The sequence below is a fragment of the Camellia sinensis genome, chromosome 12 (assembly GCF_055761805.1).
Source record: "Camellia sinensis isolate YWXY chromosome 12, ASM5576180v1, whole genome shotgun sequence".
NCBI lineage: Eukaryota > Viridiplantae > Streptophyta > Magnoliopsida > Ericales > Theaceae > Camellia > Camellia sinensis.
In genome coordinates, this window is record NC_138972.1 from 139,566,978 (window position 1) to 139,639,066 (window position 72,089).

The window sequence follows — 72,089 nt, forward strand, 5'->3', positions numbered from 1 at the left end:
TAGTGGTGTTTGACTTGTTAAAAGTTTATTATACATTTATTAATTACTTAAATAAGTCAAATGAAAATACATTTTGAACAAAAGTATATTGGTAGTTCTTACATTTTATCTCGTGTAATTTTGGTAATTATATTTTTAATTGCCTTCATTTTAACCCTGAATTTTATATTTTGTATCAAATTTGGTCCAATTGATAATGCTGTTAGTATTTTCAAATAAAATTGATCACTTAATTATTTGAGGTTAAGTCACTAAGTTGAATAAATTTATAATTTTGACTCTAAAAGCATGAAATATCTATGTTACTTTTTTTTTATCAGCAAAAAACCAATTTATTGATAAATAATGAATAAAACTATACATCAATAAAGGAGATGGATGCACACGCATCATAACAAAGTAATATGATCCCAACTAGGTTGGCACCATAAAACAAGCCCAATCATCTGCAGCATCACATCAAGTTGGTGAATAACCAACCAAAACCAGAAACCGAGAAACTCCCCTGCCATCAGCAGCAGTAGCAACAACCATACTCAAATAAACAAATTCCTGCAGCCACTAATAGCAACCATCATGACACTTCAAAAAGACACAAGGCCAACAGATAACTCAAGAAGACCAGAACAAAGATTCACACTCAACCAGGGCAGCCACCAATTCAATCCAGTAGCTTGTTGATATCAGCACCTCTGAACATTGCATTCCAACACAACAACCACCAAGACTTGCAGCCATCTTCACAGAATCACAGAAGATAGCCAACTTCCTATATAGGACCAACAGCAGAGCCCAAGCTGACACACAGATGCACACTCTAGCAGAACCAACCATAAGGCTAAGCTCAAGCATCAACTCCAGCAGATTCAACTACAGCAACAGAACAACTATAGCAATTGTATCTATCTTACTTATATGCATATTTTTCATTGAAAAATACTAATAATTGTAAGTAATTAGACTAAATTGAGACAAAATCATAAATTTAAGATCAAAATCGACTCAATTAAAATTACAAAGTCTAAAATGACACAAAAACCAAAATAAAAGGAATATTAGCATAATTTGCCCATACATTTTAAAATAAAATTTAAACAATTAACTTCTCCACTCAATAAGTATATAATGTTTTATAAAAATCAAACTCAACTTGTGTTTGAGCTATTTAAAGTTGGTTCGAGCTTGTTAGGTAAACAATTTACTCGTTAAATTTTTAAATCAGACTTATTTGCCCCCTAGAAATTCTATTTTTGTACTCGTATAAACACATAGATAAGGCTTGGCAATTTTTTTAAATCAGACTTGTGTCAACCTATATTTCAATTACATTATTAGTCAAGCAAGAACATATTAACAGAACAATTGTTAATCGAGTTGTCTAATTTAAATATACTTTGTGTATCTACAGAACATCTTGAATACATAATTAATTGGCAAATTTTCAATTATGTTGACTGACAGAATAATGACATTTTCATAGTGTACTGTTTCTTCTATGACTCCTCACCAAATCCTTGATGTCAAAAAGTTATCAACATACAGTCACGCAATGGCATCATGGGTAGGTTTCATACCAGAAGAATTAACATTTGGGTTTATTTTTTGTGACAACAAACTGTCTTTGCAAATATTATTTTTTGTCATCACAAATATTATTTTTTTTATCAGCAAAAAAGAAAATTTTATTAATGCAATTTGCAAAGATTAAGTCAATAAAAACACCAAGGTGCAGAACAACATCATGGTGAAGTTAACATAGCTCAACTAGGTTGGCACATGAACACATGCAAATCATATGCAAACACCAAGAAATGATAGCCGTTGGCAAGAAACCAACCAAATTAAACATGAACCGAGTATAAAGGAACACCACAGAGCAAACCCAATGGAAGAAATCATGCTCCCACACTGATAGTCATCACAAAGACTATTAGTGACGGCACGGTGATAAGTGGATGGTCACAAATAGTATTTTTGCTAATAATATGGATATTTTCCAATGATAGGTACATGTATTAGCGCTTTCCATATAGCAGTGAGCCCGCATGAATCTACAACCCCAAGAAAACCATACATTTGTGTGGGGTCATGGACATAGAAGTGAGATCCATAGAAATGTGTAAAAAAGAAACTACAAGCAGTTCATCCTAAGGGGTCCCAACATTAGCCAAGAAAATTTAGACAAATAATGTGAACTTAAGAAGCTGATTGTGCACTTTTGTATTAAAGTGTGTAACTATCCTATCCCAATACTGTTATGAAAGTTCACTATGTTGTTTTTGTCAGGAATTTGAGCTGATTGACAAGAGCTATCCCCACATCAATAATCCAAGAAGACACATTTAAATTAACAAAATAGGCATCTAATGTAATAGTCAAATCACATCACATTCACATTACACGTAACCATGTAAAGTGCAAGCACCAAATAACCAAAAATGGGTGAACATTAATTAAATGAAGGTCATATTTAGCATTAAAATAGGAAAAAGGGCCACAGAGTTGATGAAAATTAGAACTGAATACAGTTTTGGGAGTGAAAGGAAAGTGATGGCTGAGAACAAAGAAACCTTCACTTAGGAATCTTGTCAAACACCTGTTGTGCAACAAAAATGAATTAGTTTCAAAACATGTAAATAGGAATTGAGTGACAAATCTCAACATAGAGCAAGAAACTATAGATCAGAAATACTACAAAAATGAAGTTGTAATTGATGTACCTGATGAGATGAAATACTCAATGGTTTTCTTGTTGAAGAGAAAGTTTTCTGTGGTATTATTGTTGAAACAATAATGTTATGTTTGCTATAGCATCAAGAACAATGCTAGTCAAAATTGATATTTAAAATTTTGTTTCATTATTTTAACTTGTCATTTTTTTATTGTACACTCCAACAATCCCTCTCTATTTTAAATATATTTTATTAAAAAATGTTTTCTTATATATATTTTTTTCAATTGCTTCAATATTTTTTCTATTGATTTTATTTTATACATACACCAATATATACAAAAACCTATGAGGGAGATTCTGCATCACTTTTTTTTTACATGAATAAGTTGATGGGAAATACTATAATACATACCTACAATGGTGTGTATCATATATTTCAGTTATGACGGTTGTGATTTTTGATTATTTTTTATCAAAAAAAAAATGATTATAATAATTACATGTCATAACTAATATCACAATGAGTCATAATCACATCATAACTAGCACCACAATAAATCATAACAAAAAACTATAAACGTCCTGCAAACGTCATAATTGGGCATATGATATGCATCCCATTTTGAGATTTGTATTATAGAATTTTCCTTCTTGTTAAGGCTTAAACTTAAAAATCAAAATCATTTACGGTTGAATTTTATACGCCAATTTCAGTCTTAATATTTTTTCCAACTCACAACAGGGGTAAAAGTCTAGCTCCGGTCGTTTGTGTCTCATGTAAGGGGTAAAAGTTTAGCTCCAGTCGTTTGTGTCTCATGTTACCTTTCATTTTTTAATGGGGAAGAAACATCTTGTTTGATTGGTAATGTCAATATTGGATCGATCACAAGACTTTTACCAAAATTTAAAATTTATTGTTGTTCTAATCTTTTGAAAAGTAATCCTTAGTTAGTATTACTACCAACATGAGTGCTAGCTAGTCCCATAAACAGTAGGACACATTATTTTGATCAAAATTAGAAGCTCCATTGCTCTCCTTCAATGACTATCTTCTTCTTCATCATCTTCTTCTTTCTACTACTAGTCCTTTATTGTGATGCTACTCAGCTCTCTTTCAGCTTCACTAGCTTTAATCCGAATATTCACAACAAAGAATTTGATGGAGATGCTTCAGCTTCCAACAAAGTCATCCAACCAACCTTAAACCAAAATGACAAAACCATGACAAGTAGTCCAGGCCAGGTACTTCAAACCAATGCAGCTTTGGGACAAACCCTCAGGAGGAGCACTTGCAGACTTCAATACCCATTTCTCCTTTGTCATTGATTCACAAAATAAAACCTCATATGCTAATGGAATAACATTTTTCCTTGCATTGGTTGGTTCCCCAATTCCATTTCAAGAAGGCAGCGGTATAGGACTTGTTAGCCGTGAACAAGTATTCAACCCAGCGTTCAACTCATCGTCCAATCCATTTGTGGCAGTGGAGTTTGACACATATCACAACCCGGAATATGATCCACTCTCAGATCATGTAGGTATCGACATCAACTTCATTAAATCTGTAAAAAATGTGACATGGTTGAGTCGAATCCCCTCTGGGAAAATGAACGAGGCATGGATTAGTTACAATTCTAGTTTGAAAAAATTGAGTGTTGCATTCACCGGTTATCTTGATGAAACACCACTATCCTGCAAGAGCTTTATCATATAGTTGATCTAAGCAAGTATTTGCCAGAGTGGGTTACTTTCGGCTTCACTGCAGTGACAGGAGTGTTAGCTGAGATACATACTGTTCACACTTGGAATTTTACTTCTAATATACAAATCACTCCAAATTTGTTGAATCCAATTGGTTTGGAGCCAGCGTTTGCCAACTAGGATGGAAACAGAACAAACAAAAGAGGGGTACTAGCTAGATCTATTGTAGGTGTTTGTGTTCTAATTTGTGGGTTGTGCTTGCTTTGGTTTAGCTTCAAGAAGTGGAAACACAACAAGATTAAAAGAAAAGATGATCATGATTTCAATGTTTTGTATGAGTTTGAAGGCAAAACAGGACCTACGAAGTTTTCATACAAAGAATTGGTCATTGCAACAAGAAACTTTGTGGAGGGAGAAAAGCTTGGACAGGGTGGATTTGGCGGCGTTTATAGAGGTTTCTTAAGAGACTTAATGCTTATGTTGCTATCAAGAGGGTATCAAAGGGGTCTAAACAAGGGATTAAAGAGTATGCATTAGAAGTGAAGATCATCAACTGGCTAAGGCATAGAAATTTGGTACAACTTCTTGGTTGGTACCATGAAGAAAAAGAACTCCTACTTGTGTACGAGTTCATGCCCAATGGCAACTTGGATTCTCATCTCTTCAAAGGCAACACCTTCTTGACATGGCTAACAAGGTACAATATTGCTAAAGGTTTGGCCACGGCATTGTTGTACTTACGCGAAGAATGGGAACAGTGCGTGCTGTATAGAGATATTAAATCGAGCAACATTATGTTGGATTCAAATTTTAATGCAAAACTTGGAGATTTCGGGTTAGCTAGGATTGTTGACCATGGAAAAGAGTCAAAAACCACGGTCCTAGCTAGAACAATGGGCTATATGGCTCCTGAGTGTGTCATGACAGGCAAGGCTAGCAAAGAATCAGATGTTTACAGTTTTGGTATTGTTTATTTGGAAATTGCTTGTGGAAGAAAGCCCATTGACCTCATAGCTAAAAATGGTCATGAGATACTGGTAGAGTGGGTTTGGGAGCTCTATGGAAGAGGAAACCTTCTTGGAGCAACATATGTGAAATTGGAAGATTTTAACGAGGAACAAATAGAATGCTTGATAATTGTTAGGCTTTGGTGTGCTCACCCAGATTACAATCTCAGGCCTTTAATAAAGCAAGCAATTCAAGTTCTTAACTTGGAAGCTCCATTGCCTAGCCTCCCACCAAAAATGCCTGTGCCAACTTATTCAGCTCTTGAGAGGATTGGGATAGAATCCTCTAGCCCTAGTTACCATATCATCTCCTCCAAGCACACTACAACCCCAATAGTTTTGTCGTCGTAGACATAAGCACCACTTTCATAAGCTAAGGGGTCCTCTGTACTTGATCCTTATTCCCTTTGTGCCTAATACACTCCAAATTCCCAATTATACGACGTGGTGGGAATCTTTAACACCCATGAGTCTTGAGGTATGATCGTGCAACTAAGAGTGCATTAGGTAAAGGAGAACATGAATTTAGGTAGAGAGGGTCTGCTTTCATTCAAGGTTCAAGATGGTCATGATGACTTGGGTGTTTTAGGTTTTCAATGTTTCTTCTACTGTATTCAACAATAAAATACTCTGGCAGCTACCTTATCTGCATCACTTTTGTAGACATGAATAATAATGGTATGGTGAGCAAATTTGAATTTGATTTCAAAAAGTTCTAGGACAATATATTTTACTGTGTTTGAGCCAACTATAAGTTATCAATTCCAGCAGTAAGGTTTTATATTAGTAGGGTATACACTCTAAAAAAAACCTGTAATTGATATACCTGATGAGAAGAGAGTATAAGGCCCAAAAAAAGAGAAGTCAGTGGTTTCCTTGTTGAAGAGATAGAGTCTTTAGTGGTATTATTGTTGAAGCAATAATGTTACGTTTGTTAGAGCATCTTCAATGGCCTCCTATTCCCATTTTTTCTCTACTTTAAAAGTCAAAACACAAAAAATTCGTCTCCAACAATCTACTTACTCTTCATAAAATAAAAATAAAAAAGCCCTCCCTATTCAACTCTCAATTAAAAGAATTGTACTTTTACCTCCCTACATTAAGGAGGGTTTAATTACTCTCTATAATTAAAGGATTTTTTTCCCCTCTCATATCTGATATTTTCGTCAAATGGTGGAAAATGGAGAATAAAGTAGGGAAAAATATTTTTAATAAAAAATAATAAAGAAAAAATACTTAGGCATACGCAGAAAAAAAATAAAGAGCATTATGGAGATGATAGTTGAAAATGTCATTCATTTTCCAAAATAAAAAAAGACATATTTTAGCTAAATTTGAGAAAAATATAAGGAGTATCGTGAAAGATGGTCTAAGTGGTCATAGTGACTATCGCCGAAGAGAGAGAAAAAGTAATTTTGAATGTGAAAGGAATTTGAACTGAAATAGAATGATAATGGACGGGACTTGGTTTTTTTTTTTTTTTTTTTTTTTTTTTTTTTTTTTTTTTTTTTTTTTAAAGAAAAACATCTTCAATCCTTACTCATTTAAAGGTTTACTATTTTTCTGTACGAGATTGCTAGCATTGGAAGCCTAACACATATATTGGGTTTTGAAGTATGGATGCTCCAAAGGCATTTATTTGGTTCAACTTATTGTAAGTTTTAATAATAAGAATAGAAATTAAAAGTATCTCTCTCTTAATTTTTACATAATTAGTTTTTTTAAAACTTGTTTTAGTTATTTTTGTATGATAAAAAGATTATTATTATTACTTTTATCAACAAAGATAAAAAGAGCTTTATTGTTAAAAAGATGGTAAGTGTAACATTATGGTCGAAAACAATACCCAAAGACTATTCAACAAATCACAAGACTTTTGAACAATTAATTGATAAGTAATTGAATAAGTCTATTTAATTTACATTTCTAACATCATATAGACCTCCAAAATCATCAAAGATTTTCCTTACAACCAACCACGGCTGGATTGCCTGTTGGCTCAATTGTTTTGGTTGGTGGGTTCGCATTGCTTGGCTTTGTCTTGTGGAAGAAAAGAAAAGCACAAGAAGAAGATGAGGAGTTCGCCCTTGATATGTCCATGGACAATGAGTTTGAGGCAGGTACTGGGCCGAAAAAGTTTTCGTATGGTGAATTATTTTGTGCAACAAATAACTTCACGGAGGAACAAAAGCTTGGAGAGGGAGGATTTGATAGGGCTTGCAGAGGTTTTTTCAGGGAATCCAATTCCTATGTTGCTGTGAAGAGGATATCAAAGGGATCAAAACAGGGAAGAAAGGAGTACACATCAGACGTGAAGATCCTTAGTTAGTAGAGGCATAGAAATTTGGTGCAACTACTTGGTTGGTGTCATAACAAAAGAGAACTCCTACTTGTTTATGAGTTCATGGAAAATTGAAGCTTAGATTACCATCTCTTCAAAGAAAAAAGCTTGTTGGCATGGGCAATAAGGAACAAAATTGCTCAAGGTTTGGCTTCGACATTATTTTATCTACAGGAAGAATGTGAGCAGTGTGTGGTGCACAGGGATGTAAAACCAAGCAATGTCTTGTTGGATTCAAATTTCAATGCGAAACTCGGGTGAAAAATGTAGAAATTCCCTAGATATTGATTTGTGATTATGTATCAATTTTAAGCAGTAAATAGCAATCCCAATCAAACAATCAAAGAAATCAACACAACGATTTAACGTGAAAAAACCACAATTGGAGTGCCTCCAATTGTAATAAAAAAAAACCACGAGTAAAAGCCATAAAACAATCCACTAAGAAGACATAAATGAGTTACACAAGTGTACTCTTAATTACCTAGCGAATCTACGCCGAAATCGAACCGACCCCTATGTGCCTCTTCCAGCCCCATCTTCACCTCGGAATTGTCTTGTACAACATTGAATCCACAACACCAATGTTGAATCCATGACAATGAGCCACTCCAGAATCCACCAAAGCTTTAGGCTCAAATTCCATGAAATCTACCGAAGAACAACTCTCTTTTTTGTATTGAATGAAACAAACAATCTTTTGATGTATACTTCTCAAGCCATGAGTTAAACTCAAACAAACATCAACAAAACTAGTAAAGAAGCTCCAGATATAAACCCTAATATCCAAGAAGAAGATTTGGAAGACCTAACCTTAAAAATGGATGAAACCACATATTTATAGAAAACTGATCCGCGATCTACGCTCGAGCGTAGGAATGGCCGCTCGAGCGAACTGACGCTCGAGCACAAGAAGTTCCACTCGAGCACAAAAACACAACTTCTAGTATTTTTGCACAGTTCAAACTTTTGGAACCATAGATTCTCCACTCGAGCGCACAAAAAGCCGCTCGAGCAGACAAACAACTTCGATTGCATTTTTTTTTTTACTTCAGGGCACTGCCCCTTAACCCCACCTGGGTGCTGCCTCGGACCCACCAAGGAGCATTGCCCCTAGACCCCTACGAGCTGACCGGGCAACTCGATTCCCAACATAGTCAGCGAAGTGGCAAACACGAAAGAATTAACTTTTGAAACATCTCTACAAGGCGCAATTTAGGTTGGATTCGCATCTAAAACTCAAAGTCTCACTAAAATAAAAGATCGAATACAATTACAGCTGAAAGGAGTTTTGTCAAACGGGATTGCCAAGAATAAAAACCTAACATCAGGGATTTTGGGTTAGCCAGACTTGTCAACCACAGAAAACAGTTACAAACAACAGTTTTGGCAGGGACTATGGGTTACATTGCACCGGAATGTCTCGTGATAGGCAAAGCCAGCAAGGAATCAGATGTTTATAGTTTTGGAGTTGTGTTATTGGAAATAGCTTGTGGAAGAAAACTCATTGATCTGAAGGTTCCAGAAAGTCAGATGAGAATGGTGGAGTGGGTTTGGGACCTTTATGGTATCGGTAGGCTTCTTGAAGCGGCGGTGGATCCAAAGATATGCCCAGATTTTTTTCAAGAATAAATGGAATGCTTGATGATTGTTGGGCTTTGGTGTACTCATCCGGATCACAATCTCCAACCTTCAATTAAAGAAGCAATCCATATGCTTAATTTTGAAGCACCATTGCCCATTCTCCCAACAAAAATGCATGTGGCAACGTATTTTGCTCCTCCGACGAATACTTCACCATTGGTTTTGTCATGACCCGAACCCGCCCCTATGGGTTAAGGACATAACCGGCCGGTAATCCTAAGATTACCTACGGCCTCAAACCAAAACAGACATAACTCATCAGAGTAAAGGGGCCAAACGGAAGCAAAATTTTAAAACTTTGTCTATAGAGTCGTGCTTATATGCACATCAAAACAAACCATACTCATATACGTTAATAACTCACACCAAAGTACAGTGCCATAAAATTCTTTACAGACAGGATCATCCAAACTAAGTCAGCCCATAACAGGCTATATACAAATATACACAAAGCCCTTGCCAACGTGACAAAATACAATATATAACAAAATGGCAAGGCTGGGTCTCATGCGTGAGACACAGGGGCTGACTCTCCAAAACCCTTGTTATTCTTGACGGACTTCACTGGGGCTGGGTTTGCACCTCCCTTGGCTCATCTACAAACACACGAATGAGCGTGAGCGATAGCCCAGTGAATAATATCAAATACAGAAGTTGCATAAACAATATGTAGAACAACATGCTCCAAACGGCCTTGGGCCCAATTCATATTTCCATTCATGTCAAAACGGCCTTCGGCCCATTTATTTCTGTCAAAACAGCCTTCGGCCCATACATTTCTGTCAAAACGGCCTTTGGCCCATACATTTCTGTCAAAACGGCCTTCGACCCATACATTCATGTCAAAACGGCCTTCGGCCCACATTCATGTCAAAACGGCCTTCGGCCCACTCATTTATGTCAAAACGGCCTTCGGCCCACTCATTCGTGTCAAAACGGCCTTCGGCCCACTCATTTATGTCAAAATGGCCTTCGGCCCACTCATTCATGTCAAAATGGCCTTCGGCCCACACATTTCTGTCAAAACGACCTTCGGTCCGTTCATTTGTATCATGTTAGACTTGTGTCCACAATCCCAATTAGCAACTCATAAAACTTATAAGGGAACAAACAATTGGACATTGACAAGCTTTCAAATATCAATATTACTCACAGTGATCGGCTTGTGGATTTGCCCTGGAGCTTGACCCTACACATTTCATGAACACAAAAGGGTCACTAACAGTTCAATCCGTTCTTTAATTCACATATTCCTTTTTAGGCTTTACTTTTATCTTTTTAACTCATTTATAATGCTTAACATATGCCTAAGAGTGTTTACAAGTGAAAGAGAACGGAAAATGAAACACAGAACAAACATACAAAATTTCAGAAAGCAGGGTCCTCGCTCGAGCGTGGGATTACCCGCTCGAGCGGACCAAAGAGGCCTGCAAAAGTATTGGTTACCTCAAAATTACGCTCGAGCGTGAGTTAGGGCGCTTGAGCGAAATGCCTGTCTACAAAAGCTCCCCGCTCGAGCGTGAAATATCCCGCTTGAGCGAACATCCAACTCTGCAAAAAGTGCTGGGAGCATGAAATTTATGCTCGAGCGACGGTTTCCCCGCTCGAGCGGACACCAAAATTCTGGAAATTCCAGATTGTGTTCTTGAGCTCCCTTCAAACATTGCAACCACATTTCTTGCATAACATGGCTCCAACTTCACCTATATTTGTATTAACATGATATAAATACCAAAACACATCACCATAGAGCTCAATTTCATGAATTAACCACATGCATGTCCCAAATTGGCACTAAACTCAACTCCAACATAACAATTTCATACATTCAAGCTCATATATTCATAAATTGTACATGCATGTGATGAATTAGCCACATTCTCAACTTAGACAACACAAATGGTGAGCAAAACATGAGTTTCAACCAAAACTCTACATGAATCATGTATTTCAAGCTTATATATGCTATTTCAAAACAATTTCTTACATGCATGCATATATCAAGCTTTAATTCCAACAAAACCAACTTAACTCATGCTCTTGGTCACAAACAACCCTTGAACACACAAGATCACACATTAATTTCATGAATTCAAGAATCAATACTTACCTATAAGCCCAATCTATGGCTAATTCTTGAACTAGACTCCAAATCTCCAAGCTTGAGTCACAAATTACACAATTCTCTCCCTCTCTCTCTTTAACAGTCGGCTCTCTCTTTTTTTCTCAAAGTTTGATCAGCCAAAATGAATACATAGGAGAGAATGGGAAGTGTAGTACCCTTACCCATCAATTTCCACTAACTCATAATAATAATAATAAATAATTGGGCACCAATTTACCAATTTAATCTGGTCTGAATCAATTTTTCAATTAAATTTCACCGTAGGCTCTAAAAATTATGCCAATCACAATGGCATAATCGATTCCGGGTTCTGTGGCCGATAAGGCCCTCAATTTAATTTCCAAAGCAGATTATTCAAACAGATATTCCTACGGTGAACAGATAAAATTTCAAAATCACATATATTCGCATAATGGCACACAAAATCATATCAAAACATATAATCACATTCGTATTTGGGACCAATTAGCATAATACAGAACAGGGGTGTCACAGGTTTCATACCTAACTTACAAATTTTGGAAACAACAGTCTCGACCATAGGCTAATGTTACCGAGGAACCATTTGTGGCTATGATTACAGATATTTTTATGGTTCAATCTGTGGAAGGGTGGTGGCCAGACTTTGGTGCCAATAGGCATGTCTGCTATAATAAAGATTGGTTCAAAGATTTTACTCCTTTTAATAAGGAGATGATTGTTATGCTTGGTGACTCCAATTTAACCAAGGTGCTCGGGTGTGGGGATGTTGAGCTAAAATTTACCTCTAGACGTGTGCTTGTTTAAAAGATGTGTTGTACACACCGTCCATGAGGAAAAATTTGATGTTGAGTTATTTGCTCAACAAAACTGGTTTCAAGCAAACTATTGAATCTGACCAATATGTAATAACTAAAAAAGGCATATTTGTGGGAAAATGATATGCATGTGATGGACTATTTAAATTAAATGTTAAGAATAAGAAAGCATATGCTTCTGTTTACATGTTGTCTTCTATGATTTTTTGGCATGCTCATCTGTGTCATATTAATAGCCGATATGTAGGAGTCATTAGTAGTTTAGGATTAATTTCCAGAGTAACAAATAATTTTGAGAAATGTGAAGTTTGCAGTCAAGCAAAAATAACTAAAAGGCCTCATAAAAGTGTGGTGAGAAATACTGAATTGTTAAGATTAATTCACACTGACTTATGTGAATTTGAAGAAATTTTAACACGTGGTGGGAATAGATATTTTATCACTTTTATTGATGATTTTTCAAAATACACTTATGTATACTTGTTGAAAAATAAAAGTGATGCTTTTGAAAAATTTAAAGAATTCATTTTTGAAGTTAAAAATCAATTGGGTAAAAAGATTAAAAGATATAGAAGTGATAGAGGCCGGAATTATGAATCTTTTGGATTCATCTCGTTTGCTCAGTCTTTAGGAATAATCCATGAAACTACTCCACTATATTCATCTGCATCTAATGGTGTAGCAGAAAGGAAAAATAGAACTTTAACTGATTTAACAAATGCTATGCTAATTGAAGCATATGTTCCTTCAAATTTGTGGGGAGAAATAATTTTAACTGCATGTTATGTTATGAATAGAGTGCCACATAAAAAAACAAAAGTTACACATTTTGAGTTGTGGAAAGGGCATAAGCCAAATTTTATATATTTGAGGGTTTAGGGTTGTCTAGCTTTTGTTGGACTTGTAGACCCTAAAATACCTAAATTAGGTGTGAAAGCTGCAACTTGTGCTTTTCTTGGATATGCAACAAATAGTACAACATATAGATTTTTTGATATTGAAAAAATAATAATTTTTGAATTAGGTGACGCAATTTTTCAAGAAGAAAATTTTTCTTTTAAATCTAAAAATGGTGGGGTTCAAAATTATCAAGAAAATATTTTATCTGAAACCAGTTCCTCTATTCCTCTTTTACAAAACCAAGACACTGTAGTTTTTAAACTTAGACGGAGTAAAGAGCCAGATTATAAAAAGATTTTGGCTCTGATTATCATGCTTTTAATGTGGAGGAAACTCCATTAACTTTACAAGAAGCTTTGGCATCTCTTGACTCTATTTTTTGGAACGGGGCTGTAAATGATGAGATTGAATCATTATTATCCAATAAAACTTAAGTATTAGCAGATTTACCATCAAGTTGTAAAACTATTGGCTGTAAATGGGTTTTGAGGAAAAAACTAAAACCGGATGGAATTATTGATAAATATAAGCAAGGCTTGTTGCAAAAGGTTTTAAACAACAAATAGATCTTGACTTTTTTAATACATTTTCTCCGCTTACTAGAGTTACATCCACTAGATTATTAATTGTAGTGGCTACAATTCATGATCTAAAAATCCATCAAATGGATGTTAAAATAGCCTTTTTAAATAGAGACCTGGATGAAGAAATCTATATGGATCAACCTGAGGGTTTTGTAGAACCCGGTCAAGAAAGCAAAGTGTGCAAGCTAGTTAAATCCTTAGATGGCTAAAAACAGACCCTTAAATAGTAGCATGAGAAATTTGATTCCTGCATGATTGAGAATGGCTATAAAACTAATGAATGTGATAAATGCAACTACTATAAATCTAAAAAAAATTCACATGTCATTATTAGCCTCTATGTGGATGATTTACTTATATTTGGCTCTAATTTGCATACCATCGTAGAAACTAAAAATATGCTTAGTAGCCATTTTGATATGAAAGATCTTGGTGAGGCTAATTATATTTTGGGAATGAAAATTACCAAAACCTGTGATGGTATATTTCTTGATCAGTCACATTATGTTGAGAAAATATAATTTTTATAAGTGCAAGCATGTTCTTACTCCTTTTGATCCTCATTTGCGTTTATTTCCTATTAAAAATGATGAGGATGCAATTAATCAAAAGGAATATGATAGTATGATTGGTAGCTTGCGTTATGCGACTGACTGTACTAGACCTGACATTGCCTATGTAGTTGGAGTACTTAGTAGATTTACTAGTAAGCCTAGCAGTGATCACTGGCTAGCCATTGAGCGAATTATGAAATATTTATCTGGTACCATAAAATATGGCTTGTTTTATAATAAGTATCCTGCAGTATTGAAGGTTACAATGATGCCGATTGGAATACCTTGTCAAGTGATTCATTATCAACCACTAGTTACTTATTTACATTGGGAGGCGGTGCTATAAGTTGGAAATCGAAAAAACAAACCATTATTGCTAATTCAACAATGGAGGCTGAGCTTATTACTTTAGCTACAGCTAGTGAAAAAGCAAATCGGTTGAGAGATTTGTTAAATGAAATCTCTTGTTAGGAAAAACCGATTCCACCTATATTCACTGCAGGAAATATCTGTTTTGGAGGCGTGTTTTTAATGGCGTTTTTTAAAACGTCACTGTTTCTAATATTTAATGACGTTTTATAAACGTCGCCTTTTTCGTTAAATTAAAACGGCACCGTTTCATGAATGGAAGACGTTTCTAAACGCCTTCAAATGGGTTATGTCCCCTCTCCTTCTTTTTGACCTTTATTTTGAATCTGATAAGCGAAAACGAAAATCAATCAATCTCTCTCTCTCTCTCTCTCTCTCTCTCTCTGCGCTGTCTAAGTTCTTTCCAAATGGAAGTCCGAGCCATTTCGAAGATCTCACATCGGTGATTCATCAGAGCCACTTCGAAGTTCTCTCTCAAAATAGATTCAGATCGGTGAATCGATTCAGATTAGTGAGCTTTACTGCTGTCGAAACCCTAATTATCTCAGAGATTCAGATCGGTGAATCGATTCAGATCGGTGAGCTCTACTGTTGTCTAAACCCTAATTATCTCAGAGATTCAGCTCGGTCTCAGCGAAACAGAATGGTGATTCATCAGAGCCATTTCAAAGTTCTCTCTCGAAATCAAAAATGAAGTTCATCTCAACGATTTAGATCGGTGAGCTCCACTATCTCTGTCTCTATCTTTGTCTCTGTCTCTGTCTCTCTCTCTCTCAAGCTGAACTGATAGTGCAATGTCGATTTGGTTATTGAAATCAATCCTGTGAAATTCTATAAATGGTTTTGATATTGGAATGTTGATGTCCTGTTGTTTCTTCTCACTGAATGTGCTGATTGTTTGTTGGTTCATATTTTGTTTCTGAAAATATTTCATTTTATGCTGCTTTTGAATGGTTTTGATATCCTTTATGCTTGTTCAACATGGCTATTATTCTCTAGTTGGGGCTGGATTGTTTGTGGCTTCATTTACATTGCTCTGTTCTGATAAATCTTATTGTTCTTTTGTATGCAAATGTCGTATATGTGTGGATCTTGTTCATCTGTTGGTACATCAGTTGTTGTCATGGGTATGATAAAATAATAAGATTATAAAACACTTGAATTATTTATATTACAATATTTTGGGTGTCATCAGTTTTAAGTTTTAACTAGTTTAGATTTGTGACAGTTTCTAATTGTTATTTCTCTTTACTGATAGGGCTAAAGCAGAACTAGGGATGTGGATAGTGAAGAATTGTTGGAGCAGTTGCCTGCTTTGCAGCAGCTGCTATATCGTCTAATTGGATGCCGGGTACTCTTCTGAGACCTCAAGATTCAAATGAATATATATAAGTTTCTATTTTTTAGATGATCTCTATCTGGGGATTCAAACTGTAGTAAGACATGTGCACCGTGATATTTTTTAGATGATCTTTATCTGGGGATTCAGACTGGAATCACACTGATATTTTACTAGCAGCCATTATATTGGTGATTGTCATAAAGACTCTTGTGGTTGCAACAGTAGTTAAAGGATTTCGATACAATAACAAGACCTCACTACTTGTAAGGATTTACCAACTACTTGCTTAACTACTCTTTTGTGCACCTTGATCTTTGACATCTCTGTTGACAGGGGGACCTTAGTTGTTCGATATTTGTAGTTTAGAATGTCTCTGGCAGAAATTGGGGAATTTGCTTTTGTTCTCTTAAGTCATGCTTCCAATGTTCATCTAGTTGAGGTAAATTTTCCATTTTTAATTTGTTAGCATGGTTTTGAATGGTTGTGTCCACTTAAACTGAAGTCTTTTTTTTTTTTTTTCAAACAAAAGTTTGTAATGTCAATATGTGTATTTCAGAGCTGTTAAACTGACAAAAATACCATTAGCTTACATGAATTACAATTCTGATAATGCTATTGCATCAACCTTTTTCCATCTATGAACCTACAAGCCTCAATCATAGTTTTGGTGTGTGGTTTCATCCTGTGTAATTTCAATTAGAGAATGTAACTTGAATTTGAAACCATTACAGGGTAAGCTGTATTTGCTGCTGCTGGGCACAACAGTTCTCAGCCTGGTCAGTAAGCCATTTTTAATTGTGTTGCAAGTGATGCCATTTTTGTTCATAGTACCCATTCATAATTCTTTTTGTGATATATATATATATATATATATATATATATATATTCATTTTTTATGTGAATGACTAGTCGGCACCACATGGTAATAGTTAGAATTTTATCAATAGCATTCTCTTGGATGCCAATGATAATTTTGGGAGTAGTTTATAAACATTTTCATGATTTGCCTAGGATTCTGAGCCCATGTTTACTCTTAGACTACTTGACTACATGAATTGTGCATTTGGATGTATTAGTAGGATCTCTAACAATTTCTTTTACACTAGGTTCTGTTCAACTGAGTTATTTAAAATTACCATATTTTCTTCTTAATGTCATGCTAATGATGAAGGTTTATCCTAGACAACAAGTTGGTGGTGTTGAGGCTGATATGATGGCTGCAAATGAGCTAAATGTTCACGCATTCCTTCAAGTAAGATATCATACTTTCAATAAAAGATCTTAAAAGTACATGAAAATTTCATTATGTTATTTTAATTTCTTCATGCATACTAGGAAACAAGTGGTCATCTACTAAGTGGATGCATGTTGAGGAATACACAGCCTAAGCCATATTTTTCAAGGTAGCTGTAATACATGAAGTTATCATTCTAGACTTTTTATGATTTTTCATTATTGTTGTTACACTTTTATCTTGACTGTCCTCACTCCAGTAGCATTCTGTCACGCCCTTGGACATGTCATGTCCAATGCATCATTTGCTGTTGTAGCTGTGTCTTTTACACATACCATTAAAGGTATAGGACTCCTGCAAAAAGAGAAGCTATGTTAAGCTAATAATCTTGATATTCTAGATTTATGTTACTAATTATATCAAATTTATACACATATCAGATGCATATCAGTCTCTTCTCATGGTCTTATAAAAATCATATTTTAATTCAAAGTTTTTATGATAATAGATGGGTTATAGATGTTCTGGAGTTGGGTCCTTTTGATGACGAGCAACCTATTTACATAAGATCGATCAATCATTAATTTAGGCTGCAAGTTATTGTGCTTATTACCTCCTTCTGTGGCTGTAATAGGTAATGGTAGTTGAAGATGATACTTCTGATCTTTCCTAGTGGGTGAATTATATTTTGAATGGAATTACTTGATAACAATGATGCCCCCTTGTGAACACATGGCGGAATGCTATGCCTATTACACAAGTTATCACTTGAAACTTTATGATTTGTGTGTGTGTGCATGTGTAATGATTTATAACTGCTTAATCCACTCTTACATTAAGGAAAAGAAAAAAACTATCCATGTTTAAATGCCTAAGTCGATTAATTTTCATTCATTCTATTAATATAAAAGAGGTCAGGGCATAGTCTTTGGCATCATAGAAATTTGTTCCTTCTTATTTTTATTCTATGACATTTCCATTGATTTGGCATGTGTGTAACTACTCTCATAACTCCAGTTATCTTGTGGAGAACGTTCTGTAACTTTCAGGATTTGACAATGAAGCCGAAATACTTGGTAACATTCACAATTGGTTTGGATCAAAGGAACAACATTGATGCAGCAGTTAAAAAGGTTACACAAATGGACCATTCCATTATATGTATTATTTTTATGATGTTGCAAGTAGAGGTTTGTAATCTTATTTTATTTTTTGATAGTTTTTTGAGGATTTTCAAATTATGCTTTTTCATTATGATGGCTGGACAAGTGGTCAAAGAGGGCCATCCATGTCAGTGTAAGAAAGTAAACAAAATGGTAAGGTGCTTTAGTATTTTACATATTTTTGGTGTTATACCACATTTTCTACTATACCATGTTTGAAAAGAGAACTCATAAAATGGTAAGGCTAGCTATATTCTTTAAGACTAGTTATGATAATATTATACTAATATTATCATCTTATCATAATCCTTTTAAGGCTAGCTACACTTTTGCACTTAGATAAAAGACAGATCTTTACATGATTGATTTCATGCAATGGAAGCATTAGTGAAATTTTATACATGTTGTGGTACATGATGATTTTTATGCAATGGAAGCTTCCATTGAACCATGAGATTCTGTGCCATTTACAGGTTCCTTTTTCCAACTCAAATTTCAAATCATTCACTTGCTTTAACTACTCATGCTATGGATGTAGGAGCATCAACTCCGTTCCTGTGGGCTTTTGAGGAGTAGGAGAAATTGTTGATGAGTTACAACATAGCTAGGATAAGAGATAAAAGAAGAATAAAAGTGCATAATATCAAACACTTTATTGACACTTCTTGAATCCTTCATGTCTTGTGTTTTGAATCTTTTCATAATAACAATGTTTTACATTCTTCATAATACTACTTATATACTCTAAATATGTTTTGAAACATTTTATTAGATAAATACATCATGTGTGCTCCCTTGATTTGCGCACACAATTTTGATTTGCTAATTGAACGAAGGTTCAAGGGATATAATGGACAGAACTTGTGCTGACTTACCATGGCAAGTTTAGCTTGAAGTTGATGGGAAAGACATCCCAATCCCAAAGGTACTTCAACTCAAATAACCTAAGATCTTTATTGTTATTGTTTTAAATTATTATTACTATTGTTATTTCATATTTTTAAATTTTTTCCTTTTAACTTTTCCTCCAGGATGCTGAGGGTTTAATTGTGCTCAACATAGGTAGCTATATGGGTGGAGTTGATCTTTGGCAAAATGATTATGAGCATGATGATGATTTCAATCTTCAGTCCGTGCATGACAACACCCTTGAGGTGGTGTGCATTTTTGGAGCATGGCACCTTGACAAACTTTAGGTACAAAATCTTGGTTTCTGCTAATCCTCCAAATCTGTAATGAGTGGCTGAAATGGGTTCACCCAGCTGCCAAAATGTATGCTTCATAGTAAGTTTATTTGTATATGCTACCACAATGAGTTCTGTGTATACCTATGTTTTGGTTTCATGGTACTGTCCTTTTCTTTTCTTCTCTTTATTCCTTCCCCAAAATCCCTCTATAGGTGTGTGGAAGAGAAGAAATAAAATTTACTTTTTGGAAGCTAAAATCTTGTGAAAACAGGTGTTTAATTTTTAAAAGATTGTGAGATGTTATCTTCAATGCTAATTTAAAAAGTATATGTGCATGTCAAAAGTTTATGTTCACCTTTATAATGTCAAGCCTTTTTCTTACTACTATACTATATGAGACTAAGCCTTGCATAGGAAAACCTTATCTGCGCAAATCTATCACAACTACTAGAATTTTGGCTCTAGCATCCCCTGATTGGTTTGTACTACTTCATTTGTATTATGTTAATCTAAAATCTGAATTTGATTACTTTTTAAATACACATAAAGGACTCTTTTTATTTGTCTTCTTCTTCCTTTTGACTAGCCTCTCAGTCGTTACATCTGCTTCCTCTTTCATTTCAGGTATGCAAAACCCAATACTTATCTTTCTATATATGTATATCTATTGTAATAGTAGTAATTTTTACATGTGGGTTTGTGTAATGCAGATGATATATTTGAGGGTAATTATGTGATCAATATTTCTGTATTTCTAAATTTTTATATATTAAATTGTGAAGGTATTGTATTTTTACTTGAAGACTTTATGATAACCAATTAAAATAACAAACAAACTATAAGTAATGCAAAATATGCCATGCATTATACGTCTATTTGGGCAGATCATATAAGGATTGACTTGCACATGCTGTGTGCACACATACACATACACTAAAAAATGGAAGTTTATAAGCTTTGTTGTAATATACTAACTACATTGTGCTCATAGGAATATAGTGACGTTTTTAAAGCGCCATAGAGTTATAGCGATGGCCGCATCTTCTACGTTTGGTGCTAAACGTCGCAAAAGGATTTGACGGCATTTTTAAGACCTATAGCGGCGTTTGTTAAACGCCTCTAAAACCTTGATTTCTAGCGATTGATTCATTGTGATAGCACCACAGCAATTGGTCGAGTTAATAACCGTTATTATAACAGTAAATCCAAACCTATCAGAAGAAAACACAGTACTGTGAGATCTTATATGAATAATGGCATCATAATTGTAGATTATATTAAATTTGGTGACAATCTTGCAGATCCATTAACTAAGGCCTTAGCAAGAGATAGAGTTTAGAATACATCGAGGGGGATAGGGTTGAAGCCCATTGAATATAGCATGAACTATGTATGAGGATACTCAACCCAGGAATCAGAGATCCTATAACTGAGTTGTAGCGACCCTAATTTTTCGTAAGTCATTATTTATTATTATGATTATTATTACTTTATTTTATTTTTGGCTTTATTAATTATGTGGATACATGAGAATTTAATATGGAATTTAATTAATTTAATGTGTTATTTAATTATAGGTAATTAATCAAAATATTGATATATTTTTATTGTTTATAAAAAAAAAGGATGTTTATATATTGATAAAATATATATCATATTTATATCTATTTATGTTGTATTTTTTATAAATATAAATATAATAGTCAATTAGGTATTATATATTAGACCTAGGGTTAATCACTGAAAAATCTAGAAATCCCCTAGATGTTGATTTGTGATTATGTATCAATTTTAAGCAGTATATAACAATCTCAATCAAACAATCAAGACAAATCGACACAATGATTTTAACGTGGAAAAACCACATTTGGACACCTCCAACTGTGATAAAAAAAAACCACGGGCAATCGCCACAAAAATAATCCACTAAGAAGATTTAAAGGAATTACACAGGTATACTCTCAATTACCTAGCGAATCCACGCCTAATTGAACCAACCTCTATGTGCCTCTTCCAACCCCGTCTTCACCTCGGAATTGTCTTTTCGATGAGCCACTCCAGAATCCACCGAAGCTTCAGGCTCTAATTCTTCAGAATCCACCAAAGAACAACTCTCTCTCTCTCTCTCTCTTGTGTATAACAAACAAAACCTTTGATGTACTCTGTTTAAACCATGAGTTGAATACTCAATAAAACATCAAAGAAAACTAACAAAATATCCCCAGATATAAACCTTAAGAACCAAAAAGAAGATCTGGAAGAATTAAATAGTTTTGGGAGAAAACCAACTATTTATAGAAAATCCAAAAGTAATCCTAGTTTTGGAAGAAATCTAATTACTTATAGAAATCCAAAAGTAATCCTAGTTTTGGAAGAAAATCAACTTCTTAAAGAAATCTTTGTCAAACGGGATTGCCAATAATAAAACCTAACAATCTCACCCTTTGGCAATGCCGTGACAAAACACACCTAACAAATAAAATCCTAATCACCCCAACCCATTACAACCAACAAACACAAACTTCTTTCTCAAGATTAAGATCTGCAAAACAGCTATTAGTGCCACAATCTCCAAAACAACTATTAGTCTCACAAGAGTATATGAAAAAGCAATAAACATATGGCTAGATTATCTTGAAGCATTTGATGCATGAGATGGAAAACATGAATAGATGCGACTTGGAGATTTTAAGAACATGTAATATGAAAACCTGAAAACTTTAAGAACATGTAGTATGAAAACCTGAAAACTAAGGCACATACTCCCCCCTTTTTTGTCACGAATTGACAAAGGAAGCGCAATCAACTAAAGCCATATCATAAACCACACAAGTAATGATATGATGATGTAAATATCAGGAGCATGCAAGAAGGAAATAATAAGCAAAAAGTGCATATCAACATGCAAAACAACTAAAGCCAATCTCCCTTACCAAACAAAACAAAGTGTTCATGCTAACAAACTCTTGTAATGATAAACCAAACTCCCCCTTACTAAAAACAATGAACAAGAAGAAAACGACAAAAAATAATATGGTCGAGCAAGCAAGGAATTTCTGATTTGTACCTTGAAACACACAAGATTATCCAAGAAGCACCACTACAAGAAAACACAATGTGCACGGACTCTGGAAGATTCCTCATAAAAGAAAGTGATGCATTATGTGAAAAGCATAGATCCCATGATAAAAGTGTGTGTGTGACTCTTGGAGTTCGACAAACACTAGATTCAATCCTAGTAGTGATCTGAAAGTTGAACCTCCGACAAGAGAATCTAAGTACAACAAAGGAAAGTCAAACCACTAGGAATCAAGGGGTATTTGGTGAGTAAAGGCGGAGGCTCGCCCTCAATCAATGAATCCTTTATTTTTTCCTTTTTTTTCACATCTTTTTCTTTTCTTTCTTTTGCATATTTTTTCTTCTTCTCTTTCTTTTTCTTTTTCTTTGTTTTCTTTTTCTTTTGCACACTCATTGGCGGTTGACACGCTCAAGAGTATGGAAACCGAACCAGAGAAGCATGGATATAATAAGGATGGCCTGGTTGGTGACTCTGAAGTAGCCTTTTCCTCATGGCTGGACTGCAAAGAATTGAGGGGAAAGCCGTGGAGGTGCAAAAAGATAGAAGGTGGTTAAGAGACTCAACATCACCTATGATATGCTAGTATAGATCAATTCCTCTAGAAAAGCAAAAGATCAATGACAGAAGTCCATAGAAGAAAAAAATCACTAAGGCGGAAGACTCTAAAATTTGCTAATCCAAGAGTGTGTACAGAATGAGACATATTAATCAAAAAACACGCACTCCAAAATGAGTAATGACCATAGAAAGCACACATATATTAACATGTAATGGATATTCTCATCAATTCCAATATGCACCAAGGACCACTCAAAATTTTCAAGCTTGCAAAACCATACTAAGAAAATCTTTTTGGGATTTTTTTTTTAAATATATATATTTTTTTTAACGAAACCAAGACAAAAAAAAATGAACGGGCACACATGTAATGACAAAAACAACCACACAGAAACCTAAAAACTAAAATAACAAAACAAATTAACACAAGTCAAGTTTTCTCACCCAAACCGCTTTAGCATAAACAAAGTTGTGAGCATTGCGGTTCTTGGGTGGTGTCTTGACGTTGTGGTTTCCTTTTCTTTCAATGGGAACCCGTCTCGACTTGGTTTTCAACTGCCTATTTTTAGGTCTAGGCAAATACACTCTCCCATGCAACTTATAACAATAAGGGCGAATATGACCGTGCATACCACAATGATGACAAATAAAAGCAGGGTGTACCTTCTTTTCTTTGGCTTTACCAACTCTAGGAAGTTTGAGAAGTCTACCCTCATGTTGAATTTTTTGTCCTCCCTTTCCTTGAGTTCTTGTATCATGAGATGTGGAAACACTCTGTTGTTGCTCTTTCTTACCACCAAAGCCAATGCCACTCTTGTCAGAACAAATTTGTTGAGACCCAATGATATTGTCCAAAGTCTTTGATCCTTTGTTCCAAAGACCAATGGTAACCATAGCACACTTGAGTTCTTCCTCTTTCTTGATCATTAGTTCTTCCAAAGCAACTTGACACTTCTCGAGAGTTTAAATTTTTTCTTCATATGTTGCATAGATTTGTTGTAGCTCATTCCTCTCTGTCTCACATGTCAAGAGGTTTGCACAAAGAGCTTGTCGATCATTAGCTATCTTGATGGCATCAATCCTAGCCTCGGAAATCTCCTCCTTTAGTGTGACATTCTCACTTTCACATGCTTTGAGTTTCATAGTGAGTTTGTCATTCAATTTGGATAACTTAAGAGATTCCTTATACAACTTTTCATAAGCTTGCTCAAGCTCTTCATCATCACTTCCCGAGGATTCATCGTCAGTGGCATTCTCAACTGGGCTCTTCGGATACTCTGTTCTTCCTTCAGTTTCAGAAGCCACCATGAAAGCAAGGAATTGTTTATGTCCCTCTTCGCCTTGATCTTCATTGTCACTTTCATCTTCATCAGATTCTGATTCATCATCCCAAGTGATAGCGAGGGCTTTCTTCTTCCTCAACCGAGTGGGGCATTCTTGAGCAAAGTGGCCAAATCCTTGGCATTCATAGCATTGGAGTCTGTCAGAGTTCCCTTGTATCTTTCCTTTCTCCTTCTTGGCTGTAGAATTAATTTTGAGTTTATCTTTGCCTTTAGATTTATGAGTATGAGTAGATTCCAAAAGATTAGGATCCTTTTTCAAAAAAGATTTTTTAAATTGTTTAACAAAAGCAGCCGTAAGCTTGGAATCTATATCATAATCCTCATTAGAATCCTCTCCAACTCTATGAGCACTACTAAAAGCAATATCTTTTTGTTTCTTTTTGAAATTCCTATGTGCCTCATAAGTTTGGAGATTTCCAACCAACTGATCTAGCTTGAGATTGTCAACATGTTAAGCCTCCTCAATAGCCGTAACTTTTGGTTGGAACCGATCGGGCAAGGATCTCAAAATTTTTCCCACAACTTTGGATTATGGTATTTTTTCACCTAAATTGAAGTTGGAATTTACAATGTCACTCAACTTCGCATAAAATTCATCAAAGGTCTCACTATCTTTCATAGATAGGTTTTCGAAACTAGACGTGAGCCTTTGAAGTTTTGAGCGTTTAACAGAAGGAGTGCCCTTATGAATAGTTTGTAAGATATCCCAAGCCTCTTTTGCGACTTCAGAATTGCAAATTCGACTAAACTCTTCAGGTGTGACAGCGCAAAAGAGAGAATTTATAGCTTTACTATTCCAGCTACTATTTTGGTAATCAATTGTGTCCCACTTTTCAATTGGTTTGGGGAAAGTTACTCCATCAATAGTAATTGTTGGTTTAGTCCACCCATTCATGACAGATTGCCAAACTTTTTCATCTATAGATTTCAAAAACGATCTCATCCGAGCTTTCCAAAAAGAATAATTGGATCCGTCAAGTAGGGGTGGTCGAACCATAGAATTTCCCTCGCGAATTGAATCCATTATCACAAATCAAACAAGATCTTGCTCAAAAGTTTTAAAAAACAAACGAGCAACCTGCTTTGATACCAATTGAAAAATCTAAAAATCCCCTAGATATTGATTTGTGATTATGTATCAATTTTAAGCAGTATATAACAATCCCAATCAAACAATCAAGACAAATCGACACAATGATTTTAACATGAAAAAACCACAATTGGACACCTCCAACTGTGATAAAAAAAACCACGGGCAATCGCCATAAAAACAATCCACTAAGAAGATTTAAAGGAATTACACAGGTATACTCTCAATTACCTAGCGAATCCATGCCTAATTGAACCAACCTCTATGTGCCTCTTCCAACCCCGTCTTTACCTCGGAATTGTCTTTTCGATGAGCCACTCCAGAATCCACCGAAGCTTCAGGCTCGAATTCTTCAGAATCCACCAAAGAACAACTCTCTCTCTCTTGTGTATAACAAACAAAACCTTTGATGTACTCTCTTTAAACCATGAGTTGAATACTCAATAAAACATCGAAGAAAACTAACAAAATATCCCCAGATATAAACCTTAAGAACCAAAAAGAAGATCTGGAAGAATTAAATAGTTTTGGGAGAAAACCAACTATTTATAGAAAATCCAAAAGTAATCCTAGTTTTGGAAGAAATCCAATTACTTATAGAAATCCAAAAGTAATCCTAGTTTTGGAAGAAAATCAACTTCTTAAAGAAATCCTTGTCAAACGGGATTGCCAATAATAAAACCTAACAACTCAAATAGAACCTGCTGAATTTAAAAATATAAAAAACTGTACATTCTATGGCTGACATAATAAGTCGTTGTATTACATATTTTACGGCGTGCAATCAGCGTCTTTATTTGTCTCACTAATTAGCGACGTGCAAAAGTAGTCATAGAAAAAGTAACGACGACACACAAAATCTGCCGTTAAATAGTTTTTAACGGCGTACTATAGCATGCCATAGAAAAAGTAACAACGACGCACAAAATCTGCCGTTAAATAGTTTTTAACGACGTATGAAGCATGTCGTTGAAAGTGAATGACTTTCCATGATTAGTCATAATATGACGCGCACTGCACGTCGTAGAAGGGTTTTTACGGCGTGCATTGCGCGCCGTAAAAACCCTTTTTTGCTGTAGTGTTTTGGGAAATTTAGGAAACCCGTGACTCGTGCCAAAGGCCATCAGTCCATCGTTACCAAAGTGTCTTGGTTCAGGAACTTAGGTATGAGATGGAAAGGTCAATAATGAGCACCCCACTCACCCGATCAAAGATCGACCTTTACTAATTATGATGTGATTCTTATGTATAGTATATGTTCTTATTTTATTTTTAACATACAAGTATAGACTAATTTCACTAGAAGTTGGAACGTTTGATTTCATGTTTATTTTGAAAAAGTGTTTTAAATATGTACCACTTGAAAAAATGATCTCATATATATACATTAAATCAAAGTATCCCAATTTCAGTGAATAGCATTCATCCACAGGCATTCAAGCAGTTTAACAATTAAGCATTTAGCCTCATGGTAGTATGTTTGATACGACAACAATCACACTTATGCAATATGCTAAAGCATAAAAACTTATCTCGTACTCCAAGCCAAAAAAGGAACTAGTTAGAAAAATGCATGATCCTAACTATGTAATATGGCTAATGCAACACATACAATATGCAATTAATAAGCTCGGCTACTAGCATGGCATGCGAGTCAATTCAAGGCATGTGATAGCGCATGTATTCAAGTAAAGAGTTTGAATTTGACATTTGAATAATATGATGAGCCAAACTTTTATGCATGCAATTCAAGTGGATGCAAACATGTGTATGCTAAATTAAACATGATGTCCTTAAACTAACCATCATAAGCTAGTAAATAAAAGGAAGAAAGATGTGGGGTTGGAAGACATACACATTATTACATATTTGTCCTCGCGAAGGAGGGTTCGAATGTCCAAGTGTTCGAACAAATAAATATTACAAATCCGAATGAATAATAATGAAAAGGGGTTGTCTAATTTATTACAACAAATAATATGTAATGATCGCGCGATGCTCCTCAGGAATTACTCTATCTGCCCTGTTGAGATTTGTTCTATTTCACCTTATCATTGCTTTCGACCAAAAGTGTATTGTTTGCATTTTATTGGAGCCTTGCTGACCCAAAACAAGACTTAGTCGAGCCCCAAATAAATCCAAGCATACCTTGTTTTCTTTGCGGAAATCTTCTCTTTTTTTTTTTTTTTTTTTTTTGTGCCTGAGGTGAAACAGTGAAAACATGCAGACAGGGTATTCCTGGCCATATTTGTCTCTTCTACTCTTCTCTATAATGGAAAATACTCAAGAGAGGAGCGAACTCGGTTCCCAAACCATCTATGGTTGCAAGTTGATTTGTCAGATGATTTTGGACACGATAAGACAAAGATCAATATATGTAATGCATAACCACCACCCCTCCCTCCTATCATGAAGCAAATTCAAGAAGAGAAGTAGAGACGTTTCAAGATTCATCAAAACATTATGGACTAATGTAAGACAAGCCTTGACACAATAAACTCGGTATAATGTCCGACCGAATTCAATTGATCATATTGGTTCTTTATGTTGGTTGATTCATTTGAAGTTCAATTTTATTAGCCTCTTTTATATTACCTTTCCTTTTCTTTAATTCATTAAGTCCACGGTGATATTTACATCCACTAAGTCCGAAATGCAATAAAGGAAAATAAGTGTTGACTTAACCCAAGGAAATAAACCTTATTTTCTTCGGAGGAAATTACAAAGGACGAGTCAAACTTATTTACAAGCGATATGGGATTTCAAGTCAAACTCAAGATGTGCAACAAGGACTAGTCAAACTCAAAAGAGTGATAATGACTTAGATAAACCCACAGTGAGCGATAATGACTTGAAATCCAAACTTGATAATAAGTGATAATGACACTTTCCTTGGTGATTTTCAGGGGTCAATCAATCCCTTAAAAGTAGACACACTGGTGATAAAAAGAATTGAAAAATAAATGATTGTACTTTAATATAAGAAAGTTTTATACCTTTGGTAGTGAACCTCCGAAGAGATTAAACCATTAAGCATGAGGAAGTTTTATGCCTTTGGTGGTGAACCTCTTAAGAGATTAAATCATTAAGCATGAGAAAAGTTTATTTCTTATACTTGACCCACAATATTAATTTTTCACAAATTTTTAATCAAAATAATCGAATAATGGAGGGAGGTTGCAGAGGTGATTATGCAAAGTTGATTAATTGGTTAATATAACACAAACATAATATGTAAACAAACTTATTGAAATAAATTAAACAACCCCCTAAATAGCATAAAATAGTGCTGAAATTAAGCTAACAAAGGTGAACAACTATGCATAGATTAAAGCTAGTAAACAAGTTTAAGGAAGGGTGGCTAACCCCTCCACTTTTGGGACTTCTAAACCATATTTTACCCTTTGAAAATAGTCAAAAAACAGTCTATAAAATAAGAAAAAGAGAGGAAAAGAGTAAGTGAGAAGTAAGGAAAAAGATGCAAAATTGTACATTTGAAAGAGAGGTAAGCTCTTAATTAACAAACTTGATTCCGACACCCTTAAGTTTCTAGAATGGATGAACTCCATAGTTTACAAACTCTCTCTTGATCACCCTCAAGTGTAAAAAGTCTGTTCTCAAATCCTCAGTAGCTATGGAAGTTTGGAAGTATTTTGGCTCAAGGTTAATATGTAGACAAAATTACTATCCTTTCTCTCAAACTCTCTTGAATCATTCCTTCATCTAAAACCAAAAACCCCTGTTTTTAATGAAAACTCTCTCTTTTAATTAAAAACCTCCATTGAATCAATTCATTTGAATCAAAATGTTTTTTTCTTCCTTCCTCCCCGGGAGCCTCTCTCTTCTATTGATTTATATAGGCAACAAACAATATATATAATAATATAAATCTAATAATATATATATATATATATATATATATATATGCAAAGTTATGCAAAGTTTGATTTGGATGTCGGCTGCCGACATCAAAACAATTTTATTATTATTATATTTTTTTGTAATAATATAAATCTAATAATATATAATATATATATATATATATTATAATTAATGGTATCAACCTATTTAATGGTTTATAATATAATATATATATATATATATATATATATATATATATATATATATATATATATAAGCAAAGTTATGCAAAGTTTGATTTGGATGTCGGCTACCGACATCAAAATAATTTTTTTATTATTATATTTTTTTATTATATATAATATAATATATAAAATATCTTAAATATATAATATATACCAATTTATATAAAAACGCCAAAAACATGAACAAACACATAAAATTATGCAAAATGATGAAATACTAAACTAATGAAATATTTAGTAGTTTAAAACAATTTGGCCAAAATGGTGATGGTTGGGATTAAAATTCAAATTCCATCTCTCTTACTGAGGATTCTGTGAGAAACATATTTTAATTCTCATCATCGAGTAATCAAAAGAAAGTGCCCAAGTCTTGGGGTTGGTCAAAATGGGTGTCTACAGTTGCCCCTCTTTGACAGAACTCGGAGTCATAAAATGACGTGAGTGAATGTCAAAGCCCGAAGACGACCCATTTGACGAGGTCGTAAAACTTTGGGCAAAGAAACAAATATGCAAATAATTGGTTGAACTCGAGGGTTGCCTACGTATCCCTTTGCAAGGAATCAAACCTGCATAGTTCAGGGACAGAATGCAAGTGATATGCACTTGAAAGTTGGACTCACACGATTCGCGAAGCCGACTATTTGAAAACTTATGATCATGTAATGAAGATGCAAAGCAATAACAGATGCAACATATGAATGGGCAGCTTCAAGCTTAAAATCAATACATCTAAAACATATTCTAACCACGCCAAAATGCGGGACAAGGAAAGAAAACACCGCTTAGGGTTGCGTTTCACGCATCCTGAGAAATCAAGAAATGAAAATCACTCGGGGTTGCGCTCATGCGTATCGAGATAGAGGTAAAACACGCCCAGGCTTGCGATTTACGCATCCTGAGATATTCTAATCATGCTGAAATCATGAGAAGGGGAGAAAAACCGCTCGGGCTCGCACTTCATGCGTCCCGAGATGAAATACCCCCAGGCTCACAGTTCATGCATCCAGAGATACTCTAATCACTCTAAAATCGTGAGAACAGGAGAAAAACCGCTCGGGCTCGCGCTTCATGCGTCCCGAGATGAAATAAGCCCAGGCTCGTGATTTGCGCGTCCTGAGATACAAGAAAAATTGCTCGGGCTCGTGTTTCACACGTCCCGAGATGAAATACGCCCAGGCTCGCGATTCACACGTCCTGAGATACAAAAAAAAATCGCTCGGGCTTGTGTTTCACACGTCCCGAGATACAACCCGCCCAGGACAGCGCTACGCGTCCTAAGATACAAAAAAAATTGCTCGGGCTCGTGTTTCACACGTCCCGAGATACAACCCACCGAGGGCCGTACTTCACTCATCCTGAGATACAAGAAAAATTGCTCGGGCTCGTGTTTCACACGTCTCGAGATACAACCCACCTAGGGTCGCGCTTCACGCGTCCTGAGATACAAGAAAATTGTCCGGGCTCATGTTTCACGCATCTTGAGATACAAGAAAAACCGCTCTGGCTCGTGTTTTACACATCCCAAGATACAACCCGCCCAAGGCTGCGCTTCACGCGTCTTACGATACAGGAAAAACCTCTCGGGCTCGTGTTTCACACGTCCTGAGATACAACCCGCCCAAGGCCGCGCTTCACATGTCCTAAGATACAAGAAAAACCGCTCAGGCTCGTGTTTTATACGTCCTGAGATAAAACCCGCCCAGGGTCGTGCTTCACGCGTCCTGAGATAAAGACAAACCGCTCGGGCTCGCGCTTTACGCATCCCGAGATAAAACACACCCAAGTTCGCGGTTCACGCGTCCTGAAATAAAGACAAACTGCTCGGGCTCGCGCTTCACGCGTCCCGAGATAAAACACGTCCAGGCTCACGGTTCACGCGTTCTGAGATAAAGACAAACCGCTTGGGCTCGTGCTTCATGCGTCCTGAGATAAAACACGCCCAGGCTCGCGATTCACGCGTCCTAAGATAAATACAAACCGCTCGAACTCGCATTTCAAGCATCCCAAGATAAAACACACCCAGGCTCGCGGTTTACGCGTCCTGAGATAAAGAGAAAGGTACGAGACTATACCACAAATACACAATTGTAATGAAAGTGTGCGCTAGATGCACAAAGTGAATGAGTGCGATAGATGCAAGTGTGATAGATGCACAAAATGAATGAGGAAAGATGGTGTGAACACCAGGTGCACCTGATGTTTTTTAACCAAGTGAATCAACAACCTAACATGTCACACACGAAAAGAGGAAAGATGGTGTGAACACTAGGCGCACCTAATTGTTTTTTTTTTTTTTTTTTTTTTTTACCCAAGGAAACTCGAAATTCTAACGTGTCTCAAGTGAAAAGAGGATGGGGTGGTGTGAACAACAGGCGCACCTGCTGTTTTTAACCAAGGAAACAATCCTAACGCGCCTCACGCGATAGGAGAAAATGTGGACTTGAGATCCAAACGCGTCTCATGCAAGAGGAGGAATAGTAAACTGGAGATCCAAACGCGTCTCACGTGAAAGGAGGAATAGTGAACGAATCCAAACGCATCTCACGCGAGAGGAGGAATAGTGAACGAATCCAAACGTGTCTCACACGAGAGGATAAATAGTGAATAAATCCAAACGCGTCTCACGTGAGAAGATAAATAGTGGTGTAACCAACAAACGTGCACAACCATATCTCATGCGGAAGGGAGGGTTATAACCGGGGAAAATGTTACATCCTAACACGTTTCACGTGAAAGAAGCAAAGGTGGATTCGAAGTCCAAACGCGTCTAACGCGAGCAGAAGAAGGTATGGTAGAATGACTTTTTTGCTGACAAGGGGTTATCTCTACATGTAGAAGCCACTGATGCCGCTTTTCTTCCTGATCATATTCACAACTTTTCCTATTCTCCAATAGGGTGACAGACTAAGTTAGTTCAGTATCCAGGATTGAGGCGCATACAAGCTACCTCAACCTATGGGGCTGCCATACAGATTTCAAGCCGATGATACACCTCTAGGTATTTAAACCAGACTTTAATCTCGAAAATTCCAAACCTTTGCGTTCTAGGCATCGCCATTCGAACTCTAGTTTCCACCGTCACAGTTGGTCTCCATTAACTCATTACAAACACAGCCAAGGTAATACACACAAATATTTACATATATAGAAAAAATATACATAGATATGTACATATGGTATATATGTACATATATAAACAAAATACGTACAGTTATATGCATACAGTATATATACATATGCAAACATGCATATACAGACATATATACGATATATACGGATATATCCACAGATATATACGGATAAACATGCAAAAAGAAAGGAAAAACACAAAATGGATGGACATGGGATACAGGGTTTCGAACCCCTAACCTCAAGCTTGTCCCTTGGTCCCTCAACCACTGAGCCAAACCACTAAACCCAAGTCACTCTTATGACCAAATGTTCAAACAAATATATATGCATAGATATGAGACATACACGAAACCAAAACAAAAAAAAAAAAAAAGAAACATTTGTTGTGGGGTTCGAACGCCTGACTTCGGGCTCAGCCTTTCAGTCTTCAACCACTGAGCCACACCACTGAACGCAAGCCACTCTTGTGACCAAATGTTCAAACAAATATATATATTACATAGCTATACAATATATATGCATACGTGCATACACAACTCTCCCGCGTCTCTCTCTTTTTAATAACCGCGTCTGACACGCAGCCTACTTTTGTGTCACTGGCCGACAAAAGCAGGCCTCGAATGACGCTCTCATCGGCTCTCTCCCTCTTTGTCTTCTTCTCTTCAACCTTCTTCTTAATCAGTTTTCCCCATCTTCTTCTTCATCACTGATTTCTCCTTCTTCATCACTCACCACTCTTATTCTTCTCACTCACCTCTGTTTCTTTTTCCTAATTGAGAGACAAACTTCTTCATCGAGAGACAGAATAGAGAAGGCCAAACCTCAGTCTATTCTCTGTTTTTACTCTGAAACTCATTTTCTTTACACCTCTTACCTCTAATCCATGGCTTCCTCGTCCTGTCCCCTCACTCTATTTCCGGACTTGAACAATCCCATAAACTCTTCTGGACTGAGTGCCCCTGCTGCTTCTCTTCCTAACCTTCCTGTGTTGTCGATTGAGCAAATAATGGCCGCTTAATTCGACATATAAGCCAACCACTTTACATTGAGGTCCTGCATGGAGACAGTGGCGGCGGTCACTAACTTGTCTCACCGACTGCAAACCAGGACGAGTGAAGTACACCAGGTCAACGCCCAACTCTCCCTACTCCAGTGCATGTACAAAGATGTGCGAGCAGAGATTTGTGCACTGAAGGCCGAGAACAAGGAGCTGAAACAGTAGGCCACCTCCATGGCCCGATTTGGAGCACCTTCTTACTTCGCATTTAACAGTCGGCGAGGAGTCGAATCTCTCAGCGGAAGCGCTGGGTCAGGGCCTTCGAGGGTCATTCAAGACGACAAAAAGAGGAAAAGCTCGGCAGGAGAGCCGAGTAAGTGAAGTCGGCACGCAGCCGTCACTAGAAACAAAACAAGAGATCTCTCTCTTTTTTTTTTCCTTTTTTTTTTTTTTGTATTTTTGGGTTTGTTGTTGTATATATGTTTGTACAAATTTGATCAGGGTGAATCCCTGATATTAATAAAATGAGTTTGTCTCCCTCTTTTTTTGTTTTTATTTTTGTGCAAATCCAAATAACAAATCCGAAAAATGGACACAAAATGGACACAAAACATACAAAACTCGATAAAATGAACACAAAAATAGACACAAAATGGACACAAAATAGAGCAACACCAATCGATCACCTGGTCATCGCTCATCAGAAAAGCATCGCCGGCGAAAATTACTGTGCATTTTCCGGCGATACAAACTCGATAGCACGAGTACAGGACAGAATACCAACATACGAAATAATGAACAACTTATGATTTATCGGAACAAAATGAAACCAAAATTCCTCCTTTTTTTTGTTGTAGTTTAAACACTAGTTTCAAATAGACTCATGATCGGGGTTGGACCCACCAATTTATGAAAGAAAAGTTTTTTTTTTATGATGTCCTCGCAAAATGAGTGATGAATAGCATGTGATGAATAATAGCATTGTACACGACTTCAAACTGTGAATACCTGCTCTTGCATTCGTTCTTGAATCGGATAACGACCCACATCAAGACAAATATGTAAATTACAACTCAATAACAGGAAAACGAAATGAAAACAACTCGAAAATACTGAAAGACACTTGGTACAAACGAAACAGTACTTAAAACATAGCCACGATATGCTAGAACAAAGGGCCAGACTTTGCTGTATCTGCACTGGTCTGGGCCACCACCTAGACCCGGACGGGCCTAAAAAAGAGGTCGGTCAGTGTTGTCTAGCTGTCATGCATTGCTCCTTCTAAAACTCAATAAATGGTGCTCCCATGTTGTTTATATTTTTCTCTCAAGATGGAGATGCCGCTCATCAATAGGCTCCGAGACTGGATAGCAACTTTGAATGGCTCGAAAAAGATGAATTTTCGCAGTTTTGGCCTCAACGTCTTTTTTCCTTTGAGCTGTACTTCGCTTTGCTTTCCATTCCTCCATGCTGCAGTTCGATATTGGAACCTGGTCACACATGTATTTCACTTTGAATCATAAGAGATGTGTCCAACACTCAAAGAATTTCAAGCACTGATGGAATCTCGACATGGCAAAGCAATCATGCCTCAACCCTGTTTTGGCCATGCCCAAGCTTTGGGATGGAAGTGTAGATTATCAGTGCACGAGGCTCGGTCTTTGGCATATGATAGGGAGCTAGACATCTCGGGTTTAGTTCATCGGTTTTCCGTTATTGGAGATAGGAGTGACCATCTTTGGCGCAACCACTAACAACATGCTCTCTGTTTATGCCTATTTGCGCAATTCCCAATTGCCCCTAGTTATGGCGGAGCTAGTATCCAGTTGATCGAAGTGGCCTAATGCCTGAAAGAAGGTAAGAGTTGTATTGGTTTGGCACTGGCTGAAACCTTGATGGACCTGGATGCTATTCATCGGCGGGAAACCACCAAGTTTGCAAGAAGTCCACTACTTCTCCAGGTATGATTTCCGACCCTTCTGATTTATGATTCTAATATCACTCAACACTTAAACTCTGTTTTTCTCTCAAAACCCCCTCTTTACTTTTCTCTCAACGTATATCTCTCTATTCTTTAATCTTTCTTATTTTTTATCATGTCCTAGGTATGGTTCATGGACAAACTAAAAGTAGTAGGCCCTTGCCCTAAGTAGTCGGCTCGAGCTTACTCCTTTCGCCAATAGCTAGTGGATTTCTCGAATGAGGGATGGTGGTACCATTGGATGTGCCACAAGTCCGCTGTTAACATTGCCTGGCGTTGCCCCTGGTTTGATCTGCCCGAGATGAGCTACAGCATGACTCGACAACCTGGCATTCGGCTAATTAGCTTGACACACTGTGTGCTCTACTTTCCGTTCCGATTCAGGAGTCAGTTTGGACATGACTAGACCGGCCCAGAATAAGGGGTAGAGTACCTAGTTTCATTCCCAATCTGAGGTTCACAATTGGCTAGATATCCCACTGCGTGAAGGACGAGAGAACTTCTGGCTCCTACCCCTAGTTTCATTTGTGCCCTTTTCTCGCGAGTGCCTGACTTGGCTCGAAGATGAGGCACAAACAGAGCCCACTTTAGCATCAGAGGCTTCCACAAGCACAAGCAGGGGACGTAGGAACACCTGACTCATCTATGCCCTAGTTTATTTGCTTTGATCTTTACTTTTCAAGTTTTCTTTTGCATGTAATAAAAGCAATTTTGATTTGTATCGAGAGTTAGAGAACTTTGTATTGAAATCAATGAAATTAGAGTTGTGAACACTGAAAGTTTTCTTTTTGGTCGAAAAATGGTCTAAGTTGTAAAAAGATTAATTTGAACATAATCAACTTTTATCAAAACTTTTCAAAACCATTTTCGATAAGGATCAACCCTGAATCCAAAGATGTAAAATTGCCCCTTGATTGAATAACTCTGCTAAGCATTGTAACCAGTTCTTCTCTCAGAGTAAGGATCATAACCGAACTTTTGGATAAAGAATAGACGAAGATGACTTGATCAACATATGGACAGGACAGTTGAGTTGGAGGTGTTTACGACCGGACTTCAGGATGAAGTTGCCTACATATCCCGAAGATGGGAATCAGACCTTATGTAATTTGGTTCGGGTTCACTCGAGTATTGACTCTCTCCTTTTACGCTCTAACTTTTGCCAAAGTTTCCCTTTAGGGTTTTCAACCTTGCGAGCTTAATTTTTTGTAATTTCTAATTTTTTTCATGCTCTAACTTTTGTCTAGGTTGCCCTTTCGAGTTTTCAGCCTAGCGAGCCTCTCAAGGGTAATATTTCTTCAACTTGTCCATGTTGATTGGTTGTGAAAATTCCAAGCCGTCTAGGTCTATGAGAATGACTTCTCCTCCTGAGAAGATAGACTTGATGATGTAAGGACCAGTCCAATTGGGTCTGAACTTGCCCCTATGGTGATGGATGAGAGTTCGGTTACCTTTGAGCACTAGATCTCCTTCCTTGAGATTCCTAGACTTAACCTTCTTGTTAAAAGCCTTAGCAATTCTGCGTTGGTAGCCCTAGACATGATACAATGCCTTCAGCCTTCTCTCATCAAATAACATTAACTCCTTAAATCTACTCTGTTGCCAGTCGGCCTCTGCTATCTGACACTCAGCCATAACCTGAAGTGATGGTACTTCAATTTCAATTGGTAGAACAGCTTCCATGCCATAAACAAGAGAATAAGGAGTTGCCCCTGTAGACGTCCGGATTGAAGTTCTATAGTCCCAGAGTGCGAATGGCAATTTATCTGGCCAGTCCCTATAGGTTTCCACCATCTTCTGCAAAATTTTCTTGATGTTCTTGTTCGCAGCCTCAACAGCTCCATTAGTCTGCGACTTATAAGTTGATGACTTGTGAAAAGCCAAGAGTAGATCTATCACCTCTTTCTTGAAGTGTGAGCCGTTATCCGATATGATCTCATTCGGAACCCCACACCGGCAAATGATATTGTTTTTGATGAACTTAGCCACATGTGATGCTTTCAATACTGCATAGGACTGTGCTTCCACCCACTTTGTAAAGTAGTTGATCGCTACCAGAATGTATTCATGCCCATTCAACCCTTTTGTTGTGACTGCGCTGATAACATCAATTCCCCAAACTGAGAAAGGCCAGGGTGAAGTCATGTTGTATAGTTTTGATGGCGGGATATTCATGCGATTAGTGTGAATTTGGCATTTGTGGCATCGCTGAACAAAACCAATACAATCCTCCTCCATAGTGGACCAATAATAACCTTGCCTGAGAATCTTTTGGGCTAACATCACTCCGTTCATGTGCATTCCATACTCTCCTCCATGGATGGCCTCCATTAGGCGCTTTGATTCCTCTTCTTCGACACACAACTTGTGCATTCCTAGATGACCTCTTTTATACAATTTACCTCCACAGATGATAAATTGGACGGCCATTCGTCGTATTCCTCTTTTATCTTTGGTATTTGCCCCTGGCGGATAAACCTCCTTTTCCAAGAAGTTCCAGATATCGTAGTACCAAGGGTTCTTGTCTTGCGCTTCATCTATTGCGACGATAGTTTTATAGGCCGGCGTGTACTTCTACTCAATGATAATCAGACGCATCCAGACTCAAAGTGGAATGTCTACCATAGAAGACAGAGTTGCTAAAGCATCAGCAAACCTGTTGTTCTCTCTCAGTAGATGCGTGAAAGTCAGCTTTTCAAACCTAGGAATCAGAACATCCAGGGTCTGGTGATAAACCTTCATCTTTTCTTCTTTGACTTTCCAGTCTCTATTTGCTTGAGACACAACTAGGTTCAAGTCCCCAATAACATCTAACATTTTTGCCCCTAGTTCTAGGGTAGCTTCTAAACCAACGATACACGCTTCATATTCTCCTTCATTATTAGACATCTTGAATCAAAGTTTGAAGGCTAAAGGTATATGGGCGTCGTTGGGTGCTATCAGCAACACACCGATCCCATAACCATACTGATTAGATGCTCCGTCAAAGTACATTGTCCAAGTCTCCTCTTCAACATACAGAATGGCCTCATCCGGGAACAAGTATTCTACTGCCTCATCTTCTTCTACCGGGTGGTCAGCTAGGAATTCCGCTATAGCTCTTCCCTTGATCGACTTGCGAGTGACATATTTGAGATCAAATTCGGAGAGAAGAAGCAACCAATGGGCTAGCTTACCCGTAAGCGCCGATTTCTCAAAGAGATATTTGATGGGATCTAATCTTGAAACTAGGATTACAGAGTGAGCTAATAAGTAGTGTCTCAACTTGCAGGTAGCCCATACCAAGGCTAGGCAAGCTTTCTCTAATGGAGTATAGTGGGTCTCATACTACATCATCTTCTTGCTCAAGTAGTAGATGGCCTTCTCCACCCTATATTTAGATTCCTGAGCAAGCATGTATCCCATAGTTGTGTCTGTTATTGACAGATACAGAATCAAAGGCTTTCCCGGCTCTAACGGCGATAACACAAGCGGATTCTGGAGGTACTGTTTGACCTGCTCAAAGGCAAATTGACATCTAACGTCCCATCGAAATTTCTTTCCTTTCTCCAGGAGACCAAATAGTGGTTCATAAGTCAAGGTTAATTTAGAGATAAACTGTCTTATGAATTGCACTTTACCTAGAAAGCCTCGCACCTCTTTTTCAGTCCTCGGTGGTGGCATTTCCAAGATGGCCTTGATCTTGGACGGATCAACTTCGATTCCCCTCTGTGTGATCAGAAAGCCCAGCATTTTTCCTATTGTTACGCCGAAGGTGCATTTCTGCGGGTTTAACCTCAATCTGTATTCCCTGATCCAGTGAAAGAATTTTTCCAGAGTGGTGTAGTGGCCCTCTCAGTCTTTGGACTTGACTATCATGTCGTCTACATACACTTCGACCTCTTTGTGGATCATATCATGTAGAATGGTGGTTGCAGCCCTCTGATAGGTAGCCCCGGCATTTTTCAATCCAAATGGCATTACCTTGTAGCAGTAGGTTCCCCACGGTGTAGTAAATGCAGTTTTCTCTCTATCCTCGAGAGCTATCAGAATCTGGCTATACTCGAAAAACCCATCCATGAAGGAAAAGAATGCATGGCCCGCAGTGAAGTTTACCAACTCATCAATATGTGGTAGAGGAAAGTCATCTTTTGGACTGGCTTTGTTTAAGTCCTGGAAGTCTACACACACCTGGATTTTACCATCCTTTTTTGGCACTGGGACGATGTTGGCCAACCAAGTTAGATACTTAGATACTAGCAAGAACCCTGCATCAATATGCATGGTGACCTCTTCCTTAATCTTCAAAGCCCAATCCAGGTGGATTCTACGCAGCTTTTGCTTGGCAAGTCGGGCCTCAAGGTCAAGAGGGATCCGATGCTGTACAATCTCAGGATCGATTCCAGGCATGTCTTCATAGGACCACGCAAAAACATCTTTGAAATCTTTTAATGAAGTGACTAAGTGTTCGTGTTCCTCCGAAGACAACATGGACCCGATCTGGACCATGCGTGGATCCTTCTCAGTACCCACATTAATGGCAATGATTTCATCAATACAGGGTTTAGTACACCTCTCCTCTTCTCGATTAATCAAGATTTTCAAAGCCAGAGGAATTTCTTCCTCTTCGTTTTCGTTAAAAGTTTGAAATTCTTGGTCAATGCAATAAATAAGTGGCACGAAGAAGTACTCAAAAACGACAAAGTTCTCATTCATAAGGTCCAGCTCTTTAGTTATAACAGACTCAAAAGCAAAAGAAAAGGAAGACCTAGACAGGACTTTGGCATCCGAGTTACCACCCCGGGAATGCCAGACTCAGACTTCTTAAATTGACTGGAATCTGATCCCGACTCCACAAACTCTGTGGAATCAGATCCTAGTCCATTATCCGATTCAGAAATGGAAAAGTAGCCTTTCTCCAGTTGCCAGGTAAGCGTTGGTGCCCTTGATGCATCCAATATGCCACTAGTTGGGTTTACGCCCGGTTTTTCCCCGATCACGGAGACAGTAAAGTCATCCCTCAAGTTTTTTAGGTTGGTCGTAGGATCTGTTAGGAGACATGCTAGTGTTGCCCCTATTCCAAGCTCGCTGTTGTTCGAGTTACTTTCCATGCTTTTGTCAGCTTCAGTATTTGGTTCAGTCTTTTCATCTGCATCATTGTCTTGCAACTGCAGGTCAAAGAAGATTTCGAACCTGGGAACACGCTGATAAGTGAAATTCACCCAGGGCTCAGGGAAAGTCGCAAAAGGGGAAATCTTCTCCCTCCCGGACAAAGCGGCCATTTAGTGTCCCCTGAATCAGCTTGTGGACAAGTTCATAGTGTTTCCTAGCCTACTTGGCCTTGGCTCTGCCTCTAACTTCTTCTCTTTTCCTGATCCAGTCTTCTTTGGTGGGCACACAGCCCTAACCAAAGGCATGTGGATTATGCGGCACATCGGCCAATGCTGCAACGCCCTTTTGGCCATTTCTTCCAAGTTCCATTCCCACATACTGGAGTTTATTCATGACATAGATTGATTGGGTGCTGACATACATGCCCTCGTCAGCGGCTAAGATATTCTGTATTACTCGGGGCTCAGCCAAAGTGAACCCTGAGAGGAATAGATCCTCCTCGCCATGAATGATCTCCATCACTGGTGTAGTTATTTCCAGCGGGAGATGAATATATGAGTTCCCCAAGACTATTGCCACCCCTTTCCCGTGGGGGTATTTCAACATTTGGTGGAGGGTGGAAGAGACAGTTTTCACAAGATGTAGCCAGGGCCTTTCTAATAGTACGTTGAAGATGACCGGCACATCCAGGACATGGAACTCGACATCTTGTTGAGCTGGACCCACCTAAACTCTGATCTGCACCGTGCTAATAACTTCCCTGCTTATATTATCATATACCTAAATCACCTGGGCTGTAGGCACAAAATCCGCCGGTTTAAGGCCAATGGCATAGGCTGTGCGGGAAGGATAGACATTGATTGTCGAACCGGTGTCTATCAACACTACTAGCACCCATTTCCCTCTACACTCAACAGATATATACAAGGGTTTGTTGTGTGTTGAGCCTTTTGGCGGTAGTTCCTTATCAGAGAAGGTTAAGGTTGGGCTAGCGCCACCTGGGAAAACCAATCCCACAAGCTGTTCAGGGGTAGTGTCAATGGACAACTTGGCCTTGTCCATTGCTGATAGTACTGCCTGTCGATGCACCCGGGAGGCCATAAGCAGACCCCAGATTGAAATATCGGCTTGAATCTTCTTCAACTACTTCAACACAGCCTCTTCTTCTGATTGCTTCTCTTTTTGCTTCTCAATCTCCTTATCTTTCCCAGATACCTCAGCCTGATCTAAGTGCAGTGGCTTGAAATACCGCTCGCTCCTTGTCATGTGGTCGATCTCTTCTACGTACCAGGTATTGTCGAGAAGGTCCTCACCCCAATCTTCATCGGTGTGAGCCAAATGTAAGTCGTCGTCATCCCACCAAACTCCTTCGGCAATCGACAAATAGTTGTCCGGCTCTGTTCGGATTATCTTTGCATCACCAATATCCCCCACGGGGTATTGAGCCATTACAGCTTTCTGGTTGTCTTCACTTCTCTCTCATGCAAACTGTTTCAATGCAGCTTCATGTTCTTTGTCCACAATACTTGTTATGCCCAGTACTTGAACTGAAGTTTCCATATCGATTTTTGTTGGTAATATCCCCCTTTCATTGGCCATTCCGACCACCCCAGTAATTCTTGCTTCCTTTTCCTTTGGTTTTGTTTCAATTTTTTCATCATTGTCTTGCTCGTCACTAAGCCATCCAGAGTTGTCCATTGATCCATGCAAATCAAACCAAGCAATCCGCACATTCCTTTGATCTTATTCATCAAAGAACTTCAAGTTGTCTAGATCCTCCTCTAACTCTGCCAAATCATCCAAATCTTGGTATGGGCCACCTGTTCTAACCACATTTACCTCCACTGCTGTTGGCAATACCAATTCCGGTTTGATTTGAACAATCAGCACGATATAGCAGCTTGGATCATACATTCCCCCAGACAAGTCCTTGGAACTCTCCAGTAGCAAACTCGTACCTTCCTCCAAGGTCGACTTCCTGTTTACTGTAAGTGTCACCACAAGTTTAGGTTGGTGGTTGGATGGATGGTTAGACGTGTCCATCATGCACAGATCTGTGCTTTCTGGAATGAACAACGTTGGTTTTGGAAGATGGAATGGGGTAATATATATACTGGGGTCATACGGGATGGCCAGTGTATGGATTAGATTTAGGTTTCGAGATGGCGGGACTTGATTATGAGTTGGTAGTGGGTTAGTAGTTGTATTTGGTTTCTCTGGTGGTGCTATCACCTTGTTGTCGATGAGGTCTTGAATCTCATAACACAGTCGGAAGCATTGGTCAGTATCATGACCATGTTGTTGGTGAAATGCACAGTATTTGGCTAGATTGTGTTTGGGTGGAAAAGGATCAAGCAGTGAGCGAGACTCTAATGGTTTGAGGTGCCCCTTTTTTATCAGTACCTTTATGGCTTGAGATAGAGTCATGTAGAGTTGGGTGAATGTCCTATAGGATCGGACAGGGTTGGCTGATGCTTGTGGAACTGTATTAGCAAAGGGATTTGCGGTATTAGTTGTGGCGACAACACTTATATCTGGTCTTGTAGTTGTGCTACCAGTGGCAGCATTAGAACTACGAACAAAAGGCCTCTTGACCTGCTCTCTCTCATCTGCAAGTAACCCCTGTTTCATAGCGTCTTCAATTTGAACCCCTATTTTATGGAGTTCCAAAAATGTAGATATCGGGATGACAATCATCTTTTATAACAGCTTGCCTTGGAGATTATGGACTACCATTCTTATCTGGTCTTTCTCTAAAGGCCTTGTGGTCATCATTGAAGCCTTAGCCCTCCACCTTGTTACAAAGTCCGAGAAGCCTTCATTGGGCTCCTAGCGCATTGCCTCAAGGTCACGAGTTGTGATCTCGATTTGTGTGTTATATGAGTATTGTGCGATGAAGGCCTCAGCCATTTCCTCCCAATTCTGTTTAACAGAATCCTCCAACTTTACATACTAGATGGATGCTATTCCCGACAAGGTCTGGTCGAAGAGAGATAACTTTTGAAGCCTGGTCAGGCCCATTGGCCTCAAGATGTCTAAGAATAGACACAAATGAACCATGGGATCTCCGGAGCCATTGAATCAATCAATATGTGGTATCTTGAACCGATCTGGCAAGGTTACTACTGAGTCGGTATACCCATCTTCGATGTTGGGGATTGAGGTAACACCCTGTGCTTTCTTGAAAAGCTTCTCTAGCTTGTTGATTTTAAGCATAGTTGTGTCAACTTCAAATTCAAATGGAGCCTCGACTTGGTACACAGGTGCCTTGGAGGCTTGTGGTGGGATTGGGTCTACTGGAATGCCCTGATTCTCAGCTTGGGCATTAGCAGTATGGACTGGGGCTGCAGGTATTGGGATGCCCATAGGAGATGCATGAGATGCAGAAGCCACTGCCGGTTGTGTTTGTTGTTGATGTAGTTGGTTTATCATTTCAGCTTGGTGGGTTGCAACTTCAACTTGGTGAGCAGCATCTTGCTGCATGGTTTCAACTATTGGTTGGAGATGTCGGATCAAGTCCTCCATACTGACTGCAGGGTACTGAGTCATCTGACCAGGCGGGTGATTTCTTGCTAGCCTAGATGTAAAAGACTGTCCCTGACTTGATGCATGTGAGATAAGGGGTGACTGCTGAAAAGACCGAACCCATGAACTCTACATGACTCTTCTTTGTCTTGTAATCGGTGGGAGTGAAACAAACACTGGTTGTCCCCTAACAAGATCTCCGACTTTGTAAAGCCTTCTAACACGGGTCCAGAATACTTGAGGGATATTCGAAGTTTCTGAAGCTATGGTGTTAAACTACCTAGCAAAAGGAATAAAGCAAAAAGAAAGCAGTAATCAGAAACCGCACAGCACCTCAGCTCAGATGTTTATCAATACAGATGTAATCAAAGCTGTAGGACTGTACTCCACACTGAATTCTGCCACCCAAAACAAAGACCAAACTTGCAACTGAAATGCACATTCATGTACAGTTTCACTGTAAAGCACATACCAGTTAAGTGAGAGCCAAAACACCCCTATGAAGGGATAGGGTTACCTTGTCCTAATTTCGTCAGGAACTAGGTTTCACTATTTCAAACAAAGCGGTTTTATACAATCTTGAATTTCAGGTGAGCATCCTGTCCTAGTTTGGAAAAGTCACTATAGCTTCACTATATGCAACTAGGTCGAATGGTCAAAAAGGGTACCTCAGGAAGACTACCTAATATACCTCTCACACCTAACACCAAGAAGTGAAAGGGGGATCAAATGGTACAGTGGTAGTCTCGATCCAAGAGTTGTGTTCCTATCGTGGCAGAGCCCGCAACCGGTCAGCCTTTTGGCAAGCCTTTTGGGCGAGCCTCCGGCAAACCGTTCAGGAATAGCAGATGGCAAACACAGTGACTTAGGCGCACCAATGCAAATGCAATGCAAAGAAAAATATAAATGTAGATAAAACTTCACATCATGAATTTCAAGTCAAGTTCTCTATTTTCCCCAGCAGAGTCGCCAGAAACTGTAACTCGGCTTTCCGCGCTCCCTTTTGGAAGAATAAAATAGCCCCTACAGTTCGAACTCCACTTGTGTTGGTTCTGAATCTGATTTCACAAGTGCAATGTGAAACAGTGAAAACACGAAAAGAGTCCAAATCCGGCAATTGCTTTTGGAAAATTGATGTTTTGAATCAAATGCCAAAAATGGACTGCTTTGCTAGATATCAGAGTCGCCACCTAAATATTTATTTTGGAAAATTTAGGAAACCCGTGACTCGTGCCAAAGGCCAACAGTCCGTCGTTACCAAAGTGTCTTGGTTCGGGAACTTAGGTATGAGAGGGGAAGGTTAATAATGAGCACCCCACTCACCCGATCAAAGATCGGCCTCTACTAATTATGATGTGATTCTTATGTGCAGTATATGTTCTTATTTTATTTTTAACATACAAGTATAGACTAATTTCATTAGAAGTTGGAACGTTTGATTTCATGTTTGTTTTGAAAAAGTGTTTTAAGTATGTACGACTTGAAAAAATGATCTCATATATATACATTAAATCAAAGTATCCCAATTTCAATGAATAGCCTTCATCCACAGGCATTCAAGCAGTTTAACAATTAAGCATTTAGCCTCATGGTAGTATGTTTGATACGACAGCAATCACACTTATGCAATATACTAAAGCATAAAAACTTACATCGTACTCTAAGCCAAAAAATGAACTAGTTAGAAAAATACATCATCCTACCTATGTAATATGGCTAATGCAACACATACAATATGCAATTAATAAGCTCGGCTACTAGCATGGCATGCGAGTCAATTCAAGGCATGTAATAGCGCATGTATTCAAGTAAAGAGTTTGAATTTGACATTTGAATAATATGATGAACCAAACTTTTATGCATGCAATACAAGTGGATGCAAACATGAGTATGCTAAATTAAACATGATGTCCTTAAACTAAACATCATAAGCTGGTAAATAAAAGGAAGAAAGACGTGGGGTTGGAAGACATTCATATTATTTCATATTTGTCCTCACGAAGGAGGGTCTCAATGTCCAAGTGTCCGAATAAATAAATATAACAAATCCAAATGAATAATAATGAAAAGGGGATGTCTAATTTATTACAACAAATAATATGTAATGATCGCGTGATGCTCCTCAGGAATTACTCTGTCTGTCTTGTTGAGATTTGTTTGGTTTCACCTTATCATTGCTTTCAACCAAAAGTGTATTGTTTGCATTTTATTGGAGCCTTGCCGACCCAAAACAAGACTTAGTCGAGCCCTAAATAAATCCAAGCATACCTTGTTTTCTTTGCGGAAATCTATTTTTATTTATTTATTTATTTATTTATTTTTTTGTGCCTGAGGTGAAACAGTGAAAACATGCAGACAGGGTATTCCTAGCCATATTTGTGTCTTCTACTCTTCTCTATCATGGAAAATACTCAAGAAGGAGCGAACTCGGTTCCCAAACCATCTATGGTTGCAAGTTGATTTGCAAGGTGATTTTGGACACGATAGGACAAAGATCAATAAATGTAATGCATAACGACCACCCCTCCCTCCTATCATGAAGCAAATTCAAGAAGGGAAGCAGAGACGCTTCAAGATTCATCAAAACATTATGGACTAATGTAAGACAAGCCTTGACACAATAAACTCGTATAACGTCCGACTGAATTCAATCAATCATATTGGTTCTTTATGTTGGTTGATTCATTTTAAGTTCAATTTTATTAGCCTCTTTTATATTACCTTTCATTTTCTTTAATCCATTAAGTCCACGGTGATATTTACATCCACTAAGTCCGAAATGCAATAAAGGAAAATAAGTGTCGACTTAACCCGAGGAAATAAACCTTATTTTCTTCGGAGGAAATTACAAAGGACGAATCAAACTTATTTACAAGTGATAAGGGATTTCAAGTCAAACTCAAGATGCGCAACAAGGACTAGTCAAACTCAAAAGAGTGATAATCACTTAGATAAACCCACAGTGAGCGATAATGACTTGAAATCCAAACTTAATAATAAGTGATAATGACACTTTCCTTGGTGATTTCCATGAGTCAATTAATCCCTTAAAAGTAGACACACTGGTGATAAAAAGAACTGAAAAATAAATGATTGTACTTTAATATAAAAAAGTTTTTATACTTTTGGTAATGAACCTCCGAAGAGATTAAACCATTAAGCATGAGGGAGTTTTATGCCTTTGGTAGTGAACCTCTTAAGAGATTAAACCATTAAGCATGAGAAAAGTTTCTTTCTTATACTTGAACCACAATCTTAATTTTTCACAACTTTTTAATCAAAATAATCGAATAATGGAGGGAGGTTGCAGAGGTGATCATGCAAAGTTAATTAATTAGTTAATATAATACAAACATAATATGCAAAACAAATTTATTGAAATAAATTAAACAACCCCCTAAATAGCATAAAATAGTGCTGAAATTAAGCTAACAAAGGTGAACAACTATGAATAGATTAAAACTAGTAAACAAGTTTAAGGAATATTGGCTAACCCCTCCACTTTTGGGACTTCTAAACCATATTTTAGCCTCTGAAAATAGTCCAAAAACATTCCAAAAACAGCCCCAAAACAGTGTATAAAACAAGAAAAAGAGAGGAAAAGAGTAAGTGAGAAGTAAGGAAAAAGATGCAAAATTGTACATTTGAAAGAGAGATAAGCTCTTAATTAACAAACTTGATTCCAACACCCTTAAGTTTGTAGAAAGGATGAACTCCTTAATTAACAAACTTGTCCGACCTCTAGATACATACCCGCACCTGACACCCATACCCGACACCCGTACCCGAGTCCATGTAACATAGAGGCCAACAAAGAATCAAATGTCTACAGTTTTGGCATTGTTGCTTTGGAAATTGCCTGTGGAAGAAAGCCTATTGACCCCATGGTTAAAGACGGTTTGAGAGCTCTATGGAAGAGGAAATGTTCTCGAAGCAGTAGATGCGAAACTCGAGGCATATCACCCAGATCACAATTGCAAGCCTTCAATAAGGCAAGCAATTCAAGTTCTTAATTTGGAAGCTCCATTGCCTAGCCTACCACCAAACATTCCTATGCCAACTTACTTGAAGCATAAAACCAATTAAAAATAATTGCAGGCCTTCAAAATGATTGATATGGGCAAATAATATGTTTTCACAAATTAGAGCACAACAAAAATTAGAGATTTCCATTGAAGAACCAAACCAATTAGAAATGGCAACAAGCATAGAATTATAATTGATTTATTGCATACCCATATAAGCATTTATACAACAATAAATTGAATTCATGGAAAGAACAACACAACACAAATAGGGCAATAACTATAATTAGGGCTAAATTGAGGGCAACAACAAAAACAGTAAAAAGTCATAATTAAATTAACAGTGCTAATAAATTATGGCAAAAATTAGGGCAAAGTGAAAAAATTAATGCAACAACTATAGTCTTCCATTAAAATTTGATCAAACAAATAAAAAGAGAGAAGAAGAAGAAGAAGAAGAAGAAGAAGAAGAAGAAGAAGAACTCACGTTGTCGAAGTCGGACCAATGTTTGTTTTATTGTTAGAGTCGGTTTTTCACTTCGAGGATGAGAGAGAAGAGAAGACATCGACAATATGAATTGATACATGTATAGGTCTGAAATCTCTTTTTGGACCCCTCATAATGGGCCTTTGGGCCTTTTGTGTTTAGCACTATAATAGACTAACGAATTTGGAGGCCCAAAGACAAGCCTTTGTTGTTTGTGCTCAAGGCCCGCATAACTACCGATGTAATGAATAAGTTATACCATTGATCTATATAATATTTTTTGAATTTTACTTTGGTTTTTTTAGGATGAATTACACTAACAGTCCCTATAATTTGAGTCTTGTATCATTTTTGATCTTTAATTTTTCAATTATGACACATTTGACTATAAATTTTGAATCTTATTCTAAATAAGGACAATTAAAAATACCATCGCTCAATTTCAAGAGAAAAATTGTCAATTTAATAAAATATAAACTAATTTGATAAAAATAAATGCCAAAAATATTTTTAAATTTTTAAAAATAATTTCTACCCACTAAAGATAAAATTATGTAAAATTAATAAATCTTTTAATCATTTATTTATTTACTAAATTAATTTTTATTATATGTTTGGATGATGATCATGTAATGGGTGGTTATTTTTATTTTCATTAAATTAGTTTCTATTTTTCAAAAGTCAAATATGACGAAAACTTTAATATCATTATTAAACCAATCTATTAAATCAAAAAAATCAAAACTAAAAACATTTCATATATTAAATATATCTATTACACATTAAAAGCATAACAACCGCCCATTACATAATCATCATCCAAACACATAATAAAAATTAATTTAGTAAAATAAATAAATAAATGTCTAAAAGATTTATCAATTTTACATAATTTTATCTTTGGTGGGTAGAAATTATTTTTAAAAATTCAAAAATATTTTTATGATATTTATTTTTGTCAAATTAGTTTATATTTTATCAAATTGACGACTTTTCCCTTAAAATTGAGCAATGGTATCTTCAATTGACCTTATTTGGAACAAGATTCAAAATTCATAATCAAATGTGTCACAATTAAAAAGTCAAGGATCAAAGTGACACGAGTCTTAAACTATAAGAACTGTTATAATTCACCATCCTTTTTAATATTGTGTCCTTTGAATTTCATTTTATTTCCTTTAACTTTGTGTTTTATCTTCGTTCCCTTTATATATTTTGTTATTGCGTCGCATTATAAATAGACTAGTGTATGCCTATACCTAAAGGTACGGTGTAATTAATGATGAGATTAAATATAATTGAAAATGAAATTATTAAATTAAAATGTAATTTATCAAATTCGTTACTAAAAATTTGAGGTCAAAATATAAATATAGATCCGGTTTCAACTTTCAAAATGAAGTTTGTAAAATTACCTAGATAAAAATGCACCAAATAAAATTAAAGTAAAAACTGGAAAAAAAAAGTAATTTATTGTAAGAATATGTCTCGTGGTCTTTGTCACTAAGGTGGGTAAAAAAGTTTTGTTGAAAAAAAAAAAAAAAATTCTTTTTCTAGTCTTGAAACAAATCACGTCATCCTCATTATCTCTTTTATCTCTCTCACTTGCCTTATGAAAAGATTACATTTTAACTCAATTTTTGAATTCAAATTTGTCGAACCGAAATAAAAAAACATTTTCCAAAATTACTGGTTAGCCTTTGGAATCATGATTCTGTTGGCTACATATTTTGTTGAAGCCAATTACAATTCGACACGTGGTAGAATGAGGGTAATACAGGAAGAATATTCAAGTCTTCGATCATGATCGTACACGTGGCAGTTAGTATTGGTTATTTCGAGATCTGAGTAGCATTGGATTAGCAAACAGATACAAGGTGATGTGGCTTCAACGGTTATTCACATTCAAATTCAAAATTAGGAGGGAAGCCTAACTGCAAGTGATGGCATGGTAGAGCTAATTATAAGGCAACATGATCAGCGATCATGGAGGAGCAGTTCGACGGTTAAAAATGCAGTTCGATGGTCATCCTTGAGAAGTATAAATAGTAGAGAAGGCCTCAGAAAAAATCCCCAGACTCAAATCCAAAAAACCAGTCTTATTCTACTTTATTTTCTTTACAGTTTTACATTTCTAGTTCTTTACATTTCTGCACTTTAAAATTCCTGCACTGCACTTTGTTCATAGGAGTAGTTTCAAGTAGATTGTCGCTGTAAACCTCTACGAGGCTGAGTTTCGATCATTGTAAGTTTTTCATTTTAATGAAATGTTTCAGTTGTTCTTCATTTAATTGTTATTTTGCTTAATTCTCCTAAATCAAGCCACCAGTAAAAGTCCTCTTCATTGAGGCTGAAAGAACTAAAACACAATCGTCTGATAATTGGTTGGCAATTAATTTTTTGTAAGGACTAATTGATCCTTGCTGGCACGCTCGTAATTACAAAAATAACCTTCGAAAGCCAAAAAGCCAACAGATTCTAACACAAAATTTTCAAATTCATAATCAAACACATAACTCAAAATTATTCAAAAATGAATTTCAAAACTCATAACTAAATGCACAACTCAAAACTCAATTCAAAACTCTTTTCGAAACTCAAAACCAAACTTTTTTCAAAACTCCATTTTTAAACAAAAATATAATTTTTTTATTTTGTTTTCTGAAATTATTTTTAGAATCATGATTTGAGTATGGAGTCGTGTTTTGAGTTATGACTTTTGAATTGAGTTTTGAAAAAAAAAAAAAAAATTGATTGGTTATGAGTTTTGAAAAAAGTTTTGAGTTGTCTTGTAAAATTTTTTTGATTTATTTTTTTAAATATTTAAAAAATTTCTTAATTTTATTTTTTTAGGATAAATATTTTATATTTTTAATATTTATTTATTTATTTATTTTAATATGCATTATATTTCATACATTTTTATGCTGCATTTATTTAAATATTAAATAATTGAAAAAAAATTATTTTTTATTTTAAATATATAATTTTTATTTTATAAAAATATTTTTAAATTTTTTGTTGTGTATTTGGTTACAACTTGAGTGTAAAGTTTTGAAAGTAGCATAGAGTTTCGAGTTATGTGTTTAGTTATGAGTTTTGAAAGTAATTTTTGAATTGAGTATTGATTTATGACCACGTTTATTTGGCAGATTAGGTTGGATGAGATTGTTTGTGAGGTGATGGTTAGTGAAAAGAATATTAATGTGTGAATTGCTAGTGAGGAGATTACGCGAAAGTGTCTTTGTTTTGATGATATAGTGTTGAAGATGGTTAATGATAGGATTGTTAAATTATTTTTATTAAAAAAATAAGTAATATATTAAAAAATATATCTAAAACAAATATAATAAATTTTTCTTTTTTCAAATAACAGGTTGCAATTATAAAAATAAATAAATTACACTGCTCCGGTCAACTAGCAGAACGTCCGGGAGAATGTCTAGGCGGATGACTGGGTAGACCCAATTCGCTCTTAAAATTAAAAATTAAAATATTTACAAAATAAAATAAAATATTTAAAATAAAAAAATTTAAAAATATCTAAATAAAAATTATATATTTAAAATAAAAAAATAAAATTTTCTTTGACATTTTTTAATATTTTAAAAAATATATCCAAAAAATTTAAAATACGACTCAAAATTCAAAAACTCAAAACTCTTTTAAAAACTTAAAATTCTTTTCAAAATTCAAAATTCAAAAATTCCTATCAAAATTCATAACCAAACAAATTTTTATTTTTTTTTCAAAACTCAACTTATGATTACTTACTTAAATCGCAACTCCACACTCACATCACAATTTCAAAACTAAACCAAACACAATCGATACAACATTTTCCACATAACCACTTTCTTTCTGAAAATGATAGTTACGTTTTTTTAATAAACATAAACATTTCTAATTTACATTTCTGAACTTTTTTCATTATTTTTATTTATTTAAATTTTGAGTTCAACTTTGACAATCAAATTTTTTTTTTCCACAAACATTTTTTGACATAAAATTATTATGATTTATGCTGAGATAAAATTATGATTTATGTTACAAAATTTTAGGATGTTATTATCAATTTAGAAAGTAAGTTAAAAGTTAAATTTTGAGTTTTTTTTTTTTTTTAAAAAAACGTGTAAAAAAAAATAAAAATGTGATGTGACCTAAAAAAAAAGTTAAAAGTCAAAAAGTATTTTAAGAATAATATTAGGAATTATGAAAAAAAATATCATGAAATACTTCATGAAATTTTTTTATCCTTTTATTAGTGTGTGGTGTTTTATTGTATTTGTAATCCAAGAGCGTAGAGTCTTTTATGATCATCATAATAATATTTTTTTCATAATTATTACCATTACTCATATTTTAAACTTCTTTGTCAAAACAGAGCTTTTTGTACCAATTGATAAATTGAATAATACAAAATAAAACATTTTGGGGGAAACAAACCCACTTGGAGTCGGCCGCTACACATTGCTTGAAGCCAAGCTTTTGGGCTTTACAATGAACTCTCTGCTTTCGACAGATAGGAGTGTAAAAATGGCCAGTCGCTCGTGGGCGTTCTGAAGCCCGCTCGCAGACAGGGGTGGGCCCGGCCTGTTTAGGCTTGTTTGGGCTCGGGCCCAAGCCCAGTCTAAGACTCTGGGCCTAAGCCATCATTTTGAAGCCCGGCCCAACCCGTGGCCCAGCTTATTGGCCTGCCTAAAGCCCACTCAAGGCGCGGCCCACCCGTGGCCCAGTGTCTTTTTTAGTAAAAAATAATAAAACTTTGGTGGAAAAAATTTTAAAAAACAAAAAAAAAACGGCCAAGCTCGCCCAAACCTGAGGCCTAGCCTATGCCCACCGAGTCGGCCCAAGGCCCGAATACCCCTAGGCTAGGGCCTAGTTCTAATTTTTTGGGCCGTGAGCCAGCCTGGCCCGAAATTTTGGTAGGAACCTGCAAGACTCGACATGAGTCGGGCCTAGCCGGGCTAGATTTACACCCCTATCGACAGAGAGTTGAAGCTTCAACTTTCCAGAAGTTGGTGGAACAAAAGTTGGTGTATATATAGTGAGACAAAAGTTGGTGGACAATTTGTCCCAAAAAAAAATGTAGAATAAGATGATTGAGTTAAATATATATATATATATATTGAGTGGAAACAAGCTCAGGTTATAGAAATAAAATAAAATAAATATAATGACCCATGAGAGGCATGCAGGTGGATTGAAGAAGAAAAAAAACAAAAAAAAAAAAAAAAGTGGAAATATTAAAAAGGTGTTATGGGTTTGAAAGTGGTAGGACGTTTCTTGGTACTTGGGTCTTCAACTTGGATGGATAGAAAAAACAAATGACCCGTGAGAGAGATAATGAGATGAGTGCGATTAAAAAAAAATGGAAAGGATGATAGGTTTAATTAATGATTGTGGGCCTTGGAGAATGGAAATATGAAATAAAGAGAAAATGAGATGGGGAGCAATCAAGATGGGTTTAATTAAAAAAAAAATGAAGAGTGTGGTGATGTATATGGAGAGAGATTAGATTTTAGAGAGAAAAGAGAGAATGGGGATGGAGCCATTCTCATTAGGCCGGACGAACAACCATCGGAGAAAAGAGACAATAAATGAGGGCGAGAGGAGATGAGAAATAGTGGCGGTGGGGTGGTTGGTGGCCGTGGTAGTCGGTGGGGGCGTAGCGACAGGAGAGGCGGAGGAAAAAGAGAGGAGAGGTAGAGGAAAGAGAGGTTCGGGCTTAGATTTTGAGGTGAGAGAGAGAGAGAGCAGAGAGGTTTAGTAGAGTGCTAATTTAATAGGGGAGAGAGAGAGAGAGAGAGCATTTGGGCGGGGGAATTGAAGGCATCTCAACCATTGAATTTTGGATAGGACAATCTGAATTATTGAAACAAAATGTATCTATAATACATTTTGGATATTTTTAAAAACCTTCTTACCATATGATATAAATTTGTATCGAAAAATGATAAATTCTAACTTCTTAATTTTATTATATTAACATGTACAACATCAATTCCAAGCATTTTACAAGGTGGACCTCTTTCGTTGCCTTTTTAAACACAACCAGGAGCAAGGCACACACATTGTGTGCCAAACCTAAAAAAATTTAAAACTACATAAAAAGGAATAAAAAATTATTTAAAAAATGAAAAAAAAAAGGTAATAACTGTTTTGTAAGTGAGGAGTTATGTTTCTGTTTTTTTTTTTAAATTAAAACAAAATAAATTGAAAGTGGGATTATCGTAAAAAATTTACTTGGCATATGGAAGAAAAAGAATTCATGACACCAAATCAAGCCTATAAAGTATAGAATATTTATAAATTTCCGAGCATCAGAAAAATAGATGGACTTAAAATGGTTATATTAGTCTAAATGCACGTGTTGTTTTTTTTAAAAAAAATATTTGATGGTATAATGTGTGTTATAAAATAATAATTTTAATTCTAAATTAAAATTAAAATTAAAGTATGATTTTAATTATTTATTTTGATAATATTGGTGCTATCGTTCTATAAAATTATTACTTGAATACTTATATATATTAATTTTAGTTAAATTAATTGTGTATTTTGATAATTTTAGTTATGTCATATTATAAAAGTGTAATTATCATATAATAATTTTGTATGATATATATTAAATTATAAAATAGTAAAATAAATATTCATTTTGATATTAAAAATAATAGTTAAATTAGAAGAAGAATTAGTAACGTAAAATTAAAAGTAATTCTAATTGTTTAATTTTATTTTATAATAATTTGGAAAATAAAAATATGTAGAAATAAAAATTATATAAAATTTATTAAAAAAATTAAATATAACTATGTTGTAACTGGATTATAATATAATGATTTTATATGATATATATATATATATATGTATATATATTAAATTATAATATTATAAAATAAACACTCTTAATTAAATTAAAATATCAACTATATAAAAGAAATTCAATAATGACTAACTATGAAAGAATTATAACAATATCTAAATCCAAAAAGAAAAAATAATGAAAACGTCCAAATGATAGATACATATTAGTGTGTGAAATAATTAATCATTTGTAATATGATTTCAAAATATAAAAGAACTTACTATTCAATAATTGAAAAAATAACTCAAGTAGTAAATTCAAACTTTAGAGGCTCGTCGAGAGTATCATTGTTGTGTAGGTTTTTCCTCTTGTGAGTTGTGATTATATAAAATAATGTAAACAAGAAAATATAATTTCATATATAGAATCACTATAAAATTTAGACGATAATTCCATAATATACAATAATATATAATTGGAATTGGGGTATAGAATAATGTACAGGAAAATAAGAAGAAAAAAAAAAGACAATTTATTATTAAAAAAAATCTGAATACCCTTGAAAAAATTAAGAAGAAAAACGTGAAACGTAAAATTAGTATTGGATTTGTAGATTATCTTAATTTATCATAAAAAATATATGAAAAATAAATATTTGTCAAATAGAGTTCATACAAAATAGGTAAAATTAGTATAATTTAAATTAAGTTTGGATTTGTGGAGAACTCTATTTGTAATTAAAAAAATACATGCTGACGTGGCTCTCTTAAAAAAAAAAATTTAATTTAAAAAATAAAAAATAAAACCCTTATAATGTGCCATGTACGCATTAGAAAAATAGTACTTTTAAGAATATATATCCGGTCAGTCGATGCTCACTTGTAATAGCTGAACTATTTGATTGGAAATGATATATATCTTATGTTTGTTTTCTTATGGGGTTAGATGTCTGGAAAGTACTATTCTATTGAATCATTGGAATATTATGAAGAATGATAAATACTCAATAAACTATTTTACCTTTTTTAATTGTTTACTAAGTAATAACAATACTAAATCTATTTTTAATATTTTAATTTTTTTTTCTATATTAAATATAATTTTATTTTATTTTATTTTTAAAAAATTAAATAAATTTATTTTTTAAATGAAATAAAAAAATATCAATAAAATTTATGTTATTTTTATAATAAAATTTTAAATGAATTTATTTTAAAAAAATAATAAATATTAAATAATGAAATTAAATAAAATATCAACAAAAATTTAAAACAAAACATCAATAAAAATTTATTAAAAATTAAATAAATAAACATCAATAAAAATTAAATTAAATTATTTTTTAATTGAGATTTTTATACTTTATTTTAATAAATATAATACATAATGAAATCAAATACTTAAGGGTAAATGTGCCATTTTACAACTTAATCTTATGAGATTCCATTCCACAATTTCTATCCCACATCCCTAAGACACAATAGTCCTAAGATTTATAGTTCAATGGGATGTCTAATCCGATTTACAAATTTTCAACTAAACAATAAACTCTACAATAAATTAGAAATAGAGTCCAATCTCCTCTCCCATTCTTCTAAACAAACACCTCTTAGCATTTTAGGCCATTTGTTTGATTATTTTATTGACGTACCTATATTAAATTGGAATTATGTTTTTTAAGTTTTACTTCTGAGTTATGTCTACATCAGCTCCCATTTCAAGCAACTATTTCCACCACTTGCTAATTCTACTCAGCCTGAAGAAACTTCTGAAACATTATTCCTGTTGAACTGCTATAGCAAATGTTTTAAAAATTGAACAGGTGAAGGAATTAGAAAAGAGATTGGGTGGATAGGCCACTGGTTTAATCGTCGAGTTGAATTGGAATCGAATTATAATGTCATAATTATTTTATAAATATTTTTATAATTTAAAAATAAATAAAATACATTCATGTAAAATATTTTTATAATTTAATATATATATATATATTCATCAAACATATATGTTTATATATATTTTTATATTAATATTATTTATAAAAATATTAATTATACATGTGTTTGAGGGAAATTAGTTTGAATATAATTAATATTATATATTTCTTACATATTAACAAGGAACCATGGTGGCAGCGTGGAAATTCATACTCTTTAGAGGTTGACGTGTTGGGTTTAAGTCCCTTTAACATCAATTTTTTCAATATTGGACCATATAGCGATCCCGGTTTTGCCCCGACCTTCATTGTGTCCCGGACTTGGGGTCCGTGGTTAAATATTGTATCCATGTCTTCTTTTTCCCCTTTGACTCTTTGTATTTGAGTTTTGGAACTTGTTGGGCGCGTTTGGAACAGGTTGGTTGCTAGTTAGGTTATATTGTTGTTGCCCAGATTTTGGCCTCTTCGCTTGAGCGAGGTTTCTTGCGCTCCAGCGAGGTTTGAGAGTCCTCAGGTTTCTCTCCCAGACGCAGTTTTTCTGGGAAGGGAAAAGTTCTTCACTCGAGTGAGACTTCTTGTGCTCGAGCGTGCGTGTGCGTCTGTGGCAGATCTGAAGCTTTGTATTCTGCGCTCGAGCGACGCTTCTTGCACTCGAGTGAGGTTACTTATTTTGTCTGGTCACTCGAGTGACGACTCCTTCGCTCGAGCGAAGACCACGTAGTACAACAAAAGTAACCTATGGTGATGAAAAGTAGTGAAGAAAATAAATTGTCACTAAATAATAATAATCCGTGACGAATTATAAAATTTTGTCACATATAATAAAAAAATAAAAATAATAGGTGACGAAATTTATTTTCGTCAAAAAATACTTCTTTTTAGGTGAGAAAAAAATTAACTTTCATCACCGAAGGTTTTCCCACTAATTTTTTTTTGGTGGCGCCAAAATTTTGAAACTTTTGGTGAGAAAAAAAAATTTGTCACCAATTATAAAATTATTAGTGAGGAATATATTTTCGTCACCAATAATTATATATATATATATATCGAGAAACTTGATTTTAAATATTTTAAGACTATTTGGTGATAAATATATTTTTGTCACTAATAATTTTTAATATTTTGAGACTTTTTAGTGAGGAAATTATTTTGTCACTAATTTTGAAGGGAAAGTTTTGACATATTGGGCATTAATGAAAAAAATTATACTACTAACTTTCCCTCCCCCCTCCCCTTTTTTTGTTTATCAGTTTTCCTCTCCCCTCTTTCTCTCTCTCTCTCTCTTTCAAAACAAAACACAAGTTAATTAGCTCTCTAAGTAACCTATGGTGACAAAAGTAGTGAAAAAAAAATAATTTTCGTCACTAAATAAGAATAATCCGTGACGAATTATAAAATTTTGTCACATATAATAAAAAAGTAAAAATAATAGGTGACGAAATTTATTTTCGTCAATAAATACTTCATTTTAGGTGAGGAAAAATTAAATTTCGTCACCAAAGGTTTTCTCTCTAATTTTTTTGAGTGGGGCTAAAATTTTGAGACTTTTGGTGAGAAAAACAATTTGTCACCAATTATAAAATTATTAATGATGAATATATTTTCGTCATCACTAATAATTTTAAATATTTTGAAACTATTTGATGAAGACTATACACTACAACAAAAACACACTTTAGTGGCACTACACTAGTGGCATGTTTTTAGAAAATGTTACAAAAATAATATTTGGTAACACGTTTTAGAAAAAAAAACTACAGAACCACAAACATATAAGGCTCTAGTGACATTTCAATAAAAAAATGTCACATCAATTTTATGGCATTTTATAAAAGAATGGCAGAAGAAATTGTTTTAGTGACATTTATCAACATATGACACTAAACTTTAGTAGCAATGGCATTTTTTTAAAAAATGTCACTAAACTAGGTAGGTGCAAGTTACTTTTCATGGCATTAGGTGAAAAATGTCCTAAACAAATATTTTGTAACATTTTGAGAAATGCCACTAAGTCAAAAACTTTCCAAGCTATCTAATGGAATTTTTTGAAAAAATAAAAAATGCTAATATATTTCCCAAATTTTTAAAATGCACAAAATAAATATAAACAAATAAGTTAAACTAAATATAACATGTTTTTTTTAACTATACTTGTCACATGTACAAAATTGATCAACGGCTTTATATGACTTAAAAGAAGAAATAAAATTTCAAATTGCTCTCCTGTACAATGATAAAATTTTTTGAATTTTAGTTCCTATAATTTCAATTAACTCGATTTTGACTCTAATTATTACAGCCCAATTTGAGTTTATGTTTAATTTTAGTATTATTAATTTTTTATTTATATGTATTACAGGTACATACACCAAACAGAGTGACCAAACACCAAACATTTGTTCTCTCCCTCTCTCTCATGGTTAGTCGCTCACCGTTTATGTTTAATTTTAAGTATTATTAATTTTTTATTTATCTGTCTTACAGGTACATACACCAAACAGAGTGACTAAACACCAAACATAGTCTTGCTCTCCCCCTCTCTATAGCGATCCCGGTTTCGATCCTTCTTTCATGTTTTGCCACTTCGATTGGGCCGGTGGGGGGTCGAGCTGCCCGATCAACTCGCGGGGGTCCAGGAGGCAGCGTTCCTTGGCGGGTCCGGGGCAACGCCCTGGCAGGGTCGAGGGGCAGCGCCCCTCGAAACAAAAAGGAAAAATGCATTCGAAGTTGCTTGTCCGCTCGAGCGTCCATTTCCCCGCTCGAGCGGGGAATGTTTGGTTCCTGCACTTTGACCTGTCTGCAAAAGTACTGGAAATGTGCGTTCGACGCTCGAGCGGATCTTTCCACGCTCGAGCGGGAGTCTGTGTCTTACGCTCGAGCGGGGCTTTTCACGCTCGAGCAGACCGCGCTTTATCAGATCATGAAAGTGACATTTTCAGATCATTTTCTGCTTGCTCTCTCTCTCTAAAAGTCTCCAAATTTCTAGATCTTGAGCTTCTCTCTCTAGAAACTCACCTTCTCTCTAAGATTTCATCTAAATTCATTGTGGTCTTGACCCTAATGTCTTTGAGAATAAGGTAGAGGGCTTCAAGAGCTTCGTATTGATCTAAGTAAAAGTGGGTTTCGTCATTTTTGGAGTTCAATCTTGCATTGCTCGTCTTCTCTTCTTGAGGTAAGGAATTTTTACAATCTAATATGGTTTTTAGCTTAGTTATTTGATATTGTGTGTAGATGATGAGATTTGGTTGTGGTTTGGACAAACCTAAGAATTAGGTGTGAAATGTAAAAAGGGATTTTGATGAATATGAGGTAAATGAGTATGAGGCTTGAATATATGATCATGTTGTGCCAAAATAGTTGATTTTGGTGAATTGGGTTGATATTTGGAAAGAGGGGGATTTTGCCCTAATTTTGATTAAATCATTATTTTGCATAAATAATTGGAATTAACATTGAAAATGTGAAATTGGAAGGTTGTGGTTTTAAATGGTGATATTGGATATGTAATATCTCACCTATGTAAGTTTTGAATAAAATGTTTATTTGAGATTGAACATCTCTTTAGAAATAATTGTATTAGGCTATTGGTGGAGGATAGCTATAATTGTTGTAGAAATTGCATGAGGATTAGGCGATTTAATGCTAATCCATTGTTGGTGTCATTGTATATGACCATGTTATAAATACATTGTATATGTATGTTTATTGGGAGGAGAAACATGATGTACTCCATATATGACTATGTTATAAATACATTATATATGTATGTTTATTGGGAGGAGAAAGGGGATGTACTCCATATGTGATTATGTTTATAAATACATTGCAAATGTATATTTGTTTGGGAGGAGAAAGGGGATGGACTCCATTTTAAAGCAAGTTGGCCAGAGTGTCCTGGGTGAAAGACCCGAAATTTCATATATAAATGGGTGCCGGTCCCTTCGGACAAAATATCCGTAAAATGGAAGGTTTAAAGTGTTTATGTGTGTTTTGCATAGTTGGAAAACCATTGAGTTGTAGTCTCGTTTTGGTTGTTGAAAGATAATGAATTTAACTTATGAATTGAGTAGCATATATGAATTGGAAATGAATTGAAGGAAAATGGAATAAGATCAGTCTTAGTGGCATATGAATATGCAGGCCTTGTGAATACTTCCGTATCGATATTGTTTATGTACGTGGTATTTATACCTTTGCTGAACCTCATAAATTGTGTAAGATTATCTCTACTGGGCTGTTGGCTCACCCTATACAGGAATATCATTTTCAGGTGGAGGTGAGGTGTTACCTTCAAGGCAATAGCATCGATGGATTTTCGGGAAGCAAGAGCTTCTTATTTATGCTTTATGTGTGCGTGTTTGTTATTTATAAAGCCAAGGGCTTAAGATGTAATGAGCGAGACTCAATTTGTGTAACCAAGTAATGACTTGGAAAGATGTAAGCCTACATGGCATTTAACTGATTATTAAATAGTGAACTCTGATATATGAAAGTATGTTGTTTCTCATATTTATTCCGCATATGAATTATCTTTATTGTATTATTTTGGGGGCGTTACACTCTCTCTCATAGTCGCTCACCGTCGGTCAGTCACCGTCGCTAGCCGTCGGTCAGTCACCGTCGCTTACCGTCTCCTCGGTTCCCATCGACGTTCAGGTCTCTCTCTCTCTCTCTCTCTCTTCCTTTATTTTCCCATTTCACTCTAGAGCTAGGTTTTTTTTTTTTTTTTTTTGTTGATGTTGTAGGATTTTCATTTTCAGTGTACATGAGTTTTGATTTTTGTTCTAGATTTAGGGTTTTATGAACTAATTATTGGTGTGATAGATGAGATGATTTATTCTGTGAAATGATTTAGGGTTTTTGAATTTCAAGTTGAAGATATATTGAACAAACAAAATGGATTGTAGTTTTAATTATACAAAATTTTATGTCGATTCTTAATATTAACTCCAATACTAATTTAACAATGATTTTTTCTCATTACTAAAAATGTAGTTCTATTTAACTGCTTCTAATGTTTGTCTATTTCATTTTCACTTCATACACTATATACAGCAGCAGAAGTGGGTCTTTCTTTTTTCTTTTTGACAAAGATCTCCTATTTAATATCACGTCCCTCCAAAGTGTTTGCAAAATTCATAATTGATTGGTTCCACACTTCCCTCAACCCACAATATGAGACCTCACAACACTAAAAAAACAGCAACCTCATGCAATCTACAAAACAGAGTATATATACAAATATATATAAATAGTTAATCAATACACTCTCAATATGGTCAGTGAGAGGTGTGTAGTATAACTTCCTCACAACACTAAAACCTCTATGAAATGGTTTAACACTCATAACAGCTCCTTGTAACCTGCACAATAAACAAAACATTTGGAAACACTCAATATATCTTCATAACCACCCAACCCACATTTAATGAACTCCCATCCCTCTTTTCTTTGCCCAAATGATTAGGGCTATTCTTAAATATTGAATCTGGCAGTTTTCATATATCAAGGAACCACCTGTCACCTGGATGGCTTTTCAGGTTAGAAACAGATAACATACGAAATCTTACCGTATCAACAATATGCTTGACAACCACTTCCTCATGGAGGAATTCATTATCAAATAAGTAACAGCATTTTTTTTTTTCAAAATCCCTTCGTTAGAATAGTATATGATATCAAAGGAGCTCCTAGTTTCAGGCTAGGCATGAGAGGATATTCAAAACTTTTATATTGGTGTTACTTCTATTTATTCATTTTTTCTTTTCATTTAGAAAATATTTGGGTAAATTAAAAATTCACCCCTTGTGGTTGTGGAAAATGCATCCTGCCCCTCGAGCTTTTAAACCACATTACAATTTTCTTCTTCATAAAGACAACTGTTAGGTCAACTAACAAAATTGGATGATGCCAAACAAATTTTTTTTTTTTCAAAATATCTATTTTACCCATAGCTCATATCGCTCCGTCTTTTTCCTATTCTCTTTGTTTCTTAGCCACATCCCCCTAGATAATCCAATGACTTTTTTTTATATAATTTTAATTTTATACACTCACTTATACATTTTTATATAACTCTGCCAATGATTGAAAATTGCAAATGCAATGTATAGCCCCCACCACCATTGTCCCATCTCTTGGCTTATGTTTACTTCTAGGTTGACAAGTTGTTGGTTATGGCAATTGGTTAGTTTTATATACTCCTTAGATTCTTAGAAGCCAGGTGGAATATTTACAGTGGTCATGATGGCTCAAACACACTTTTTTGGGTCTTCAGTCCAAGTTTTAGTAAATTCAGATAGATTATGCCTGTCAAATTCTTAGTTTCCAAATAGGAATAGTTTAGGAGCTCTTAAAAGTCCATGTATAGTTGGATGCAATCCTACGTGAATCTATGTGTGCTACCCAATTTATACTTCTACTTCTCTACTGCAATGAGTTAGCATTTAAACCCCCAAAACCATATCTACCTCATCATTTCTCCTAACCCTAAATCATATTTTACCAACCTTAAACCTTTCTTTTTAAATCCTTCAACTATAACCACTACATATCATTGAAATCAACTACTTATTAATATTCACAACTGTACTCTCACAGCTCCAAACCCTTGCCTCTCTTTGTAAAATCATAGCCCTAAACTCTTTCCCTTCTCTTGTATCCAAACTAAGCCTTAAACTCTATTGTTTTGCCCACTAGTTGCAACAAAATCTTAGCATAATCAGTCTCTAAAAAACTTTTCTCATCACTGCCCAACATCAATTTTTTTGGTATCAGAATTGTTAAAATCTGCCTCCGCCCTGCTCATACTTCATACATCAAATGGTTAGTAAGTCCATCATGTCAATGTGCAGCTTATGATGTGGTAAGGACGGACTGTTGATCCTAATGTAGGTGTTGCCTTGTTAACATTGATAAACATTAATCTAAATATAGTAATACATAATTATAGTACTTTTCAACAAGCTTTAGTACCTTAAAGGAGATAGAACAGAAACACCAGAAACTCTTAACAATTTGATGCTGCTAAAAATAAGAGACCAAATAATTGAAGAGCTTCATTTATCAAACTTACCTCAAACTAAAAGGATTTGTTTCTTAAACAATTGGAATTTGTTTTTAGACAATTACAGATGCTTGTATGATTAACAGCTAGAGAAGTGCTCAATATTAACAGAGGGCATAAGCTTAAAAGCATAGAACATGATTTTTTACATCAAATAAATATACGTACAACAGCTACATCCATAATTTATCAACCAAAGCGCATCAAATGTAAACCTAGTTTTAGATGCTAAACTAATTTTCCTATAGCAGACACAGAGGTATTAAATTAAAAAGATGATAAGTGGCATAACAGAAAAAGACTCACATCCTAATCCATTTGTATGTTGGCATTATCAAGCGTTTTGTCCAAATCATTCATCAAGGCATGTTTTCGGCGACCATAATAGTCCCAAATCCATACCTGTGCCAGAGGAAAATTTTGAATACTATATTTGCTTCCGTTCATAGTTTATTATTTTGATTGATCATTGTATTCTATATCATTTGCCTTAATTATGCTTCAGTCTCTTGGCCACAATATTTGAGAGACTTCAAAAAATTAAAATTGAATGATGCGTTTTGAAGTTTTCTAACCTATGTGTTATATTATTTGTTTGTCCATATATCACAAAATGGTTTATAATGGACTTGGAAGATTCTCTTTCTCATAGTATGTTGTGGACTTGAATACAATTTGTTGGACATTACATGTATTTTATCTGTGTAGACATTTGAATGGAATATATTACTTATTCAAGAAAATAAATTAGTGATTGGGGTTTTTTTAGCAAATAATATACTAGTAATCATAGACAAGAGTCATGACTCAAATAAACAACACATATTGCTAACACCTTGAAATATTTTTCAAATGAAACAATGCGAGAGGGTAAAGATGATGAAGAAGATAAAGAACTTGACATACTTGATGATGATATGGATCATGATATGGATCCTAATATAGATTATGATATGTAGTTTTGGTTTTGTGTTTTCTATATGGACATATGTTTTTTATGCATTACATGCTTATGTAATATTTTGCTTTGTCTCAAGTAAATATTTTGCTTTATATTTAACCAGGTTTTCTAGCGAAACAGAAGCTAACAAAGTACGAAAAGGAAAGAAATAAGACAATCAAGAAGAATAATAAGAAAATCAATACTATACAAGTGAAGCGTATAGCAGCTTCTTTGATAGGTTCTACTCAGCCTAATCATGTCAATTAGAAGGGAAAGAATATTAGGGTTGAGGTAGATTACGATGAGTACATACCGTCAGATAATAGGGATGATACTGATGATGAGTCATTTAAAAGTGTTGACGATGAGGTACTAAATGTATGATATCTAATTTTTGTTATTATGTCTCGAAACTATATATTCGTTAATGATGCTTTGTTAATTCTATCTTTATATATCCGTGTACATATCTTTACATATCCATTGTTATGTATTTTTTGTTTATGCTTTTGTATTATGTTTTTCATGGCTTACCAATGCCACCAAAACGATTGGCGCAGTCATCTCTTATAGCACAAAAACATGAAATTCAAGCACAAAAAGAGGAAATTCAAGCACAAAGCAATGTGGTAGCGAAGATGAATGAGACGAGGAAGGAGCATTTGAAGATGACATCAAGCATCATGGAGTTTCTTAAAAAACAAGGTTTCAATAAACAATTTAGAGGAGGCATCCCATGAACTCATAGATCACCTTTTTGGTAAGTTTATCTTATTTTATCTTTTTATTTTTCTCGTATTTGTTAGTATATACTGGTTAAAGCATGGCGGTTTAAGAAAGTCAACCTCTCATATCCACTTATAGTTGTAGTCATATCAAATGTTGTAGATCCAATTGGAATCAATAGTAAGAAGCTAATGTGTGAGCCTATAACATCATTTGATCCAAGATTTTTAGCATCAAAATTGCAGTATTGCCACATTGAACATTGTTTTTTCTGAGTATGTTGAAGATGGATCATATTAATAGAAATCACTTAGCATACCTACTGTTGTCTGGTCCTATTTCATATTAATAGAAATCACTTAGCATACCTACAAGGGACAAACCTTCCAATGGAGTCCTAGAAATTTTGGTTATTTAAGTTGATGGCAATACCTCCAGATGGTGGGAGTTTGGCTGGCTAATTATTGGTTTCACACTTGGGTAGGGTATCCTAGGAGGCATCATAAAAATAAAGACATTGATCATTGCTTGCAATTTTCAGTTGGTAGCATTTTTCCCCCCTTCTCTGTTTTTTCGCAACATACATTTACACACCGTAAAAGGTTATTTTATTAAATAATATATATACTCATGTTATTTTTATATCTCCTGTAATATTTTACATACTCTATACAATTCCAAACATCATTACAAATTCGTTTCTTATTCTGTACAATACAAATTACATTTCAAATTCTAACATATATACACTATTAGTTTTGAAGCTAAATTCTCAAGTAATTCAGATTTCCTTTACAAAGAGAAATACAAATAGCATGACCTCATCCTAAAAACTAAATACAAACAAAATCCCCTAAATACCAGCAAGCTACCAAAAGATATCACATATTTGTCTTGCATAATTTAGAGACTTGCAAGCTTTCAATTGTAATAAACCTTCTACTTCTGGATGTCTAGTAAGATCTACTCCTAACTATCCTTCCTGTACATCCTTGATAATATTTTCCTTGTTTATTTTCTTTGCAGATTGGTTTTCGATGACGTTTGGAAGCATACTTGCAAATCAAGATCAAGTGTTGAATTTTATTTTATTTTTTGAATTGATACATAGTTCTAGTTGTAAATCAAGATCAAGTGTTGATTTTTTTTTTTTTTTTTTTTTTTTGGACACCACGTTGGTTCATTTTGGGATTTGCTATAATGGTTTTCATGGATATATTTTGATTTATAATATAAATTATTTAGCGAATTTTTTGTGTGGAGTGGTGTATATTAGCTAGTGAATTTCTTAGTACATTTAGAAGACGATTGGGATATGAGCAAGAATATTTGTGAAATAATAATTTAAAATGAAATATAAATATGGAACAAGTTTAGTGACGAATTTTTTCGTCATCTACACTTGTTATTATGACAAAGTGATTATTCGTCGCTAATAAATATTTTTTATGACAAAATTTATCGCAGCTTATATATGAAAGTTTTCATTGATTTTGTTGTTTGGTGACTAAAAATTTCATAACATATACATATTTTTGTTACGAAATATATTTCGTCACCCATGTCTGACTTTTGGAGACGAAAAATTTCGTCAACTTTACATCTTATTGTGACGAAATTATTTCATAACCTAGGTATTTGTCATTTTGAATGAATGATGGAATTTAGGAAGATTTGGGTGAAATTTGGTCTTGGGTTTAATATTTGGTGACAGGGAGGAAGATTGCCCTAATTTGAATCAAATAAATTATTTTGTATAGATAATGAGATTTATGTGCAAATATGAAATTGGAAGGGCTTATAAATGAATGGTGTAGTTGGATTGATAAATCACTCACCTACCGAAAGTTTGGCAAATTATCTGTTTGATAGATTTGTTTGATCTATTTAGAAATATATGTTTTGGGCTATCGGTGGAGGATAGCTATGATTGTTGTATAAATTGCATGAGAACTAGGTAAATTGAAACTAGGCATATGAATTATGTCATTGAATATGACAGTTTGATTAAATTGTTGAATGTGCGAATTTTGGTAGTTATTGTATATGACACGCTTTTTAATACATTGTATATGTATCATTGTTTGGGAGAAGATAGGGGATGTACTCCATTGTTTGGAAGGAGATAGGGGATGGACTTCATTGAAAATTAAGTTAGCCAGAGTGTCCAGGGTGAAAGTCCCGAAATCTTATATATATATATATAGGTGCCGATTCCCTCGGATGTGATTCCGTAAAATGGCAAGAAAATGGAAGTGTTTGAATAATGGTTGTTATTGAAGTGTTAATAAATGAGTTGTAGTCTTGTTTTGAATTGTTTAGGTAACAATGAACTATATCAATGAATTGATTTGGATAAATGAATAGAAATGGACTGAGATATAGATATCGATATTGATTGGTCATGGAAATGGTGCAAGTTGGTTTGCAAGTATTGAACATTTATCTGATGCTGATATCTTAGTTAATTGTCATATACTATTTTAGTATATCTCCACTGGGCTTTGGCTCACCCTATTTGGGAAACTATTTTCAGGTACAGGTGACATGCCACCTCCAAGGGCATAGCTTGATGAGGACGGGGCTGAAGGCTCTATTTTTGTTACCTATATGTTTGTATGTTTTCTTCTTAAGCCGAGGGCTTTAATTGTAAAGATCTTATGACTCTATTTTATTGTAACCAAGTTATCTCTCGGAAAGAAGTAAGCCCGTAAAGCATTTATTTTGTTGTTAGTGACTGGTGTTACATGCTGTAGTTTCAGAATGAATATTTATGAAAGTATAATGAATGTAAACTCTTTTGTAATATAAACTCTGATGAATGAAAGTAATACATTTCCTATTATGTTTATGAAACTCTTGGGTTAGATTATTCTCTTTGTTTTGAGGGCGTTACAAACCAAATATAGCAAATCGGTCCGGTTCGCTTCAACCCGAGCCGGTTCATCCAATTTAGCAGTTTAATCATGATTCCCACCATATTAGCTTAAAATGACCGGTTTTCAAGAGGGAACTAGGGAATGGGTTAGAGGGTATATTTGGATCGGACCATACACCGGTCGATGGTTCAACCAGCCGGTCCGATTTTCAAAACATTGGCTACAGCACTACTATGTCATTGTTTGGTAAAAAAAAATTAATTAATTTTTTAAAGTTAAAATTGTTTTAATTGTTACCCAGAAAGCAACTCAAGAGGGGAGTGAATTGAGTTTCTTAACTAAATTGCTAAATTAAAAGTTAACCCAAATAATAAACAATTAACAATATGAAACAATAAAGATGAATAATAAATTAAAATTTAATCCAAATGAAAAATAAATACGATGCAATATAAATGAGACTAATAAAAATAAATTAAGCGAAGGAAGGGAAGAGAGAGCCAATACAGAATTTATAGTGGTTTGGCTCAAACCCATCCTACGTCCACTCCTCAAGATCCTCCATGAGATTTTTTCACTATTCGTCAAATAGAAATTACACTCCTAACTTTACAGATGCTAGTGAACCTTAATAATTGATCAACCTCGATCACTCCAACTAATTAGTTGTGAATCCAGTGCTAGTCACACCTAACCCAAGTGATTTAAAAAAAAAAAAAAACTCACAAAAATTATCTGTCTCTTTTACAAGAAAATTATAAGGTATTGGAAATCCTTTTACAATAAAAGCTCAAACTGTTACGTGACTGTTATTTTATTGTTTTCAAAATAATATTTTAGTTTAGGTTGTTATCCTTGCAGTAAGTAATCCTAGTTTTTAGTGATAATTGTTAGTAGTTGGTTTGACCTGGTTTCAAGGAAAGTAGTGGGTCTAACTTCTTTTCCTAATTTCATGGTTGTGAACGTTGAGGCTGCCAATATAAGAGTAGCTAGTCATGAATAAAATAATGAGTTGTCATTTATTGTTGAACACTTGTGTTTAATTGGAGGTCAGGGTTCCTCAGTCAACCCAAACTATTGTATTGCTTGTTTTTTTTTTTTACTATGTTACAATAGGTTCCAAGAAACAAAAATAGGGCACTCCCCAGTACGTACCATTGTGGTATCAGAGCAAGGGCATGGATCAAAGAGTGGAGAGTTTGGAGAACGAAGTAGGCTCTCTTACCGCTGGTCAACAACAAATTATGGTGCAGCTTGCTGAAATTATCAGCAAATTGAATTCACAAACCATCATACCACCAGCGAATATGGAGCGCGAGGATGGAGAAAATTTAGTGGCTCCACTTCAGACCCATGGTGGACGACCTGGAAACAATCTAGGGGCCCACCAGATGGGAACACCACATTCATATGCTCCAAAATTTGTCAAACTTGACTTTCCTCACTTTAATGGTGAAGGAGATACAAGTTGGATACGTCGGGTGGAACAATTCTTTCAATTCCATCAAACACCAGAAGAAGATCGAGTGCCACTTGCATCTTTCCACTTGGAGGGTGATGCTCAGTTATGGTATCAATTCTTGAAACAAGAGGAGGATGTAATGGCCTGGAAAGAGTTTACCGATGGCTTGCATGCTCGATATGGCCCAACCCAATTCCAAGACTTCTTTGGAGAGTTAACGAAGCTGCAACAAGTTGGTTCAGTACGTGACTATCAGACCCAATTTGAGAGGTTATTATCTAAAGTTGGACTACTTCCTCAAGACCGCCAAGTCAGTTGTTTCATTAGCGGATTAAAAGAATCGATCAAAGCCGATGTACTATCTGGCCGTCCTACAAACTTGTCATCCGCCATTGGACTTGCCCGGTTGTATGAAGCTCGCAATATCTCACAACGGCGAACTACTCCCATGACTGATTTGAAGAAGGTGACAAACAAGGAGACCACTAACACCAGCGCTACACTTCCAATTCGACGAATGTCACCGACAGAATTGCAAGAGCGTCGTGCGAAGGGATTGTGTTACAACTGCAACGAGAAGTTTGTTCCTGGGCATCGATGCAAGAAGTTGTTCTTAATTGAAGCCTACTATGAAGAAGAAGATGGCGACGTTATTATGGACATGGAAGAATCTATTCAAGAGGACTACAAAGAGGTGCCTGAAATTTCCTTGCATGAGACTTCCGGTGCACGCGCACCAAAAACAATGCAGGTAAAAGGAGGCGTTGGACACATATCAACCATTGTTTTGGTGGATTCAGGAAGCACTCATAATTTCATTAGTGAAATTCTTACTAGGAAGGTGGCATTACAAACTGAGAAATGAGGGAAGTTTGAGGTTGTGGTTGCTTCTGGTGAAAAGTTATCCAGTCCAAGTAAGTGTACAAATGTTAAATTAATTTTGCAAGGAATACCTATTCTTGTGGATTTTTATTTGCTTCCATTAGAAGGATATGATATTGTGTTGGGAACCCAATGGTTGAGTACACTTGGTCCAATTTTGTGGGACTTTGAAAAGTTGCAGATGAAATTCAGGATAAAAGATAAAGAAGTGTCTCTCCAAGGTATATCTGTACCAAGGGACCAGATAATTGGGGATCTACAATTCAGTCGAGAATTCAAAAAATCAAAAAAGGGTGTGTTGCTTCAATTGTTCACACTTGGGACTCCACTTCCAAAAGTTGAGGTTGA

General features: G+C 35.4%; 1 protein-coding gene and 2 pseudogenes across 3 annotated transcripts; 2 read left to right on the top strand and 1 right to left on the bottom strand.

Moving 5' to 3' along the window:
• Positions 1–3,483: 3,483 nt before the first annotated feature.
• Positions 3,484–5,733, top strand: LOC145803928 (L-type lectin-domain containing receptor kinase IX.1 pseudogene; annotated as a pseudogene).
• Positions 5,734–5,901: 168 nt separating this feature from the next.
• On the top strand, positions 5,902–9,428 carry LOC145803929 (L-type lectin-domain containing receptor kinase IX.1 pseudogene; annotated as a pseudogene).
• An 18,101-nt stretch (positions 9,429–27,529) lies between these two features.
• On the bottom strand, positions 27,530–49,234 carry LOC114300251 (uncharacterized). Of its 3 annotated transcripts, none has more exons than XR_003642617.2 (2): positions 49,037–49,234; positions 27,530–28,096 (listed from the first exon to the last, which is right to left on the bottom strand). XR_003642617.2 is itself a non-coding variant. In XM_082900023.1 (2 exons), exon 2 carries the CDS (start codon positions 43,694–43,696, stop codon positions 42,743–42,745), a length of 954 nt encoding a protein of 317 aa, XP_082756149.1. In that variant the 5' UTR covers positions 43,697–47,055; positions 49,037–49,234; the 3' UTR covers positions 40,575–42,742. The 3 variants fall into 3 exon arrangements, 2 of the variants coding, with proteins under 2 accessions (XP_082756149.1, XP_082756150.1); XM_082900023.1 differs by lacking the exon at positions 27,530–28,096 and adding an exon at positions 40,575–47,055; XM_082900024.1 differs by lacking the exon at positions 27,530–28,096 and adding an exon at positions 40,575–46,967 and having other exon boundaries at positions 49,037–49,100.
• Between the last annotated feature and the right edge of the window lie 22,855 nt (positions 49,235–72,089).

What these genes read in the sequence shown, in the direction of transcription:
- LOC114300251 (XM_082900023.1), bottom strand. Translation starts at nt 43,696, where the DNA reads ATGATTGTCATCCCGATATCTACATTTTTGGAACTCCATAAAATAGGG.